The 71,465-nt window shown below is 42.3% G+C and overlaps 5 protein-coding genes across 9 annotated transcripts in view; 3 read left to right on the top strand and 2 right to left on the bottom strand.

Annotated features, from left to right (window-relative positions):
- LOC114460852 (fibrinogen-like protein 1) overlaps nt 1–8,176 on the top strand; it is a 16,127-nt gene extending 7,951 nt beyond the window's left edge. The window contains exons 3-7 of the mRNA XM_028442757.1: nt 683–842; nt 2,515–2,612; nt 5,464–5,552; nt 6,480–6,673; nt 7,933–8,176. Coding sequence (XP_028298558.1) covers nt 683–842; nt 2,515–2,612; nt 5,464–5,552; nt 6,480–6,673; nt 7,933–8,176 — 785 coding nt within the window. The remainder of the gene's footprint in view (nt 1–682; nt 843–2,514; nt 2,613–5,463; nt 5,553–6,479; nt 6,674–7,932) is intronic.
- A 6,344-nt stretch (nt 8,177–14,520) lies between these two features.
- Nucleotides 14,521–48,197, bottom strand: LOC114476597 (microtubule-associated tumor suppressor 1 homolog A-like). 2 transcript variants are annotated; one of them, XM_028469573.1, is made up of 17 exons: nt 47,980–48,197; nt 40,407–40,761; nt 40,254–40,309; nt 38,517–38,601; nt 37,551–37,784; nt 37,354–37,479; nt 33,858–33,931; nt 33,544–33,801; nt 32,133–32,199; nt 31,594–31,687; nt 24,947–25,037; nt 24,810–24,882; nt 24,656–24,729; nt 24,490–24,582; nt 24,204–24,320; nt 20,347–20,444; nt 14,521–15,254 (listed from the first exon to the last, which is right to left on the bottom strand). In XM_028469573.1, exons 2-17 carry the CDS (start codon nt 40,747–40,749, stop codon nt 15,038–15,040), a joined length of 2,100 nt encoding a protein of 699 aa, XP_028325374.1. In that variant the 5' UTR covers nt 40,750–40,761; nt 47,980–48,197; the 3' UTR covers nt 14,521–15,037. The 2 variants fall into 2 exon arrangements, with proteins under 2 accessions (XP_028325374.1, XP_028324564.1); XM_028468763.1 differs by having other exon boundaries at nt 37,354–37,482; nt 47,980–48,196.
- Nucleotides 48,198–49,589: 1,392 nt separating this feature from the next.
- Nucleotides 49,590–64,149, top strand: mtmr7b (myotubularin related protein 7b). 3 transcript variants are annotated; one of them, XM_028471561.1, is made up of 15 exons: nt 49,590–49,849; nt 50,550–50,675; nt 53,696–53,858; nt 53,946–54,103; nt 54,175–54,303; nt 55,064–55,198; nt 55,269–55,401; nt 55,471–55,580; nt 58,916–59,041; nt 59,106–59,155; nt 59,237–59,437; nt 59,552–59,686; nt 59,756–59,940; nt 60,039–60,059; nt 63,245–64,149. In XM_028471561.1, exons 1-15 carry the CDS (start codon nt 49,826–49,828, stop codon nt 63,373–63,375), a joined length of 1,827 nt encoding a protein of 608 aa, XP_028327362.1. In that variant the 5' UTR covers nt 49,590–49,825; the 3' UTR covers nt 63,376–64,149. The 3 variants fall into 3 exon arrangements, with proteins under 3 accessions (XP_028327362.1, XP_028326557.1, XP_028328126.1); XM_028470756.1 differs by lacking the exon at nt 60,039–60,059 and having other exon boundaries at nt 59,756–59,882; XM_028472325.1 differs by lacking the exon at nt 60,039–60,059.
- A 100-nt stretch (nt 64,150–64,249) lies between these two features.
- On the bottom strand, nt 64,250–68,039 carry pmm2 (phosphomannomutase 2). 2 transcript variants are annotated; one of them, XM_028437079.1, is made up of 8 exons: nt 67,862–68,039; nt 66,521–66,632; nt 66,369–66,445; nt 66,090–66,172; nt 64,950–65,049; nt 64,800–64,875; nt 64,609–64,724; nt 64,250–64,546 (listed from the first exon to the last, which is right to left on the bottom strand). In XM_028437079.1, the coding sequence occupies exons 1-8, from the start codon at nt 67,934–67,936 to the stop codon at nt 64,442–64,444; spliced, it is 744 nt and encodes a 247-aa protein (XP_028292880.1). In that variant the 5' UTR covers nt 67,937–68,039; the 3' UTR covers nt 64,250–64,441. The 2 variants fall into 2 exon arrangements, with proteins under 2 accessions (XP_028292880.1, XP_028292093.1); XM_028436292.1 differs by having other exon boundaries at nt 66,090–66,181; nt 67,862–68,034.
- Nucleotides 68,040–68,586: 547 nt separating this feature from the next.
- hmgb2a (high mobility group box 2a) lies at nt 68,587–71,052 on the top strand. Its single transcript, XM_028439972.1, has 5 exons — nt 68,587–68,702; nt 69,600–69,753; nt 70,079–70,227; nt 70,302–70,476; nt 70,553–71,052. Exons 2-5 carry the CDS (start codon nt 69,607–69,609, stop codon nt 70,718–70,720), a joined length of 639 nt encoding a protein of 212 aa, XP_028295773.1. The 5' UTR covers nt 68,587–68,702; nt 69,600–69,606; the 3' UTR covers nt 70,721–71,052.
- Nucleotides 71,053–71,465: the final 413 nt, after the last annotated feature.

Genomic DNA, 71,465 nt, shown 5'->3' with positions numbered 1-71,465 from the left:
TCATTTAGTATATTTTCATTATAAATAAATACCTTGTGTGTGTGTTTCCGTGAAATGTTTGAGACGCTGATAACCAAACGCCATAGCCATTGTAACGCCAATCAGAAAAACTGCACAAAACATAACGTAAAGCTCCAAACGACATGAGTGAGTAAGTAAATTAAAGTATTATCTACAATTCAGCGTCTTTTTTTAAAAACGAAAATCATTGTTTACCTTTGAACCGAGTGGTCAGAGCTTAACTTCCATTCCACCGAGAATCTGCAGTTTTCCACATGGAGTATTGAACGGGTTGAGTTCAATACTGATTCTAGTGAAACGCTGCGTAAATGAACAATTACACAGACAGTTATATGGTTTATACAATGGGACAGTTGTCTGTAAAAGACTCACCAGTGGCTGATGGTTTAAATGATCTATTCAGAGAGCTCTATGTTTAAGACGTGAACAGCATGGCAGACACAGAGATGGAGATGGAGGAGGAAGTTATTTTTTTTAGAGGAAGTGGACTCTGTGACAGATACACACACCAGGTATTTGGAACCCATTGACTAAGTTTCAGGTCAAACTTGTACCGCGTCGGGGAGATATTCACTCCACACACACACACACACACACAAAGCTCACAGACACACAACAGATCACAGCAGTGTGTTTGTGTGTGTGTGTGTGTGTGTGTCAGATTGCTCGGAGGTGTTTGATGACGGTAACGTAGCTAGCGGGCTGTACGTCATACGTCCAGACGGTTCACCCACAGCGCTCAGTGTTTACTGTGACATGAACAATGGAGGAGGATGGACCGTGTTTCAGAGGAGGAAGAACGGCAAGGAGAGCTTTGACAGGTACACACACACACACACACACACACACACACACACACACACACACGCACACACACACACACACACACACACACAAGTTGAAAGTAATGAAATAAAACATGTACAGTAGGTGATGATATGCACCTAATTAATAACAATAATTCTAATCAATCAATAAATCAAGAAAGAAGAAGAAGTATTGAGTAGTTAGCTTAGCATAGATTGTCATAGTATAGAGTGGGCGTGTCTTAACTGCCCACACCCCTGCCACTTATAGAAAAGGATACTCCACTTGTACAGCACTGACACAAATGACTGACGAATGGTACGAGATAATCAAATGATTTGTGGAGCAGTCTTATTAGATTTTCAAGCTGTATTTGACTTAACGGACTACAGTTTACTGTTAGGACAACTACAGCTGTATAGATTTTAACCATCTGCACTGCCTTTGATGAACCTGTCCAAGGTCACAGAGGTTGTATTTTAATGGTAGCTTCTCAGAAAGTGTATCTGTGGACTGTGGTATTGCTCAAGGGCGCTGCCTTGGTCCACTGTTGTACAGTATGCAGACGATACAACAGTCTATGCATCTGCAAAATCAATATCTGAATTTTCATCAATCTTAGACAAAGAATTAAAAATGAGCAATGGGTTTCTAATAATTGATTAAGACTAAAAGCATAGTGCTTGGGTCAAATAAATCTCTCAAACATAATCCAAAGTTAAATGTGTTAATAAATAACATTCCAATAGAGCAAGTAACAGAAGCTAAACTCTTAAGTGTCTATCTGGACAATACATTTTCTTGGTCAACACATTGAATTCATTACAAAAAAGATTCCGTGAGTACCTGCCAGCAGAAATGGTTGTTGCAGAAACTCTAATGATTTAAGCTTGACTACTGTCAGAGCATATGGGCTAATGCTAATGCTAATGCTAAAAGATCTAGAAAGATTCCAGTTAATGCAGAATAAGGCCACTCGTCTCTCCCTAAACTGCTCCTATAGAACCAGTGTAAAAACTATACGCTATTAGCTAAAGGCTGAGGATCAAGCATTAGCTTCTCTATTCTTAAAACTCAAAAATCCACAGTTTTTATTGAGTCAATTAAAAAGCAGCAGAGAATCCCATGGTTATGTCACGAGGTTCACATCAGGACGGTTTTCACCTCCAAAAGGAAATACTCATTTTCTTCAAAAATCTTTTGTATACAAAGCAATGAAAGAATGGAACGTTTTAAGGACAACTGAAGTGATACATTGGAGTCAGTTATTTATATATTACATTTACAATGTTTGTAAACTGCAATTGTCACATTCTGAGCGTGTACTGATATGACTTGTATTTTTTATGTATGAATTGTCATTCATTTTTGTCAATTATTGAAATATTATTGTATTTTATCCGTTTGTTATCTGTCTAATGAATAGTTTTAATCTGTATGACTTTAAAGAAGGACCCCAGGAAGAATAGCTAGCTGTAAAACACAACTAATGGGGATGCTAACACACTAAACCTGGTTACCATGGTTACCTCACCTATGTAACACCAAGCCACTTCATTTCAAATCAAAGTCTGTTTAACCCCGCCCTCTCACACTGCTTTAAGTTTATTCTTACCTTTAATTGTACACACGAGATGTTTGAATGTGTGTGTGTGTGTGTGTGTGTGTGTGTGTGTGTGTGTGCAGGGCCTGGGTGGAATACAAACATGGGTTTGGAGACCTTTTCTCACCTGAAGGAGAGTTCTGGCTCGGCAATGATCCTCTGCACTTCCTGTCCTCACAAGGTGTGTGTGTGTGTGTGTGTGTGCGTGTGTGTGTGTGTGCGTGCGTGCGTGCGTGCGTGTGTGGTTTCTATAAAGACAGAATAACAAAATACAATTACAATAATAAAGAATAACAAACATAAATTGACTTCACTTATGTAAAGAAACATTATCAACTTAATATAAAATATAAATACTCACACAGATAAAGTAATTCAATTGTTAAAAGCACATTTCTCCTCCTCATTCACACTATTATGAACTAACATATAAAACAGAACTCACAGTTACCTAAACATACCAATCTAATATCAAGTTACTGTTAACCATCTTAATGTAACGTTACACACTATATGAACCTCTTCGGGTGACCGTGGCTCAGGTGGTAGTGGGTCGTCTTCTGATCGAGAGGTTGGGGGTTCGATCCCAGTACCTGACTGTGTGTTGAAGTGTCCTTGGGCAAGACACTGAACCCTAAGTTGCTCCCAGTGGTCGACTAGTGCCTTGCATGTCAGTCCTGTCCCACTGGTGTGTGAATGATTGGGTGAATGAGCTGATATGTAAAGACTGTTTCAGTGGAGATAAAGCTCTATATAAATCATGTCCATTTAACTGCGGTAACCCACAGGCTGCTTTTATTGTGAAACACCCAGCATGTTACTACATCCTGTCACTGAATTAACTTAACTGACCAGCAGTTTGATTAAACACACTTAATTCACACTAACAACTTGGAACGACTGCTGAAACATAACCCATACTAACACTACGTTATATGAGTACAAATAATCATGCTGTCAATCAGACATAACACCTGCAGAACTGACGCACAGAGCCAGGTGTGCCACCATGAACGCACCAATCACACGCAGGCTCGTGCTTTCACTCACATTAACCAACCAAACTCACATGAACACAAGTAAACACCAACAACATGAGAACTATACAAGAGGTGGGAACTCACGCTTTCATTTACACACATAACTTCTAGTTAACTCGTCACTTTACCACCAAAGCCCACTGATCAACTTGTCAACCACTTACTACGTAACACCCATTCTACAAGTCACGTACTGATCACGTGAGTAAGTCCACCTCTCGCATTAACAGCAGTGAAAACATCTTCCTCACACAAAAACAGATAAAACAGACCTCCACAAACAACTGTAATATTATTATTCACTTTGGGGCCTTTTCTACAAGCGGCGTCCCTAAGTAGCTAACAGAACATAGCATTAGCCTAGAACTAATCATAAATGTGAATCGCCCTCTACCTTCAGCAGCCCCTCCCTCTTAGGCCACACCCACACTTGCAGCATGCTCATGTTAGAGGCCCATCTGTACCTTCAGGGTGAGGACTAAAGGTTAAAGTGACAGAGGCCTGTGTGTTTGTGCTGTGTCAGCAGTTCAGTGTCTGTAGATGTAAGATATGAGTGTCTTTCTGTGTTAGCTGTTCTTCTTCATGGACTCGTTCACATATTCACTCAGCATCACAGCATGAACGGGTGAACACAATAGAAATGCAGTTCATGTTTATTTACGTACACACTATGACATCATCAACATGCTTCTTGTTGATGATGTCATACTAACATACTACCCAAACTAACGTACAACACATACTAACGTACTACTCATACTAACGTACTACTCATACTAACGTACAACACATACTAACGTACTACTCATACTAACGTACTACACATACTAACGTACTACCCAAACTAACGTACAACACATACTAACGTACTACTCATACTAACGTACTACACATACTAACGTATTACTCATACTAACGTATTACTCATACTAACATACTACTCATACTAACGTACTACTCATACTAACGTATTACTCATACTAACGTACTACTCATACTAACGTACTACTCATACTAACGTATTACTCATACTAACGTACAACACATACTAACGTACTACTCATACTAATGTACTACACATACTAACGTACTACTCATACTAACGTACTACTCATACTAACGTATTACTCATACTAACGTACTACTCATACTAACGTACTACTCATACTAACGTACTACTCATACTAACGTATTACTCATACTAACGTACAACACATACTAACGTACTACTCATACTAACGTACTACACATACTAACGTATTACTCATACTAATGTACTACTCATACTGTGTGACGTCTAAATTAATATATAGTGCGTTCACATTAGATAGTATGAACATTTTGAATATGTGAGAAATACCAGGATGTATACTATATAGGGACATTTTTTAAGTATACATGGTGTACACACTAGTCATACTCAACCGTCCCATGATGCATTGGGAGCTGAATGTAAAGTGGTCTTGGGACCAATAGACATTATATATACGTAGACGCCGCATCGACTGCTGCCGCCCATTAGAACGGTGCGTCAACAGGGCGGCCATCTTGGACCGGTGCCATTCGCTCATACAGTGCATTACATCTATAATGTTTACACTATTAAAGTTGTCAAAAATCACTCAATTCTCAAGCATTTTTCAAGTGGTTTGTTTGTAATAAACATCAGACATGATAGAGAGAGAGAGACAGAGAGAGAGAGACAGAGGGATTCTTATTATATTTTTTTGCTATTATTATTATAACCATTACTATTATTACTCTTACTATTATTACTATCACTATTAATATTATATCCCTATCATCATCTTCATCTTTTTTTTATTATTGTAGCCAAATAACTGAAACCATAAACATGTGAGCAATGTAGCCAGAGATAAAGTCTACAACAAAAAATAATTCATAACACAAAACATGCCTTTAGGCAGACTGCATGTGTGCGTTTGTAAATGTTTGTAACGCTTTCTCTGCGTGTGTGTGTGTGTGTTTCAGGTAACTACGACCTCCGTATAGACATGGAGGACTTTGAGGGGAACCAAAAATTTGCAGAGTACAAAAACTTTAAGGTGGACAATGAGAAGGTGAGGACTGTGTGCTGATTGGCTGTCAGGGGTCACATAGCCGTGTCCTACGTGCTGTAACATCTTCAGGCTAAAGGTGAAGGTCCTCCCCCACACCACATGACCATATATGGAAGTGATGTCAGTCCAGTTAATGGCAAAATAAAAGCTGTTGGTTTTAAACAAACCAAGCGTGAAAAATGTGACAGGCATTAAAAAGATTTTACTGTGAAGGTCTTTCCCTGCTTCCTGCTTGCCCCCCCTCCTGTAACCTTGCTCTCCACTTTCCCACGAGTGTTAGACGACACACGTTCGTCCTTCAGCACAAAAAAGAACCTTGAGGTCGTCTGTGAGGCTTCATGTAGAGTTAAAACAGAGCAAGGCAGTATTTCATCAAATGATCTACAGTTTAAACCTGGTTTAGCCCCGCCCCCTCTGACCACGCTGCTTTTCCCATTTAATCCAAATCTTCTCAGCCAATCAGCTGCCAGCGTTAATGTTTAGTCAGACCAGTGAGGTGGATCACAGAGTTCATGATCTGAGACGTGAGGACGCACGAGGTGCAGTTTTTACAGCCAATAAAATCCAGTGCTGAGAGCTACAGGAAGTGACATCATCAGTTACTGAGCAGAGAAAATAAAGGAAGGACATGTGACTTGACTTGGTAAAGGGTTAACATTGGAGTTATTAATCATGTGTGATCATACACTGATTCATTAATCCATGGAACTTTAGATTTATGAAAGCTACAGTTGGTGACCCTTTCAGGGGTCCATGCGTCTGTTCCAAGCGGGTCCTGATGCTAACATCTGTGTTTTTCTCTGAGGTGTCGCCTGCAGACGAACCCTCTGAGGTCACAGTTTGAACCTTAATGAGGCTTCGTCTACAGACCTATCTGAGGCCACGCCCCCTGGTGCTTCACGTCTCTCCCTTCCTTTCTCTCCACAGGATCTGTACCAGCTGCACTTGGGTGAGTACCGTGGCGACGCCGGTAACGCTTTGGCAGAGTGCGATCGGAGGAAACGAGGCTGTTTGGGATTGGACGGCATCAGGTTCAGCACCTTCGACCAGCCCAACGACGTCCTGGGAGACCCAGACGAGCGCTGCATCCGACACAGCAAGGCTGGATGGTGGTTCAGCAAGTGAGAGGGCGGGGCTCCAGGATCATTAGTATTTTAATAGTAAATAGTATTACACATATTCAGACTTGAGGAGGGACCATGGGGGTATTTGATCAAAACCAGCTCAGGGTTAAGTCCAGGTTTAATCTGAGAGTCTGGCTCCGTTAAGCCAGGTTTTAACTGGAACAGTGGTTTCAATGAGAAAACACCTTGGTTACCGTAGTAACACAGTCCGTGGGTCAAACCTGCTCCTGACCAGGTTTAATCAGCAGGCTTGACTTAATCTGCTGAGTCACTCTCATGAAACCACGTCATCATTATTGAAGAAGTTATTTGTTGATGCTTTAAAATTAAATATAGATCTATAAAAGGAAAAAGGAGTCAAAAAACTTCTATTGTACTTTTTTTTAAAAATATCACTTTAATACGGTATTTTAAAATGAAAATTATTGATTTTAAATCCATACAAATGATATAATCATTATTCCATGTTTAATGTGTAGCGTATTATTAATGATATCACAGTCTCCATGTGTTTAAACCACCAGTAATAATAATATATACGTGTGTATCATCACCTCTGTTTACCACACGGTATAAATGTGTTTATTTATTGATCAGAGATTAATAACGAGAAAGCTGTGGATATACAGAGAGGGAGGGGCTTCAGGGACAGTCATAGTCACATGCTCCGTCACTCTCTAATCATTAAATCTGTGATTGATCTCATGGGTCTGATGAGGACGTTCACTTAATCTAAACACTGTCAGCTGATTGGCTGAGCTGTAGAGATTGAAGCTGAGAAGAGTTTGATGAAATGGTAAAAGGGGGCGTGGTCACGGACGGCTTTGCTGAACCAGGTTGAAACCATAAGCCTGGATCTACTGAGAACACTTTGATCAAACACCCTCCCAGGGGTTTTCCGCTGATTGAGCACTTTTAAGAATCAGTATGAAAGTGACAGACCTCCTCTGCTTCTACAAGCTTCTAACTTATAATTATGTATTTTCTGTATTTACCTTTATTATTGGTAGTTTCTTTTTTGATTTGTGTAGTTGTTTTAACAACTGTAAAATGTCTTTGAGTTTTCTCTTTCGATGAATCAACGAGAAAAATAATCTAGATCTTTGTCAGACTCACTGCCAACACTGTCAGACACAAGTTTATCCCTCTTGACCTTTGACCTCATGCGCGAGAACTGAACAAGAACGAGATTTCCTAGAGTGTGAAAAGGCTTATTGTCTCTTTGTGTCTCATTGTAATTGTGTCCGCCCCCTCAGGTGTGACTCTGGGAACCTAAACGGGCATTACTATAACGGTCCATACAAAGCTATGACGGACGACGGTGTGGTTTGGTACACGTGGCACGGTTGGTGGTACTCCATCAAGTCGGTGGTGATGATGCTGAGAGCGTCCGACCTGGAGGGCGCGGCACCGCCCGACCTCGTCCCGCTGGGCCTTAAACGACCCGCCGGCGGTGGCAGTAAGGCAGCGTGGGACAGAGAGGAGCGAGGACGGGTTTGACATTAGAATAATTTAAGGTTTGTCCTAAAAAATAAAGATTTGAGTTTCTGTCTTTTTAAATCTGTTTGTTGTTCAATTGGTGAGAAAGTGAACACGTCCTTTACGTCACTAACAGTATTTATACTAGTTCATTTATCTACCAATAAAAGCAACAAAGGTCTGCGTGCCTGTGTGTGTGTTTGTGTTTGTGGAGTGAATTTCTCCCCGACGCGGTGTCTGTTCAACCTGAAACTTTTTTAACAGCTTCCACATAGCCCGAGTGTGTGCATACTTTATTTTGGACAAATTTGGTTTCGTAAAACGTTCAAAATGTTCATTTTGATTTTAAGATTATGGCTCCCTTTCTGGTTCTGGGTCACAAACTATCTGTTTCATCAGACAGAGGAATGTAACTTTTTTGTGAGCGGCTGAGTCCACAACACGGCTCCACGAAGATTATCATTTGTTCTGCGCATGGGTGAGTGTTCTTCTATTATTCTATGTGTTAAGATGCGTGAGAGTGCCGACCTGTTCTTTCTACACGGTACCACAACCACAGAGGAAACATTTTAACACTACCTTAACACCCACAATAAACAGCTCTAACCATAAACACACACACGTTATTGTATGTATGTATTTTACAAAATCTACAATCTATATAATGTAACAAAGCAACAAAACAATGAACATGTATATGAACTGTCTCATAAAAATAAAGACTGCATCAGCCGTCAGCTCTCGATCCTCATCTCCACATGGGAAGCGGGGAGGGGAGGGGCCATTTCTACGAGCATGAATCAGTTTTGCTACAAACGTTTCACAAAATGTGTTGCAAAACTCAAGCAGCTCAGATTCACACGAGAAAAGTAGTTTGTGTTTGTGTAGCGGTAGATTAGAGACGTTATAACTGTAGAGTTGTGGTTGTAAACCATCATTTACACAGTAATCACAAAGTAATTAAAAAACATGTGAATAAATGTTAGATTACAAGTTTGCAGCTGTATCTTTATGTGTAAATATCAGTCTATACATTTTTTCCATTATTTGTGACATTATATTTATTTCACGTGTGTGGATTTTTTATACAAGCTGACATCACATTCTACAAACTCTCACATTTTGCTACATATGTACCTTCATATGAACAGTCAGAATCTGCCTGTGTCCCTAAAGCCTCCACGGCTGCACCACAGCCCCTCCATTTTCACAGCACAAGATGAACCAGGCAACATTTACAAAAGATACGATTCAGAACTAAAAAATAAGCTTGAGACTAAAGTTCACGCTGTAAGTCCAGCTCATAAACCTGCGTTTCCAGCCGGCCTTTATGCTACGTTCACACCAAACGCATTTCGGGCATCAAAATCGTGCCTCACGCCCGTAGTTGGACACTTGTGCTCATTGAATCAGACGCTTGTCACCAGCGTCAAAGATGCTCTGGACGCACGTCCAAACAAGTTGGGAAGAGAGCGTTTAGGGGAGGGGCTTCTCTGTTGCCAGTGGTGTTCAAACAATATATGATATTGTTAAGTTCATAATTCACCCAGTGACTGTGAAGTGGTGGAACATTAATTATTGTGATGAGAAGGTGGTGTTTCTGGTCAGATGTATTTAGGTGTGACTCAGTGTGTGCACTGTGATGTCAGAGGGTTATAGAGAAGTGTGGGTGGATGGAGAATAAAGTTTGGAGTTCCTTGATGAACACGCCCCCTCTGACCCCCGTTTATCAGCTCTACATTATTCAGAGTGGCTTTTTTATTTGCGCCGTTTCTGGATTCACTAGAGCTGCACTAGGACGAGAGTCGCTTTCAGCGAGATTATGAGCTGGTCCCAGAAGCTTTTAGGCATAGGTTCTGTAATCTGAGATCATCTTTTAACCAATCATATGTGGACTATGTGAGTGTGAAACAAGTTCTCTTTGACAGGTGGTGCTCTTCTCAGAACGTTACTGAGTTTATTCAGCTTAAACAGTCGATAATGATGGAGGACTTTAACAACAGTCTTCCAGAGAAAGTAACCACATATTTCATCTGAAGTTAATGAGGTGTCTTTTACTATGCAGAGGGTTGGAGTCCCCTTACATAGCATTTTGATTCAGTCTGACATGTGGTCAGGATCCACGGTGATTTGTCTTTAAGAGGGGTTTCTATGATAATGGGGAATGACTTGGCAGGAGGTAAGGTGTTAGTGACGCTGGAAGTGACACCTGTACCTGTCCTGATAACGTACACATGTTTACCCAAGGTTTTTACATCATGTGCCGTCACACAGGCTGCAAAACGTGAACTGGAGCAGAAAGCACCTGATATAGATTTATGTATGTACAGCCTTGACGCTGAATCCAGTAATTGCTCAGCAGCAACTGAAAAAGTCAGAGTAAGCATGGCTGATGTGAGTGGTTTGTCTAGTCAGTGTGTGCGTGCTCGCCTGTCTGGAGTTTGACAGCCGCATTGATTTTTTTTTTTTTTTTTTACAGAAACAATAAAAACAAGTTAAAAAGTGAAATGAATTCAAACTGATTTCATATAATCAGAGTTGGTTTTGATTACAGGGCTCGTTCTAAATGTTTGTTTTTGTTCATTTAATCTCACTCTGGGACATGCACAAGAATTCAAGAATATTGCAGATGGCAATAAACTTTATTCTATTCTATTCTAATTTACATCCTAACCACTACGTCTGACAAATAACATTTAAAATAGAAAAAAAAGAAGAAAAGATGAAATCATAATAAGATTTACTGGTCTTAATACAAAACAATGTTACCAATAATATAACTAATGCCGTCAAATAAGGAGTGGTTGCAGATAATCATAGGTTATGTTGTTCAACCGGTTAGAATCCCCGTTGGGGAAATGGGCTGCCAGTGTGGGTCCTTAGGCCAGACCCTTCACGCTACTGCCTACCTCATACAATGCCGGCTCAGACGTCGCCCGGCCAAACAAGGTCTGCGTCAGGTGCTGGGGAACCATAGCACCTTGATGTAAAATGGGCTACTGGAACAAAGAGGAAATGGGCGGGATGCGAGAACAGGGCTCTGATGGAATGCTACTACGCTACTACTCCAGTAACCCTAGTCAGAGGGGCTACATGCAGAGGATGTGGGAGAAATGGTTACTTCGAAACCCACAGTCCAAACTCACGGCGAAACAACTAGTAGCTCAGTGTTCCAACATCCACAAACGGCAACTGCTATCACAGCTTGAGATTGACGAGGTACAACACCAATGCTCCGGCAACGGGGAGCCAGGACACCAGGTCAGAGGGGAGTTAACACCAGCCCCCCAATGGAGATTGGATACGAAGCCCCAATAAGTTCAATCACGCTGAACAAGGCAGCGACTGACCTGAAAAATAAGATCATGTCAAAAATGTCCAGCAGGCAACCCCGAAGCCAATTACAAAGACTAAGAGAAGTACTGTCAGAAAGTCTCCTAGAAGTCTCTCTGAGAGATGACCACAGCAACCTCCCTGAACAGAATCCAGTTACCATCACGGTGGCAGACGTCCAAGAAAGAGCCTCAGGTATGAAAAAGTAGACAGCACCAGGCCCTGACATGATACACGCCTACTGGCTTAAGAAACTCACGGCACTCCATGAGCGCTTAGCAGCACAAATGAACCAGCTGCTGAGAGATGGGAACCACCCTGAATGGTTAACCGAAGGGCACACAATCCCTCAACAAGGATCCCATCCAACTATCGCCCAATAACCTGCCTCTCCACAACGTGGTTGCTCATGTCCGGCACCATAGCGGCTAAGATAAGCAGGCACATGGATCAATACATGAGCACAGCTCAGAAGGGAATCGGTAAAGATACCAGAGGTGCCAAACTCCAGCTCCTGGTAGACAGAACAGTCGCTTGAGACTGCAGAACCCGACATACTAACCTGAGCACAGCCTGGATTGATTACAAGAAGGCCTACGACTCAATGCCACATGGGCTCAGGTGGTAGTGGGTCGTCTTCTGATCGAGAGGTTGGGGGTTCGATCCCAGTACCTGACTATGTGTCGAAGTGTCCTTGGGCAAGACACTGAACCCTAAGTTGCTCCCAGTGGTCGACTAGCGCCTTGCATGGCAGTCCTGTCCCACTGGTGAGTGATTGGGTGAATGAGCTGATATGTAAAGCGCTTTGAGACTGCTTCAGTGTGGTGATAAAGCGCTATATAAAATCAAGTCCATTTACCATTTACCATTTACCACATACTTGGATCATTGAATGCCTGGAGCTATACAACATCAACAGGACTCTAAGAGCCTTCATTGCAAACTCGATGAGGCTGTGGAAAACCACCCTTGAAGCCAACGGCAAGCCACTTGCACAAGTCTCCATCAAATGTGGCATATTCCAAGGAGACGCCCCCTCAGCCAAATAATCAACAAGACTGGCTATGGATACCGACTCAGGAACGGGGCCACCATCAGTCACCTCCTCTACATGAATGACATCAAGCTGTACGCTAAGAATGAGCGAGACATCGACTCACTGATCCATACCACCCGGATATACAGTGCAGACATTGGGATGTCATTCGGACTAGAGAAATGTGGTCGGATGGTGACTAAGAGAGGGAAGGTAGTCCACACAGAAGGGGTCTCACTCCCAGAAGGAACAATAGCAGACATTGAGGACAATTACAAGTACCTCGGAATCCCACAAGCAAATGGCAACCTCGAAGAGGTGACAAGGAAAGCGGCTATGGCCAAATACCTCCAACGAGTACGGCAGGTCCTAAGAAGCAATAAACAGCTACGCCCTGCCAGTAATCAGATACCCTGTAGGAATAATAAGCTGGCCAAAGGATGAGATACAGACCACAGATGTTAAGACGCGAAAGCTCCTAACCATGCACGGAGGGTTCCACCCCAAATCCAGCACCCTGAGACTGTACGCTAGCCGGAAGGAAGGAGGCCGAGGACTAGTGAGTGTGAGAGCCACTATCCAGGATGAAACATCCAAGATCCATAAGTACATCAAGGACAAGGCTCCAACAGATGACGTGCTCAGTGAATGTCTCAGACAATGGGGAACAGAAGATGAGGTGCTGGAGGTTCCGTCATGGGAGGACAAGCCCCTACACGGGGTGTACCACCGAAACATAACTGAAGTGGCGGATATCAAGAAATCCTACCAATGGCTAGACAGAGCCAGACTAAAGGACAGCACAGAGACACTCATCATGGCTGCACAGGAGCAGGCCTTGAGCACCAGAGCAATAGAGGCCCAGATCTACCACACCAGACAAGACCCCAGGTATAAGTAAGTAAGTAAGTAAGTATTTATTTATAAAGCGCTTTTCGCAGATAAAATCACAAAGTGCTGTACACAGAAACAATAAACATACATTTACATCACATGTGTAGCATCATAAAAGGGCAGTAAAAATTAAAAATAAAATCTTGTTAACTAAAAGCTTTTTTGAAAAGCGAAGTCTTCAAATGTTTTTTAAAAGTGTCCACGCAGTTCATCTCCCGGAGAGACTGGGGCAGACCATTCCAGAGTCTGGGGGCTGCAGCCTGGAACGCCAGGTCTCCTCTGGTTTTAAATTTAGTTTTTGGGAACCTTAGTAGACCCTGACCTGAGGATCGAAGGCTGCGTCCTGAAGTGTAGGGACACAACATGTCTGAAATGTATAGAGGAGCAAAGAGGCCAATGAGACAATCCAGCACATAACTGCAGGGTGTAAGATGCTGGCAGGGAAAGCTTACATGGAGCGCCATAACCAAGTGGCTGGTATAGTGTACAGGAACATCTGCGCAGAGTATGGGCTGGAAACCCCAAGGTCAAAGTGGGAAACACCTCCAAAGGTGGTAGAGAATGACTGAGCCAAGATCCTGTGGGACTTCCAGATACAGACGGACAGAATGGTAATGGCGAACCAACCAGACATTGTGGTGGTGGACAAAGAGAGGAAAGCCGTTGTGGTCGACATAGCAATACCAAGCGACTTCAACATCAGGAAAAAGGATCATGAGAAACTAGAGAAATACCAGGGGCTCAGAGAAGAGTTGGGGAAAACCTGGAGGGTGAAGGCATCAGTGGTGCCCGTGGTCATTGGGGCACTCGGGGCAGTGACCCCCAAACTGGAGGAGTGGCTCCAGCAGATCCCAGGAAATACATCAGACATCTCGGTCCAGAAAAGTGCAGTTCTAGGAACAGCAAAGATACTGAAGAACCCTCAAGCTCCCAGGCCTCTGGTAGAGGACACGAGCTTGGAGGAAAAAAGAGACTGCCGCGGAGGGTGAGTTTTTTATATATATATATATACATATATGAAACGTTAGCTATATTTAATAAAAGGGAGTGTGAATACATAAACGTGTTTGTGTGATTGGAGGAATAAGTGACCAATAAGAGCTCAGATGATAAACGGTATGTTTATTCAGTCATACTCAATAACTAACGTTCACTGAGGCATTGTGGGTAAAAATAACGGACAAAAACAATCAAAAGGTTTGTTTGGTACATTTGGGGCTTAAACGCCACCTGAAGGCAGAGGAGAGAACTGCAGGTTACATTCAGTGGGGGCGGGGCTTAAGAGGGCGTTGCCTGAAAGGGAGGTAAATGGTTTCCTTTCTTTATGAGGATCTTAGCCTCTTTATGTTGCACAGAGTGTGTGTGGGGGGGTTATTGTGTTATTGTGCATGACCAAAGGGGCAGGGCCACATGGAGCGGGGCCAGCGAGCTTGGCTCTTTGGATGAAAACATAGAACATACATCAGGAAAAGTTCATCGATTGGGAATCAAACCCAAACCAACCTGAGCCCAGACCATAGGGCGGTTCTCAGGGGGTGGAGCCTAGTGTCAGTCCTCCTCAGGAAAGAAGAAAATGATTCTGGGAAATAAGGGATTTAAACTCCAGTCCTTCTCTGAGGTCATCTGGGGGATAACGGGGGGGCGGCGCTTGGAAAGGAGGCGGAGTTCCGTGGCGAGCCGAAGGGGGAGGATGGCGAGAGGCGGCGTGGACTGGAGATCAGGTCAGAGTTGGTCAGTTTCCATAGCAACTCCTCGTTCTCCATCGACAGACGTTTGTTGACCTTTGACTCTTTCTGAAGAGTCTGTTGGAGCACGGCCTGCTCTGAACACAGCTGTCTATGTACAGAGAAAAATATAGATATATAGATATATACACACTGAACACAGCTGTCTATGTACAGAGAAAAATATAGATATATAGATATAGATATATGCACACTGAACACAGCTGTCTACATACAGAGAAAAATATAGATATATAGATATAGATATATGCACACTGAACACAGCTGTCAACATACAGAGAAAAATATAGATATGGATATATAACACTAGCTTCCCTCTGCCTCTGCGGGTGCTTTCTTAGTTACTCTGCATACAGCATTGTTTTGTTTGTTACCATTAAACCAGTACTTTCAGACAAATACAGAATAAGCCTTTATAGGTGAAGATAGTGTGTTAATGCTCCCCTCTACCTTTATTGGCATGGTTTAATTTACTTTAATTAAATTAAGTCTTTTTAGGTGAAGGTATTGTGTTTTGCTCCCCTCTCCCAGTATCCTCACGGTTTGATTATAAGCCTTATAGGTACAATTATGATGGCAGGGCTACTGCTTAGTCACTGCTGTTCTGCCTGTTTGACCCCTGTGCTTCTTGAGGATGGTCATGACTTGTGTCTCCCCAGCCTTGGTCTAGAACACCTGCGGGAGGGTCTCTCAGAGGATCCCTGCATGAATTGCAGTTATATGCCTCAAACAGTATGAACCACCAGACTGGAGGAGGTGGAACAGCTCATGGATGCTGTCTCCCAACCAGGCTAACTGGTTCCGACCCAGTTTCCCCCAGGCCAGCAACAAGGTGGTTTTCCTACCAGCAGGCGTAGATGCAGAGTGCCCACCTGCAAAGAGGAAGACTCTGCACTCTGGCCCTACCTTAGCTCAGACAGCATTCGGCGAGAATGACATTATGTCTGTTGCAGCTTCGGCTACGGAGTTTGGAGAGACAGCAGCAGCCTGCAATGACACAGCCTCCCATGTGTCGGGAGGGGCCTAAGGTGTTTCAGCCCACAGCTCAGCAGGTGGCTCGGTGGGGTCCTCGATGGGATCTGTAATGCCTATGGCTTTAGCTCGATGCCTCACAGGCTCAAGGCGCTCCACCAAGCGCTTTTTTCAGGCGCACTCTGACCCCCGTAGCCTTCTCCGTGCCTCCCTCAAAGGATTACCTGAGGGAGCCGCATTCTTTCTGGCAAGACCCTAGTGCACACCACCACCACCCATCAGCTGACGGTCGTACCCTTGCGGCTATGTACAAGGCTGCCAAGTTTGGTCTGGGGTATATGCTGGCGGTGGAGCCCGCTATTGCTAGCCTGATTGTCTCTCCGGATGAGGCTCTCAGACCGGAGGCAAGGTGTCCTCATCCCCAGTGCAGGGTGACTGATGACCTGCTCATCAAGGCGTACATGGCAGCAGCTTGCATGGGTATGATTGGCAATTCAATGTCCCACCTCATGATGACCCTCTCAGCATCTCTGCAGGAAACTTCAGTGGACTCTTCACTGCATAGCTTCAGTGTAGGCGGACACTACGCAGTGTTCCAGTGGAGCCAAGGTCGCTGTTCGGTTCTGCAGCCGTGGAAGTGCTGGAGTAGACTGCTCAAGCGAGACAAACCAGGCAACCCAAGCCACTCGGCTGCAGACGTACCAACCAACGGACTACTCTGCCTCTAGACTAATAGAGCATAGATCCCCAGGTTTAGCCCGGCTGATTCTATTCCACATATTTTCCCGTCCCCTAAAGGGACGGTGGACTTCGTCCCGTGTTGGACCTCAGGGGTCTTAACCATTAACTGAAAGTCATTACATTTCACAGGCTAACCATTACAGAGGTCCTGTATGTGGTGATCAGGGGTGAGTGGTTCAAATCGACCTCAGGGATGCCTACTTCCACATCCCCATCATACCCTGCCACAGGAAATTCTGGCTCTTTGCCTTCCAGGGACAACATTTTCAATTTGGGGTACTTCCTTTCAGCCTGTCTCTTTCACCCGGGGTATTCACCAGGTGTGTGGCACAACTCTCTCACCACAGCAGGCATGGGGCATGAAGGTACTCCCTTACCTGGACGACTGGCTGGTGTGTGCACCTTCCCAGGCGCAGGTAACTCAGGGCACGTCTGTCCTTCTCGGCCATGTTGCTCGGCTGGGCCTCAGAGTGAACTTAGTAAAAAGTGTCATGGCTCCCGCCCAGACCATAACATTCCTTGGAGTGGATCTGGACACCATAGTCATGAAGGCGTGTCCACCAAGATGGTGGGTGGACGACATTTTGAGTCTTCTCCCTCTATTTCGAGAGGGGTCATGGCTACCTTATATATGCTTTCTGTGCCTCTTGGGGAAGCTAATAGCTACGGCAGCTGTCATTCCCTTGGGCTTGCTAACACTGCGCCCACTCCAGCACTGGCTAATTGGCTTGGGCCTGGACGCCAGGCTGCACAGTCACAGACACAGAAATATCAGGGTATCTCTACAGTGCACCCAGGCCCTGTCAGAAGGAACTCATCAGTCCTTAATGCTCCAGGACATACCAATGGGTCCTGTCCCAGCACGCAGAGAAATTATTACAACAAGTGCCTCCCTAGCAGGGTGAGGAGCAGTCTGGGAGAACCGTATAGCCCAGGGACGTTGGTCGGCTCAGGATCTCCCAGCACACATGACCCCAATCTTTCCCTCATCTACTCCTCAGACCAGCAGTGCCAGTAAGATCTTAAGTCATAGATAATCTTAGAATTAAAGGAGCTCTCAGTTCATTTTGAATGAAAACATTTTGCTTAAAATATGTGCAACAAGTTGTTTGTTTTATATATTCTGTTAAAATAAAATTTATTTCAATTTCCATTATTATCTGCATGTGGATAATTCCTCCTGTCCTATGGCAGCTGAGCTGATGTCTCTAATGGACTCTTTTCACTTTGTGCAACATGTGTCAGGTCCAACACACACTAAAGGTCATACTTTAGATTTGGTCTTTTCTTTTGGTTTAATGATTGACCATCTAGGTATTGAAGACTTACAAATAAGCGACCATTGCTGTATCGTATTTAATCTGTCAATCACACTGGTACAGACTATTTCTAATATGAAAAAGCAGAGACGTATTATTAATGAAGCAGCAATCAGCAATCTGCTTATTTCACTAATCTTGTTTTGCAAAATAAGAGAAACCCCAAGATCTTGTTCAATACTGTTGAAAATCTTGTTGCATCCTCATCGTCCCATGTGTCTGTACACACACAGGAGGACTGTAACTATTTTTAAACTTTTTTGTAAATAAAGTACAAGATATCAGGGCTAGCATCACTCCTCCCTTGGTTAGCTTGTGCAGTGCATCAGCTCCTGTGAGTTCATGGTCCTCCTTCACTCCTGTCAGCCTACAGGATGTTCAGGTTTTAGTAGGAAAGATGAAACCCTCATCGAGCTCTGTAGACATTGTTGCTACTTCACTGCTTTTAAATGTTTTTGATGTTGTTGGTCCTTGGGTGGTAACATTGATAAACCTCTCACTTTTATCTGGCTCAGTCTCCAGCTTTTTTAAACATGTGATAATAAACCCCATTCTTAAAAAAACCCAATCTTGATCCGGGGGAGCCTATAAACTACTGACCCATATCTAAGCTTCTCTTCATGTCTAAAATCATGGAGAAAATGGTTGCTAAGCAGCTAACCTCATACATGGAACAGCATGATATTTATGATAAATATTAATCTGGTTTTAGATCAATCCACTGAAACTGATCTTCTGAAAGTTTCTAGTGACGTGATGATGTCACTGACTCTGGTCGTTACACAGTTTTAGTTTGACTTGATCTGATGCTGCCTTTGATACAGTAGATCATAGTATACTGGTTGATCCACTTACATCTGAGATGGTTTTCTGGTGCTGTTCTCCAGTGGTTTACCTCTTATATTAATGGAAGAACCTTTAATGTTACTATTAATGATGTAATGTCTAATATGTCCAACCTGTCATGTGGAGTAGCCCAGGGCTCTGTTCTGGTTCCTGTTTAGTTTTTATTGTATCTGATGCCTCTTGGTCGGTTGATCCATGGTTTTAAAAATGTATCTTATCATTTTTATGCTGACGATATCCAGTTGTACTGCTCCTTTGTCATCAAATTATCTCCAGATAAATTCAAACAAAACAGAAACTCTGATCATCTGATAAAAACATCCTCTGATTAAAAACTCTCTTGGTGATCTGGGCTCATCTGTTAAAACCAGCCTCAGAAACCTTGGGGTTGTCTTTGATCAGTCCATGTCTTTGGAGGGACATTGTCGTCAATTGACTAAAAACTGTTTTTACCACCTGAGAAATATCTCTAAAGTGAGGTATTTATTATTAAAATCAGATCTGGAACTGGTCATACACGCATTTATATCATCTCGTATTGACTACTGTAATTCTGTTTTTACTTGTTTTAATAGGTCGACCCTAAACAGACTCCAGATCGTTCAGACGCTGCTGTCAGACTTTTAACTGGTGCTTCTAGAACATCCCACATCACCCCCATTCTAGCTACTCTGCACTGGCTTCCAGTTAAGTTTCGCATAGAATATAAAATATTAGTTCTCACGTTCCGAGCATTACATGGTCAGGCCCCTAAATATATCTCAGACTTGTTGTGCCCCTACTCATCAGGGCGATGCCTTCGGTCTTCAGGTCAGGGTCTCCTAAAAACCCCAAAAACTAAATTTAAGACCAGAGGAGACCTGGTGTTCCAGGCTGTAGCTCCCAGACTCTGGAATAACCTGCACCAGTCTCTCAGGGAGCTCAACTGTGTGGTCACTTTTAAAAACTGCTGAAGACTTTACTTTACAGTAAAGCTTTTAGTTACTGGATTTTATATTTTATTATCCTTTTATGTTGGTGTTCTTATGAAGTTTATGCACTCTTGTTTTATTATTCTATTGTGTTGCACTTGTACTTTTACCACAACTCTGTACAGCACTTTGTGATTTTATCTGAAAAAAACTTGATACCATGATATGTAGCGGTAATATGTGCCTTTTTTTATTTGAGTACCAGCCCCTTAGGAGGTCTCTGCGTGGGCCTGCTGAACACAGCTATCTATGTACAGAGTAAAATATAGATATATACACACTGAGCACAGCTGTCTACAGAGACATAGACACACAGACAATAAAACACTCTTACTTGGACAGTTGTGTCTGTTTGTCCATCCTGACCCTGTAGAGCTCGTTCTCCTGTTGGACTTTCTTCAGATTCTCCTCCAGCTTCACGTTGGTCTCCATCTGAAGTGCGCGCACACACGCACACATACAATAAGTACAACAGGTATAATTGACATACTATTAGTCTGGATGTGACGGTGCCCATAGACACACAGTGCATCAGGAAAGCCGGATGTTGCCAGTGGCGCAAAGCAGCGGTGCACTCTCCGAGCTCCATGACGCACGGGTTTCAGCTTACAGCTAGAATTCTCTCATGTGGAGGCGACCGAGGCAGATTACAAGTAACTGAGGACATAATCTGAATCAAACAGATTTTCCCGGTTTCGAAAGCGCGGGGCATATCAGGGCTCTACACTAACTTTTCCAGTGGTGGCACTGGTGCAACTAATTTTCTCAGTTAGTCGCACCAGCACAGAATATGGTCGCACCCTTTGTTTGTAAGAGCGGGGGAGCGAGGCGAGTACAGCATAGCCATGCATGCTGATGAATACTTGACTTAACTGGCATACCGTAGTTATGAATGAAGTAAAAATTGACAATGACTTGAAATATATTTGCTAAATGTTTTAGTGACAATATTAAGTTTTCAAGCAGTGGCTGAAATAACAGGTCATTTATTTTATACAATAACAGTAAATCATAACAACAGGTTACATTTATTCTGTTTTTTATTTTACAGAAATGCTGTACATGAATTAATTTAACAGTAACATAACCAACTTATCATCTGCATTGTTTCACCCCATGAATTAAATTCAGAGGGTCCAGCTCTGATAGTGGGGTCTCCTAACCCTCTTCCCCTGGTCAGGGGTCTGTAACCTTTACTCTACAAGGAACCATTTAACCTCATCTCACCTGGATTAAAGTCCTCCTGGAGCCATAAATACCTTCTCTATGAAGACAATACAGTGTATTACATTATATACAGTTAGAATTATATAGAATAATGTTTGATTTCATTTATATTGATCATGTAAATGGAAACTTAAAAACAGTTTAAAATAAAATAAATGCTCTACTCCGCCACTGTCCCGTGTTAGGAATGCGACAGTGTGTGTTTGGGGACATGGCAGCACGTGTGGTGTCGATGTCGGACCCTGATTCACAGGAGGAAGACTCGGAGAATGAGGAAGCTTCATCCTTTTGGATTTTTAAAATAAGGTCACCCTAAGAACTCGCACAGATGCGACCAGATGAAATTTTCACTCGCACACACTGAAAAAATAGTCGCAGTTTTGAGCCCTGCATGCCCTGAAAGCTTTCAACTGTTGCGCCAAGAGGCGTGCCATGAAAGGCACCGAGCACAGAGACAGACCCAGGAAAACAATATATACATATATACTATGTGTATGTGGTGCAATAGCTCTGAAAGGCGGAGGTGATGGTCGTACCCTCCGGGTGGTGGTGTGTTGAAGTGTGATTGTAATTGAAGGGATTGGAAGGGCAACTTGAGGTGGGAATGCCGCCCCCGTGCCACTACTCAGTAGCATAGGCAGCAGACCCTTTTACCCCCAGCTCCCCAAGGGTTGGATAAGAGTGTGTGGTGCACCAAGTCAATCAATCAATCAATCAATCTTTTATTTGTATAGCGCCAAATCATAACCAATGGTATCTCAAGACACTTTACAGTAGAGCAGTCTTAAGGACGGACACTTCATTTTATGGATACACACATATGCATATATACGTATATACACATACAAATGTATCCCACACCCAACATGAATTCATCATGGCGGCAAGGAAAACCTTCTGTTAAGCAGCAGGAACCTTGTGTGGATCCCATTCCTATGATGAACAGCCATCCACGTTATGCTGTGTTGGGTGTGTGCAGAGGAAAGGGTGGAGACAGAGTTGTTGAGACTCTGTAACTCCACACTGAGGATCCCACGGACCTGCAAGACAAAAGCCAGAAGGAGAACAGGAGCAAACACACAAGGGAAGAAGCAGACATAGAGGGAGTGTTAGAGTGAGGAATGGGACCCTCTCCGGTCCCTCTCTAACCTAAATGACCTCTCTCTTAACGCCCTCTCCAACCTCTCTCCAACCCAGCATGCCAGACCCCCCCCCCCGGCAGTCTATGCCTATTGCATCTTAACTATGAGCTATGAGCTGGTTCCTAACTAAAAGCTTTACCAAAGAGGAATGTTTTGAGCCTAACCTTAAAGGTAGAGAGGGTGTCTGCCCCCCAAACTGTGGTTGGTAGATGGTTCCAGAGAAGTGGGGCCTGATAACTGAAAGCTCTTCCTCCTATACTACTTTTAGAGACAAATGGAACAACGAGTAGTCCAGCATTTTGAGAGCGTAGTGTTCTGGGGGGATTGTATGGCACTACAAGCTCCTTGAGATAGACTGGTGCCTGTCCATTTAGGGCTTTATAAGTGAGAAGAAGAATCTTGAATTCTATTCTATATTTTATGGGAAGCCAATGCAGAGAGGCTAATACAGGAGTAATGTGATCTCTTCTCCTAGTTTTAGTCAGTACACGTGCTGCAGCATTTTGAACCAGCTGAAGTGTCTTAAGCGACTTGCTCGGGCAGCCTGCTAAAAGAGAATTACAATAATCCAGTCTAGAGGTAACAAAAGCATGGACTAGTTTTTCGGCGTCGCCCTGAGACAGGATAGATCTGATTTTAGCAATGTTACGGAGATGAAAGAAGGCAGTTCTTGAAGTTTGTTTTATGTGAGAGTTGAAGGATAAATCCTGATCAAATAGAACCCCAAGGTTTCTAACAGTTGTGCTTCGTGCCAGAGTAATGCCATCTAGGGCAGTTAGGCTAGCATAGGTTTCTCTAAGGTGTCGTGGGCCCAGTACAATGACCTCAGTCTTGTCTGAGTTAAGAAGAACATTTTGGTCCATCCAGGCCCTAATGTCCTTTAGACAGGCCTCAAGTTTAGATAGCTGATTTGTCTCACCTGGCTTCATTGATACATACAGTTGGGTATCATCAGCATAGCAGTGAAAGTTAACAGAGTATTTTCTCATAACATTACCAAGGGGGATCATATAGATACAGAAGAGGATTGGACCTAGCACAGAGCCCTGAGGAACCCCGTAGCTTACTTTAGTGTACACAGAAGACTTATTATTCACGTGTACAAACTGGTACCTATCAGATAGGTAGGACTTAAACCAGTTTAGGGCAGTCCCTGTGATTCCAAGTAATTCCTCTAATCTCTCTAGTAGAATATAGTGATCTATAGTGTCAAAAGCTGCACTAAGATCTAATAAAACCAGCACTGAGAGTCGTCCTTCATCTGAAGCCCAGAGTAGATCATTAGTTACTTTAACTAAAGCAGTCTCTGTGCTGTGTTGAGCTCTAAAGCCTGACTGGAAGTCCTCGAACAGGCTGTTGTTTTGAAGAAATTCACAGAGCTGAGCCGCCACAACTTTCTCAAGAATCTTTGAAATAAAAGGAAGATTAGATATAGGCCTGTAGTTTGCTAAAGTGCTGGAATCAAGAGTAGGTTTTTTGAGAAGGGGTTTGATTACAGCTACTTTAAAGTGAGTGAGTGGGCCAGACCAGTGGGAGTGAAGTGTTCATGTAGGAGGCCGCTCGTCTGTATGGCGGGCCACCGGAGGGGGTAGATGGCACATACGGGCACGCGGCACCGCGGGCCCCAGGGATGCACCGAGCAGCACAACTGGAGACCCACCCCACGAACAATGCCGGCCCCACAGAGCACGGCGGCACCCCCCACCCCCCAGACGCAGCCGGGAACCAGCCACATCCTCCAGTGGTCCAGGGGGTCTTAAGACCCTGCTTGCCCCTCCCTCTTGCCTACGATGGCTACAGTGTTGTGTGTGTGTGTTCCTACCACCCGCTCCATCTCCATTAGTCTCTTCTCCTTCTGCTGTAACTGACTGCTCTTCATCTCCAGAACCACCTTCAGGCTCTCCAGCTCCTGCTGCAAGAACACAGTGTGTGTGTCCCTCTGCACACACACACACACACACACACACACACACACACACACACACACACACACACACACACACACACACACACACACACACACACACACACACACACACGCACACAGTCACAGTCACAGTCACAGTCCATCCTGGTCCTCAGGAAGCTCCTCTGTCTCAGATCTTTACCAGGTTCTTGTCCATGAGGAAGTTCTTCTGCTCCTCCACCTTCAGCCTCTCACTGAGCTCCTCCTTCTTTGCACTCAGAGTGTGTAGCTGAGCCTGAGGACGATGCACACACACACACATACACGTTATACACACACACACACACCTTTACTACACACACACTTACTGATAAAGTGGTTTCTGTCTCCTTCAAGTTCTTCTGTAGGTTCTCCAACTCAGTCTGATGGATGTCCTTCATCTCTACACACACACACACACACACACATACACACACTAAAACTCCAGGTCATGTGACAGCAGGTGTGCGTGCGTGTGCTCACTGTGCACTGCAGAGTCGTACTGTTGTGTGAGTGTCTCCACTGTGTGACTGTGGTTTGTCCTTAGCTCTTCCACCTGCAGCACAAAGGACAGGTGTGTGTATGTGTGTGTGTGTGTGTGTGTGTGTGTGTGTCCTCACCTGTGTCTCCACCTTGTGTCTGTATAGTTCTGCCTCTTCCCGATAAGCTCGCTGCACTTCATCCCACTGACTTTGGTAGAAACTCCTCAGTCTGCACACACAGCAAAATATGGCTAAATAGGGCTTTTATTTTGAAGTTGGCAGGAAGTTTAATCAGTAGCACAATGGAGGGTCTAACGCCGGGCTATTCAAATGGCGGCCCCCGGGCCGGGTCCGGCCCCTGAGGAATTTTATACCGGCCCTCAGAGTGTACTGTAATCATTACATACAGTATCTAGTCATATAGTGCATGACAATGGCTAATTATATTAAAAAATAAATCGTGCATAAAAGCAGGCCGAATCTACCTGTTTTAGCCGGACATGTATTTTAGGGGACCGCAAGTGACCAATTAAAAATCGCCACTGGCAGCGCCGCGGTATGACCTTCCGGACTTTTTAGCATGAAGGTTGGCTAACAAGAAAAATGTCTCTCTCTACTTTAAAAAAAAGAAAAGTTGACTCAGAGAACAGGCAGTTCAACAATGAATGGACAGAGAAATATGCATTTATTGCTGTCGATGCGAATCCTGTGTGCCTAATCTGCAATGAGTGCCTCGCCGTGAGTAAAGAGTATAATTTGAGAAGACATTTCAACACAACGCACGCTAAATTTAACACTACTTTTCCACCTGGCTCTGCCGCTCGGAAGCAGAAGATATCGGGTCTTACATTGTGTTATGAGCAAAGACGGCGGATATTGTTCCGGGCTTGTACGGATCAAGAGAGAGCAACAGCTGCATCGTTGCGGGTGGCATGGATATTGGGGAAAAAGAAAAAGCCGTTTACAGACTCGGAGACTGTCAAAGAGTGTATGCTGGCATCCATTGAAGAGGTGGTAACAGATGAGAAAACACGAAAAAGCGTTATTGATTCAATCCGGCAAATTCCAATATCTGACACGTCAAATATAAGGAGAGTCGAGTCCCTTGCATCGGACGTTTTCGAGACGCTTATGGACAAGCTGAGGAAGGCTGAGGTGATGTCTTTGGCCGTGGACGAGTCGACCGACAACAGTGATGTCGCACAGCTGTGCCTTTATGTGCGATTTTATGATGGAGCATGTTTTCATGAGGATCTGCTTGGACTAATTCCTCTGGAGGGGCAGACCACCGGTGAAATTTTATTCGCCAAAATTAGTGCATTCTTTGAGGAGAACAACTTGGATTTGGCGCGCATAAACATGCTGGTGACGGATGGCGCGCCCTCGATGGTCGGCAGGGATCAGGGTCTTGCTGCGAGGATGGCAGCCGTGGCTCCGCAGATGAGATCGCTACATTGCCTCATCCACCAAAGCCTTCTGTGTGCCAAACTCAGTGGTGAGTTGAAAGAGACCATGGACTCTGTCATGGCAATTATAAACTTTATCCGTTGCACCTCCAGTTTACAGCACCGTCTTTTCCGCAAGCTGTTGGCTGACATGTCTGCTGAATACAAAGATTTGCTAATTCACAATGACATTAGATGGCTTAGCAAAGGAAACGCACTGAAACGTTTCTGTGAACTAAAAGAGGAGATTCTGGTTTTTCTCCAGTCTTCAAAACTGAAAAAAGCTGGCAAGTTTCTGTCGCTGATGGGAAATAATGAGTTTAATGCTACTGTTTGCTTTTTGAGTGATGTTTTCTATCATTTGAACCAGCTCAACATGGAGTTGCAGGGCAGAGATAAAACAGTTTTCGAACTTGTGGAGAAACTTCGTGCTTTTCAAAGAAAACTCTCACTCTTCTCTGCTGATCTTTGTCCTGAGAAGATGCTCCACTTCCCCACATTAAGGAAATCTGGCCTGCAAATTACCGAGGTGATGTCAGGCTTTATTGACTCATTGAAAAACAACTTTGCCACCAGGTTTGATGATTTCAGCATCTCCAGTGAAGTGATGAGATTTGTTAAAGACCCATTCTGTGTGAATGATGAGGCAGACTTTGCATTGAAAGGAAAGGAGCTAGTACCATCATTGGATGAGAGTTTTTTACAGCTGGAACTCATTGACATTCAGTCATCAGATGACTTGCAACAGTCATTGCAGCAGGCAGGTTATGAAAAATTCTGGACCCATGTAGTCAGCCAAGAAAAATTTCCACACTCAAGGGGTCTTGCACTTTTTCTTCTGACAATGTTTGGCTCAACATACACTTGTGAGTCGTCATTCTCACACATGAATGCCATTAAAACACACAACCGCATATCCCTCACTGACCAGAATCTGCAACACTGCTTGCGCATTGCCCTGTCAACATATACACCTGACTTCACTGCTCTTGCTAAGTCAAAAAAATGCCATTTCTCTCATTAGTTAGCAAATGCTGGTAAACGACATGCAAGATAACAGGCATATTAGTCAAACAAGTGATGAGTTGTTGTTTTTTTTAACCGTATACTCCTGCAATTTAGAACATGTTATTCACCTCATACTTAATGTTTTTTCTTGATATGGTTTTGTTCAACTGAACTGAAAGTTGAGGTGTCTGATTCAATTTCAATATAGGCAGATAAGAAAAATTAAATGACGTGAAGAAAGGTCAACTAAGTGACTGTTTAATGATTTTGTTGTTTTCATGTTAGCAGGGCTAAAATTGATGAGGTGATTATTGTTGAAGTATTTTGAATAGTTATTTGTCAGTTAAATGAATTAAAATGTTTACAACTGATATGCTCATCTAAACTGCTATTTGAAATACATTGCCTTGCTATGATACCATGCACTGTTATGTTAGAATTATTTTTTGTACCTTACTATGCACTTTGGTTTTATTTTTGTTGGAGTCCAATCTTAAATATCTGTGATATGGCTGACCTGGACTGATTGTCAAGGTAACTTGATTTATGTTCAGGATGGACGGAAGTTAGTACAGTAGTAGTCCATGTGGGGATTTATGTCCATAAATTGTTCTGCATTAACAAAATTAAATATATTGATTCCTTAAGTATGTTATTGTTGTAATTTCTTTATTTGTTGCTGTGATTACCCATATTCTCCGGCCCCTCATTTTGCCTAAGATTCATGAACTGGCCCCAATTCCAAATTAATTGAATAGCCCTGGTCTAACGTATTACTCATACTAACGTACTACTCATACTGTGTGATGTCTAAATTAATATATAGTGCGTTCACATTAGATAGTATGAAAATTTTGAATATGTGAGAAATACCAAGATGTATACTATATGGGGACATTTTTTTAAGTATGCATGGTGTACACACTAGTCATACTCAACTGTCACATGATGCATTGGAAGCTGAATGTAAAATGGTCCTGGAAATAGCTTCAAGCTAAACATCAAACATCGCCTTTTCACAATAAAAGCATCTCTTCTTGCCGTCCATTAGGTTTTTTTTAGTCTTTTGTAAATAGGGCTCTTATTTTGAAGTGAACGGGAAGTGTAGTCAGTAGACCAATGGAGAGTCTCTGAAAATGTATGAAATATATGAGTTTTATGGATCAAATGAGCAAATGTATATATTCTACTTGGTCACTTTCTCACTTCAAAAGTTTTCAGAACTTTCAAAATAAAGGTGGAGAATCAACAGAGATATTTAGCCTCAGTGTGAACAAGGTTTTTAACGCTGGAGGTTCCAGATGCATCTTGGGAAACGTGGAAGTATACTTCAGTGGGAACGTCATCATCCTATCATGCTACAGTATATACTATAGTATACAGTATATACTACAGTAGACAATATATACTATAGTATACAGTAGACAGTATATACTATAGTATACTGTAGACAGTATATACTATAGTATACAGTAGACAGTATATACTACAGTAGACAATATATACTATAGTATACAGTAGACAGTATATACTATAGTATACTGTAGACAGTATATACTATAGTATACAGTATACATTATATACTATAGTATATAGTAGACAGTATATAATATAGTAGACAGTATATACAATAGTATACAGTATATACTATAGTAGACAGTATATACTATAGTATACAGTAGACAGTATATACTATAGTATATAGTAGACAGTATATAATATAGTAGACAATATATACAATAGTATACAGTAGACAGTACATACTATAGTATATAGTAGACAGTATATACTACAGTAGACAATATATACTATAGTATACAGTAGACAATATATACTATAGTATACAGTAGACAGTATATACTATAGTATACAGTATACATTATATACTATAGTATACAGTAGACAGTATATACTATAGTATACAGTAGACAGTACATACTATAGTATACAGTAGACAGTATATACTATAGTATATAGTAGACAGTATATACTATAGTATATAGTAGACAGTATATACTATAGTATATACAGTAGACAGTACATACTATAGTATATAGTAGACAGTATATACTATAGTATATAGTAGACAGTATATACTATAGTATATAGTAGACAGTATATACTATAGTATATAGTAGACAGTATATACTATAGTATATACAGTAGACAGTACATACTATAGTATATAGTAGACAGTATATACTATAGTATATAGTAGACAGTATATACTATAGTATACAGTAGACAGTATATACTATAGTATACTGTAGACAGTATATACTATAGTATATAGTAGACAGTATATACTATAGTATACAGTAGACAGTATATACTATAGTATACAGTAGACAGTATATACTATAGTATACTGTAGACAGTATATACTATAGTATACAGTAGACAGTATATAATATAGTAGACAGTATATACAATAGTATACAGTAGACAGTACATACTATAGTATATAGTAGACAGTACATACTATAGTATATAGTAGACAGTATATACTATAGTATATAGTAGACAGTATATACTATAGTATATACAGTAGACAGTATATACTATAGTATACTGTAGACAGTATATACTATAGTATACAGTAGACAGTATATACTATAGTAAATAGTAGACAGTATATACTATAGTATACTGTAGACAGTATATACTATAGTATATAGTAGACAGTATATACTATAGTAAATAGTAGACAGTATATACTATAGTATACTGTAGACAGTATATACTATAGTATACAGTAGACAGTATATAATATAGTAGACAGTATATACAATAGTATACAGTAGACAGTACATACTATAGTATATAGTAGACAGTACATACTATAGTATATAGTAGACAGTATATACTATAGTATATAGTAGACAGTATATACTATAGTATATACAGTAGACAGTATATACTATAGTATACAGTAGACAGTATATACTATAGTATACTGTAGACAGTATATACTATAGTATACTGTAGACAGTATATACTATAGTAAATAGTAGACAGTATATACTATAGTATACTGTAGACAGTATATACTATAGTATACAGTAGACAGTATATACTATAGTATATACAGTAGACAGTATATACTATAGTATACAGTAGACAGTATATACTATAGTATACAGTAGACAGTATATACTATAGTAAATAGTAGACAGTATATACTATAGTATACTGTAGACAGTATATACTATAGTATACAGTAGACAGTATATACTATAGTATACAGTAGACTAGGGATGTAACGATTCACTCAACTCCCGATACGATTCGATTCACGATACTGGGTTCACGATGCGATTCTCTCACGATTTAATTTACAAAATGGGACTGTAGACAAATTTTTTTTTTTGGGAAAAAAACTAGAAAATACTGTATTGTTTTCCTTTTATTTTTCATTGTCAAAAGAATCCCTTGATAAACTATTCAAAATAATGTAATTTAACTAAAAATAAATCTTGAATGAAATAAATAAAGGAATAATAGAAATGAAAATGAAGCCTATTAATTTAAATTCTGGTTCTATAATAAACAATGCAAAATGGCATAATAGTTCTTTTTCTTTTAAAAGTGCAACTGAAAATGTATTTGGTGCCTTAACAATTGGACTTTAAAAAAAAACAAAAAACGTGATTACACTGATTTACGTCATATTTGTTTGGACCAGCAGAGGGCGCTGGTAATACAGTGGTCGGTTGGCATGCAGATATTCTTGCAGTGAAGAAGAGAAGCTATGCTAGCAGACAGAGCTAATTGAAAAAAGACTTTTACAGATATTCAAGTAATATTACAGATATTCTTTCGGTGCTAAAGGGGCAATGAATCATTTATTAACATATTTAAGAGTAGAAGGCAGCCAGAAAGAAAGTATTAGCAGACTCCGCCCGCCGCCTACACTTGTGGATAGCGCCCTCTGCTGGTTAAAAAAAAGTACTGCGATTAAATTTTCAAAAAATCGATATCAACCGTGATACCTATGAATCGATTTTTAACTGCCTTACGATTAATCGTTACATCCCTACAGTAGACAGTATATACTATAGTATACAGTAGACAGTATATACTATAGTATACAGTAGACAGTATATACTATAGTAAATAGTAGACAGTATATACTATAGTATACAGTAGACAGTATATACTATAGTATACAGTAGACAGTATATACTATAGTATACAGTAGACAGTATATACTATAGTAAATAGTAGACAGTATATACTATAGTATACTGTAGACAGTATATACTATAGTATGTTTATCCAGCTTTATTGTGTAAGTGTAGGTGTGTGTGTGTGTTTCTGTGTGTTAATCACCTTTCCTCCAGCTGGACCAGCTCCTCCTGGTGTTGCTCCTGTAGCGTGTTCAAAGCTTCATCTTTATCCTGCTGCAGAGACTGACTGGATGACACTACACACGCACACGCACACACACACACACACACACACACACACACACACACACACACACACACACACACACACACACACACACACACACACACACACACACACACACACACACACACACACACACACACACACCTGTCACTGACCTCATACAGCTTTATTCAGTAACATCTGTGAGCTGTTACATGTACATGTATGCTAATACAGCACACACCACATGCTAACAACACCCACACACTGTGTGTTCGTTCATATTTATCTGGAGACCATGTGCTGTTGGTAGCAGGTGTGTGTGTGAACAGAAACAGATCACATCAAGTGTGTGTGTGTGTGTGTGTGTGTGTGTGTGTGTGTGTGCGTGTGTGTGTTCTAGCTGAGAACCATTTTTGACATTTTTCAGATGTTTGTGCTAAAAAGAAGAAAGTGTGTGTGTGTGTGTGCCGTACCCAGCTCCTCTCTGAGGTCGCTCACTTGCACCAACAGCTCTTTCTTCTGCTTCAAAGCTTCTTCGTGCTAAAAAATAAAGACCTTTATTACTTTACATTTATTTACTTTTACTTTTGGATCCTTCCTGAGTCACTATTTAACACTGGATGTCAGCATTTAAACACACACACACACACACACCAAAGTTCCCAGACAGAAAGTGACACACTCAGACACTGAACACACACACACACACCTTGTGTCTCTTGTGTTGTCGCCGGACGTTGTCGTTATCCTGCTGTGCATTGTGTTGTTTGCTCGTTGTGGAGCCCATCTCTCAGAGAGACTCACACACACACTCACACACACACACACACACACACACACACACACACCGCAGACATGCACACACTCGTCCTCTGAACTTCTGACACGTTCTCTGAGCTCCTGTTGGAGGTCACGGCTAAGCCCTGCCCACTGTCTACCTGGCCACGCCCCCAGCCAGAGGAATGTGAGGAATGCAGCTCTCCTGTCAGTCAGAGAGCTGCTCACTGATTGGACAGCCCTCACAGGTCTATGATCACCAATAGAACGAGTCACTAAATGTTTCCTTACACTGATATAAACACTATGTATTTACTAACAAAGGTCACATGACCACCAGTCCAACCCTTCATCCACACGCTCCTCCTCCTCTCTGAATACCACTACCTACATGTGAAGCTTTGTGTTTTTTGCATTCACGTCAGACATTAATAACCGATCAGACATGACGAGCAGAGCAGTCACTCAGACCTGAGCCAACGATGCAGAGCATGTGACAGAGCTGAAAACGTTAAAGAGGAGCAGGTTTTTACTAAACACACACTTCTGTGGACCAATAAATACCTAGAGATATTAAAACCAGTCAGAGCAGAGACACACAGACACACAGACACACAGACACACAGACACAGACACAGATACACAGACACACAGATACACAGACACAGATACACAGACACACAGACACACAGACACAGACACAGACACACAGACACAGACACAGATACACAGACACACAGACACACAGACACAGACACACAGACACAGATACATACACAGATACACAGACACAGACACAGATACACAGACACAGATACAGATACAGATACACAGACACACAGACACAGACACACAGACACAGACACACAGACACAAACAAACAGAGCAGCAGGGCTTTCACTGCAGCTGCCGCATTCCTCCTCCTCCATTCGACCAATCAAATCACACACAGACTAATAAATGCTGTGTGTGTGTGTGTGTGTGTGTGTGTGTGTGTGTAGATAACAGGTGTCAGTTCTGATAAGGATCTCCTTTCTTTCAGTTAATGAACAACTCCCAGAGTGCAGCGCTGTGTTCAGGCAACAGGGGGCGCTGTGGGGCTCCTACCTGGGTCAGGTGGTACTGCAGCACTGCAGCCAGAGCTTCTGTTCTCCTGTTGTTCTGCAGCAACAGACGCTTCAGCTGTAGAACCGTCTGGTTCTTCTTCTCCTGCTCTCTGATCTGAGTTAGACGAGCCTGGCCACGCCCACTCTCTGCGGGCCGGGGGACGGTCTGAGGACTGGGTCGAGATCCAGTCCTGGATTTGAGCCCAACACCGCCAGGTTTAGGATGTGATGTCAGCGAAGGACTGGAGGATGTAGACACCTACAGAGATAATCTTCATCATCACCATCATGTTAAGGATGAAGAATGTGATCTACCTGTTGTGGAAGACGAAGGTTGTTGGTCTTCGTTGTTTTATTAGTCGCTGCCTCTCGAGGTTTGTTTTTGTCGACTGAAACAAAACAACAAGCGTTAGACATGCTGCACACACACACTGCACAATGAGAGTGGTGTGTGTGTGTGTGTGTGTTGGGTAGTGGCTGCATATAATGGAGTACATTAGTGGTAAAGCACACACACAGACTGTGATGTCACTTCCTGTCTCTGCAGAAATTGTTTAATGATCATAATGCGATGCCTCAGCACATTTTTACTGCATAGATTGTACAAAAAAACTAGGACTGTGATCCAGTGTATAGAACGACAAATATGGAGGGTTAAAGGTTACTGTTCTGTTATTAACTCCTAACCCTAAATACACAGAAAAGGAAAAGTAAAATTCTAAATTTAACCTTAAGATGAACAAGATATTGTAAAATATTTAGTAGACGTGTTCTTTAGGAGTTCATGTGCCCTTTAAGGACTACAAAGAAGACGCAAAAGAGGAGAGGATGAAAAACTACAAACATGGAGGAACAAGGACTACAGGAACAGTCAGTGATGCTGCCCCCTGCTGTGCACAGAGAGTCAGTGGAGCAAGCTGTTTGTGTTTACAGGGGTGTGCGTTTGTACCTGTGCGTGGCAGAGAGGAAACACACACACACACACACACACACACACACACACACACACACACACACAGGACTAGTGAGAGTGAAAGCGTTGACATGATTGGTTTGGTGAGAACCTATAACTAAACTGTACTGTGCCCCCTCCCCACACACACAGCAGCAGGCACAGAGCCTGTGTGTGTGTGTGTGTGTGTGTGTAGGCTGACCCTTATTTCATGACACACAACATCTGTAAAATCAGAGGATGCCTCAGCAGAGGTTACTCAGTGTGTGTGTGTGTGTGTGTGTAAATCCTACTCTAACCTACATTTCTCTGTGGCTCAGAGAGACGTGTGCCACAGCCGAACACGTGTAGCTGACACACACACACACACACACACACTTATTGTCTCATTGTACTGGGTATATATATATATATATATATATATATATATATATATATATATTGTTTACATCAGCGCATATACCTGCTGCAGAAAACTGAACTCTTTTAATGTATCGAAACCTATTTTATGAGATTTTTATCATTCCTTTATTGAGAGTCTTTTAACCTCTTCATTCATGTGTTGGTTTGATGGATCATCAATGAAAGACAAAAATAAACTGTCCAACATTATAGGATCATGTGTGTACAGATTCCTGATCTTCACTCTCTAAGGAGGAGACAGGTTCTCCAAAAAGCAAAGAACATCACTGGTCATCATCCTCATCATGTTCTTAAGGAGAGCTTCACCCTGATGCCCTCTGGGAGGCGCTATCTCGCTCCCAGCAGGAAGACAAACACATATACAAACTCTTTTATTTCTGCTGCCATCAAGCTTTTAAATAGTTGTGAAAATGAGATGTGTCTATGTAGTGGTTTTTAGGGTTGAATCTATTTTTATTTATTTATTGTCACTATTGCACTTTATCACAATGTTGTAACTACTGTAGCTACTTCATGGTTGTCTGTTTTTCTCCTGCACAGTGACTGACTGACTGTGTGTGTAATGTTCTGTCACTAGCTGCAACCAACCCATTGCTCCTCTGGGATAAATTAAGTCTTCTGATTCTGATGAATGTATGTTTTTTGGAGTCATTTTGTGTGTTTTTGTGCATTTCTGTTGTCGTTTTGTGTACTTTTTGTGTATATTTTATTACAAATACTGTGTGTGTGTGTCTACCTCCATCTCCTCTGTGGGTAATCTCTCACACACGCACGCACATCAGCCGGGCACATGCACATAATCCGTCACAGGTTGTTGAGAGATTAAAAAAACGAACCCGGAAGTACCACAAAAATAAAGGTTTTACACCAAACGGACAGTGATGGTGATCAGCCGCTGTTTGTTTTTGTTTTGTGCCGTCATGTTATGTGGTTAGGGGACATAAATACTGTTGATTGTATGATTGTTTAGAAGACTGAAGTACAGCAAAACCCTTATGTACAGTATATCAGCCTGGGATCAATAAGTCTTCTGATCTATTGCGGTATTCACTAGCACCTCCTATAAACAATGCCCGCCCCCCCGGTAATAAATCAATGTGTGTAGCACTGAGTGTGAAATGTGTGTGTGTGTGTCTATATCTCTGTAGACAGCTGTGTTCAGTGTGTATATATCTATATGTCTATATTTTTCTCTGTACATAGACAGCTGTGTTCAGAGCAGGCCGTGCTCCAACAGACTCTTCAGAAAGAGTCAAAGGTCAACAAACGTCTGTCGATGGAGAACGAGGAGTTGCTATGGAAACTGACCAACTCTGACCCGATCTCCAGTTCTCGCCTAATAAATACTGTGTGTGTGTGTGTGTGTGTGTGTGTGTGTGTTTTATAGCTGTTAGCATCTTAACACAAAGAATAATATAAGAACACTCACCCTTGCACAGAACAAACGATAATGCCCCTCCCCTCTGAACTATCTTCCTCTCTCTCACTCGTCTGTTTACAGTCCGTGTGTGCAGCGATTTGCTCTGGCCGCACACGTGACTCTAGCTAGCCACTGTGAGGAGCTCGCGCTAGCGCCCCCTCACACACTGAGGTCAAAAGCTGAATAGGTTTCACTTCTGGGCAAACTTGACTGAAAATAAATATTTTGAAATGACCAAATTACTCCAAAATAACAAATGCACAAATTTAGGGTAATTGAAAGCTATTGACAAAGTTTCAGGTCAAACAGGTGCCACGTCTGGCACGCACACACACACACACACACACACACACACACACACACACCTTGCTTTTATAAATAAATACTGTATTTGATTTATTATGACAAAGAGAAACCAACCAGGATTTACCACAGAGAGCTGGATGAATGGATGGATATAGAAGGATGGATAGAGGGATGGATGGATGGAGAGATAGAAGGAGGGATGAATGGATAGAGGGATGGATGGAATGGATGGATTGAGGGATGGATGAATAGAGGGATGATGGTTGATAGAGGAATGGATGGATGAATGGATTGGTGTATAGAAGAATGGAGGGAGTGATGGATGGATAGAGGGATGAATGGAGGGATGGAGAGATGGTTAGTTGGATGGATGAATAGAGGGATGGATTGGTGGAGGAAGGATGAATGAATGGATGGATGAATAGAAGGATAGATGGAGGGAGGGATGGATGGATAGATGAAAGGAGGGATGATGAATGGATGGATAGAGGGATGGTTGGATAGATGTAGGGGTGATGGACTGGTGGGGGATGGATGGATGAAGGAATGAATGAATGGATAGATGGAGGAATGGATGGCTGGATGATCGAGGGATGGATGGATGAAGGGATGCATGGATGGATGAATGGATGGAAGTTGGATGTCTTGCTTATTGGTTGTTGGATTAGCTTTGGTTGGATGATCATTAGATGTTGGTTGGAAGCACACACCTGTTGACCTGCTCCTCTGTTTAGGGCACAACGTGGGCGTCGTCTTCACGCCCAAAGGGGCAGTGCTAACAGGGATGTGGGCGGTCCTAACCACACTGTGGGCGGGGACAGCTGAAGCCTTCTGACCTGCTGATTGGACAAGGAAAATGTAAACATCTTTTTGACTAATAGATGGATGGAGAGGTGGGGCTTCAGACCTGTGGGGGTGGCTCTGGTCTGAAGAGGCAGAGCTCTGCTCTTAATGGGAGGAGCTTTGGCAGAAGGCTCCCTTTTAATTGCGTCTCCATTGTTGTTGTTGTTGTTGTTGTTTCTAGTCGCCGATGAGCCGCTGAGGATTGTGGGTAAACCTTTCACAGGAAGTTTGGAGGAGGTGGGGCCAGACTTTCGCCACAGTGACACTGATGCTGGCTGCTGATTGGCTGCAGGAAGCTCTTTGGAATAAAAAAAGAGGAGAACAAAGACCTCCTGTCAGCTGATGCTACAGTTTAACTGGTGATCATGTTATCTTGTGACAAATGATGTAAAGAGTGCAAATGAACGCAGAGCTTCAGATTCATGTAAACACCAGCTATAGTGATGACCAGTTAAAGTTGAAGTGTTTATTTTCACCTGAGAACAGTCATACACATAAATGTGACATACTGGGTGGGGCATAACCTCCCAAATAAGGAGTGGTCACCATGGGGGAGGGGCATCAGAGATGAGTGGCAGCTTTCACAATATAATATTAACTGTAGAGAACATTTGAAGAGGATCAGGAAACAAGCAGCACTTTAACTGGTCATAATGATAACTGGTGACTCTCAGTGTTTCCATTAATCTCACACACTTCAGATGAAGCTCTGCATTCATTCATACATCAGTCACAACATAACAACATCACCAGTAGAGCCGTAACACTGACTGGTAAAAAGTCCAGTATCTTCCTCCTACACACTCAGGACATAGACCAGGTATGTGCGCGCACACACACACACACACACACACACACACACGAGGAAGAATAAACAGCAGTCACAGAAACAAAGTAAACACCAGTGGAAAAATAACAACAAACATTTGTTTCAACAGTTGTTTCTCACTTTTTAACGTGTGTGTGTGTGTGTGTGTTGACAGCACAAAGCGGTGCCTTTAAATGCCTTCCACATTCCACACACACTCACCCCCCATGCTCCCGCCTCCAGGCGTTGGACTCTCAGCTTCAACTTTCCTTGTCCTCCCACCTCTGGGTCCAGGTTTGGAAACTTTCTGTAGAAAGACGTGGTTTTTAGAAACAGCGTTCCAGCTCAGAGGAACAGAGAGCAGAGTGTTCGCCATTCCACAGTGAGGAGAAGGAGGAGTGAGGAGAGGAGGAGAGAGAAGGAGGAGGGGTGAAGAAGAGGAGTGAGGAGGAACAAAAAGTCCAACATTCTCACCTGATTGACCAATCAGAGCAGCTCTAAGAGTATAAACACCCAAACACATGGATCTGGTTTGTGTGTGTGTGTGTGTACAGTATGTGTGCTTGAGTGTGTGTCATTTAAAATGTATTTCAGTGTGTTTTGGCTGTTGGTGTTAGGGGTGGTTTAGTAATCATGCTATCTGGTGACTGGTGTCTGATTACAAACACAGACGTAGTTAAAACTGAGAATGAATGCATCTTTGCATCTGACTGAGAGTGTCTAGAATCATATAAACCAGACATATAGGTAACTGGCAGCCCTCTGTCTAATTTTGTGCGGCCCCAAAAACAAAGTAGTAATTCATAAAGTTAGAAGTTATATGAAGCCCAACATAACACATACAACTCCAGAAACAGAAAACAAGAGCAAAATGACTACAAAATTGCATAAAATGACAGAAAAAAATACAAAAAGACAACAATAACACAAAAATATAACATAAAAAACACATAATGACTCAAAAAACACACAAAAAGGTAACAAACATTTGCCTTATGAACAAGAAAATACACAAAATGAACTCAAAAACACTAAGACAACAACTAGGACTACAAAGACAAAACTCTTTGTTCTATCCTGTATTAATGATCTGATTGGTCATTATTCTAAATGGTAACATAAATAATGATAATGTGGCCCTCAGATCAGACAACAACATTTTTGTGGGCCCCACTCTAATAGAAGTTACAGATATCAGATGTAAACATAGTGACAGTAGTAAAGAGTCACCAAATATAATGATGACCAATTAAATCAATACACCAATAAAAAAGAAATCCCAAAGTCAGTTGGTATCAGGAAAAAGCAAAAAATAAGAGTTTGACTTCTAGGGCTGAAGAAAGCTGAGAACGCTTCATCGAGTGCCCATGTTATCATATGACTGATGCTAAGTGCAGATGATGTAATAACAAAAAATGACATCATTGGTCACTAGTTAGCAAGATCACCCCCTAAACCAGAGATGTTGAAGCTGTTATCACAAGGGGGGCGGGGCCACAAACATGTGATTGCATTTGATATGAGGGTCATATGACCAACATTCATGTAAACATTTAGAATACCGACCAATCAGAACATTAACACAGGAAACAACAAAGGGCTTGTGTGTTTTTGTTGTTGTGTGTTTTTCTGTCATTTTTTGTTTCTTTTTCCCTGAATGTGAACCTGGAAAACCTGTAAGTTCTCCTCAGTGTGAGTCAACAGAAACGCTGAAGGAAGCCTGAGTGAATCTGCTGAGACACGTTTAAAACTCACAAACATGCTGCTTTCAAACTGTGTGTGTGTGTGTAGGCGTGAGAATACAAGCGGAGTTGTTTTGGGTGTATCACTTTGACTGGTGATTATTAGAGTTGGTGACGTCACTCAGCGTTTAAATCTCTCTCGTGTCCTGACTCTCAGTCGTCACCTGAACGCCTCATCAACTCAATGGAAGCTCGTCCAAATCAGAGAGCTGCTTACCTGGGTCTGGGCTCTGATTGGAGCTGCTGTGCTCCTGGGGGCCGTCTGTGCAGCGTCTGGAACACCAGTGTTTGAAAAAGTTGCAAGATTAAAGAAATATTTAGTAAACATGTTAAAAAAGAAACTAACAAATGTTGGAAGTCATAAACTGACTTTTCTTGGGTGTGGCTTCCTTTGATGATGATGTATGGCTGCTTTCGCTGAGGTCCTCATTGGGTGGAGCATCAGGCTCCGCCCACTTCATGTTGAGGTCAGAGCAGACAGACAGGAACAGAGAGTCATCTTTGTCATCCTCCAGGATCTCTCTAGTGTCAGAGTCGGCCGTGAAGTCGGGCCACACCTTGCTGCTGTGGTCGCTGTTGCCATGGTAACCATCGTGGTTCCAGGCGTTCACGTACACAGAAGAGGAGTCCACCATGGGGGAAGAGGAGACGGAGTACGCGTTCCCGTTCACGTCCTCAGAACCACGCCCAGGAAGCTTCAGGGCGCTCATCATCGCACAACTCCACTGTGACGCACAAATACAAACATGATAAACCCTGCTATTATCTTCATCTGTGTAAAACTTATCTGTCTGTGAGGGACCTTACTTCCCCACACCTGCAGGTGCAGATTTGATACATGACATGGAACAGCTCTTTCACAGTAAAGGTGACGCAGAGGAGGATATGTCTGACATAGAGGACTTTATAGTGAATAATCCCTAATATGTTACATAAAATGAGTAAATAAATATGTTTATTATTGGGGGGGTGTCACCAACATCAATCACTATGGTTCATTGTGTGAGAGTCATGAATGTTCACCACATATTAGAAAAGACTTGGATCGTGACTTCCAGTTTTGGCGGCAATCTGGTCGGTGGTGTAGTTTGAGAGCTCCCTGAAAGGTCCGATATTTCCCCCGCTTTAGAGTAATTATTGCAATTATATCTGTAGTGTTTTTATGGGCAAATATCAAGATCAGCTTGGAATAGAGGTTGGTGGGGACTATCCTGTTGAAGGTTGAACTAAAATCAATGAACAGCAGTCTCACATAGTCCCCCTTCCTTCTGTCCAGATGGGTGAGGGTGTTGTGTAGTACCTGGGAGACAGCATCATCTGTAGATCTATTCTGTCTGTATGCAAACTGTAGTGGATCCAGAGACTCAGGAAGCGAGGAGCAGATTTCCATTGTGATGAGTCTCTCAAACCACTTCATCACCTCTGAGGTGAGTGCTACTGGGCGACAGTCATTAATGCAAGCTGGAGAGCCATTCTTCGGTACTGGGACAATATTGGCTTTTTTCAGGTATGTGGGGATCACAGACTGACTCAGGAAGAGGTTAAAGATGGTGGTAAACACTGGAGCTAACAGGTCGGCACAGGACCATCTAGCCTGGCAACTTCCCTGGTGTTTACCTTTTTCAGTGTCCTCCTCACGTCGTGTTCTGACACAGTGAGCGGGTGAAAATGTGCCGCTCCAGCCCCAGGGAGCCTGGTAGCTGCATCAGTTGGCATGCAAATGCTAGTGGTGCTAGCATTAACCTCAAATCTTGCATAGAAGTCATTATGTTCATCACCCAGAGCAGCATCTTCTGCACTCACTGAGACATGGGCTGTTTGACTGTAGTCAGTAATTGTCTGCAGTCCATGCCATATGCTCCTTGAATCACGCTGTTAGAACTGTGTCCACTTTGTCTCTGTATCTCCTCTTAGCGTCCTTAACTGCTCGTCTCAGTCTGTAGCCGCTTTGTATTCCTCTGTCCTGCCGGTGAGAAGTGACGTGTTGTAAGAAGCGGTTCGTTTGTTCACAGTGGTGTGAATATATTTATCTGGTTCTGGAAAAACCGAACAGACACCATGGGAATGGAGTCGTCTACTAGCGTTGCTATGAAGTCCGTCACAACTTCTGCAAACACGTCTACATCACTCAAGCTGGATTGGAACACACCTCAGTCGACGTCACCCAGAGCGTCTCGCAGCATAGCCTCTGATTGGTCATTCTAGCGCCTAACCTGCCTCTTCACCACCTCTTCACGCACAATTGTCTGTTTATATTTTGGCAGAAGGTAAATAGCGTAATGGTCTGATTTACCCAGTGAGGGCAGAGAAATGAAAATGGCGTGTAGCAGTGATCCAGTGTATTGTTGCCTCTGGTCGAGCAAGTTACGTGTTGGAAAAGGTTCGGATAACTTTTTTAAGGTTTGCTTTATTAAAATCCCCAGCCAAAATGAAGGCAGCATTTGGATATTTGTTTTGGTGCCAGCACAGCACGTCGTACAAGTCCGATAAAGCTGTGTCCGTGCGTCCTCTGTGCTTTTTTGCTCCTCCGGCCATTGTTCCCGGCCTGATTACGCAGGAGTTGAGCAGGCAACCACTGATCACCGTTGTAGCAGCTGAAAACTGTGTTTGTGATCAGTGTCTTTATGTCCAAAAGCATATCTTGGTCATAAGTTATCTTAACTAAAAGAGCACATGCAAAGAAATGCACAAAAGCAACATAAATAAAGAAAAAAAAACAGCCTCAGCAGAGCAACCCGGACAACGTCTATACACAGCCGCGCCATCTTCCAACATCTATCTATAGCTTACCTTAACTTTATTTTGGTAAAATCTCCCCCTCAATTAATGTTACAAATAAATATTTGATTAAAATACTGTAACATTAGTAGCCAGTAAAAAGCCATTACAAGAAGATGGCTATCAAAAGAGGAGCAGCAATGCTGCATAGAAAAAAAAGAGGGACGATGAAGCTCTCCGTTTGCATCTTCCACGGAAGCCCCCGGTCCAGTTTCCGTCCTCAAGGAAGAGACCGTTTCAAACTGACCCCCAAGGTACGCAGTTTAAGTCACCGCGTTTGGCTGCTCGCAATCCGCTCCGCCTCAGCGAGGACCACCGGGCTGAGCAGCGTGGTAATGGTGCCTGCAGTGTCCACTCGGCGGGAGGCCTCAGCCTTCTTTGGGTTGGATAATGTGGAGCTCCCGTTACAATGCAATCCCAGGAAACCAGCGGTACTGCACACTCGTTCCTGGGGGTATGGCTCTGCTTCACCGGCAGAGGGCATCGGCCTGTAACGGGGTCGACTCCTCTGCTGTTGGGCAGGCCGCCGCCGACAGAGGGCTTCACCATCTTCCGGTTGGGCCTTTTGGCAGTGTGTAATCCATTGCCTCATGAGGGCGCCGTTATGCCACAAATGGTTTCTCCGGCCACTGGCAGCCTGCCTCCAGGAGAGGGCGCCACCGAACCACGGCCGGTGCCTCCCAGGTTGAACGAGCCAAAGCGCTTATCCACCCTCTCCAATAGAGAGAGAAATGGGAAGCGATCGCAGCTCCACCATGGGTGCTGCGGACAATATCGAAGGGATACAGGCTGCAGTTTGCGGCTGTCCCTTCCCGTTTTGCCAGTGTAATACACACTCAGGCCCAGGGGGACCCGGCCAGTGTATTACAGGAGGAGATCAGCTCTCTGCTAAGCAGAGGAGCAATCTCTATCGTTCAACCCGCACTGTCCCAGAGCAGTTTTTCCTCCAGAAATGTTCTGGCCCCCGAATGAGGGAAGGCGGCATTCGCCCTATCCTGGATTTATGGGCTTTGAACAGATTTATCAGGAAATATAAGTTTAGGATGCTTATGCACACCTCCCTTTTACGCCTGGTGCGTCAGGGACGTTGGTTCACGTCTGTCGACCTGAAGGATGCGTATTTCCACATTCCGTTACATCCCCCTCACAGAAAGTACTTGAGATTTGCTTTCCGGTGGATATGTTATGAATACCGTGTGCTCCCCTTCGGCCTCTCGCTGAGCCCGAGGGTGTTCGCGCGAGCCACGAAGGCAGCTATAGCCCCGCTGAGGGGGTGGGGCATCCGCTTGGCTACCTATTTGGATGATTGGCTGTTTTTTAGCACAATGATTTGCCATAGCGCACGTGAATTCTGTTACATCACCTATCCGATCTAGGGTTTGTGACCAACGCAGAAAAGAGAATGTTGTCCCCTACACAGGAAACTGTCTTCTGGGACTGTCTCTGCGCTCGTTGCCTCTCACCGCGCACCTGTCGGCGCAGCGGGAGAAGACGTTCATGGCACACCTGTTTCGACCGGGCAAATCTGTTCAGTTCAGATTATGTCTTCGGTTACTCGGGTTGATGACTTTATGACGTCATCCACCTCGGCCGCCTTCACGTGAGGGAATTTCAGCTGTGGGTGGCTTCTCATGGGCTCAGCACGGAGGGTTCTGGTTACGCCGGAGTGCACCGCTGGTGGGCATCGGATTTCCTGACGCATGGTGTCTCTGTGGAGACCGTTAGGTCCAGGAAGGTGATCTCCACGGACACCAGCCTGACGGGCTGGGGTGGAGTGTTCGAGGGCAGGTCGGTGAGAGGCTGCTGGGATGCAGGCCTACGACGCTGTCTAGGGATGTAACGATTCACTCAACTCCCGATACGATTCGATTCACGATACTGGGTTCACGATACGATTCTCTCACGATTTTTTTCATTTACAAAATGGGACTGTAGACAAATTTTTTTTGGGAAAAAAACAAGAAAATACTGTATTATTTTCCTTTTATTTTTCATTGTCAAAAGAATTCCTTGATAAACTATTCAAAACAATGCAATTTAAATAAAAATAAATCTTGAATTAAATAAATAAAGGAATAACACAAATGAAAATTAAGCCTATTAATTTAAATTCTGGTTCTATAATAAACAATGCAAAACTGCATAATAGTTCTTTTTCTTTTGAAAGTGCAACTGAAAATGTATTTTGTGCCTTAACAATTGGACTTTAAAAAAAAAAAAACCGTCATTGCACTGATTTACGTCATATTTGTTTGAACCAGCAGAGGGCGCTGGTAACCCAGTGGTCGGTTGGCATGCAGATATCTTGCAGTGAAGAAGAGAAGCTATGCTAGCAGACAGAGCTAATAGAAAAACGTGACTTTTACAGATATTCAAGTAATATTACAGATATTCTTTCGGTGCTAAAGGGGTAAAATAATCATTTATGAACATATTTAAGAGTAGAAGGCGGCCAGAAAGAAAATAGTGGCAGATTCCGCCCGCCGCCTACACTGCTGGACAAGAGAAGGGATAAATATATAGCGCCCTCTGCTGTTTAAAAAAAGTACTGCGCTTCAGTTTTCAAAGTATCGAAGTCAACCGTGATACCTATGAATCGATTTTTAACTGCCTTACGATTAATCGTTACATCCCTAACACTGTTGCATAAATTATTTGGAAATGTCAGCGGTGTTCCTCTCGCTGATAATAATAATAATGGCTTGGATTTATAGGCGCTTTTTTTGAGGAGACTGAAAGCACGTTACAGAAACCATTATTAATTCACACCAGTCACTCACGCTGTCATACTGGTGGTGCTAAGCTACAATGTAGCCACAGCTGCCCTGGGGCAGACTGACAGAAGCGTGGCAGCCATTACGCGCCTACGGCCCCTCTGACCACCACCAACATTCATGCACAAATCATACCCATTCATACAAGGCAATGTGGGTAAAGTGCCCCAGGTGCTGCAAAAATGGCTGCCCACTGCTCCTCAGGGATGGGTTAAATGCAGAGCAAATTTAATATCTGTAATAAAATTAGTGACGTCTGTGCGCTCTCTGTTCACCCATCATGTGCTCAGCTCTTCCTGGGCGATGTGAGGATTATTTTAGCCCAACTCGGCCTTTGTGCCGACGGTGGTGGACTCTTCATCTCCCTTTGACCTGTTGACCTTCTTCCCTTGCAGGATGGGCAGCGATCTAATTTGTCATGTTCAGTCCGTGCACGTAATTAAACATGTAGGGGGCCTCAGGAGGAGCGATCAGCTGTTCATCTCCTGTGCTAATTCCCACAGGGGGAAGCCTATTGCTAAGCAACACCTGTCACAGGTGATGGGGCCGTTGCTTTGGCAATGGCTCCCCATCACCAAGAACAATGGGGGTCATTGTTTTGGCCTACGAGGGTTGGGGTCTGGGGCTGCCTGAGGGCCTGCACGCACACTCGACCTGATGTCCCGCCACGTCCTGGGCCTTGTTCAGGGGAGTGTCTGTTCAGGACATTTGTGCAGCGGCGAGTTGGTCCTCATCCTCACGTTTGTCCGGGTTTACATGCTGGACTGTTTGCTGTCCTGATATATAACGGACTATGCCTTGCGGGCTGGTTTTTTTGCTCGATAAGCATGTCTGCACCACGGGAGCTGCCATATCCCATAGTGAGACATCTCATGAAACATTATGAAATAGAACTTTAGGTTCTGTATCTAACTCCGGTTCGATGAGTAATATGAGTGGGATGTCTCACCAGACAACTCTTCGTGCTCAAACGAGTGAGAAGAGGTGCTTATTTTGAATGAGGAACTCTAGATCCGCCCTCCCTTTTATCGAGGGTGGGAGTGTCCCTGGTGGATGGAAAGTTCTTTTCAGCCAAATTATGGGTTGGCGGATTGAGAAAAGTGCTTCTGAGGGCTACAGGGAGTGTGTATCCCATAGTGAGACTCATAGAATCGGGGTTATACTGTATACATAACCTAAAGTTAACGGTAGTGTGTGTTTGATGCTCTGTGGTGTTTTGAAGCAGCTGGTGATCGTGTTAACTGCTGACTGATTAGTTTTAGTTGGTCATCAGTTAACACAGACACCAGTTTGACCGGAAAAAGTAAAACATTTATTCTGGTTTATTCTGGTTATACTATGAGTTATATGACATAATTACAGTATAGAGTATATAATAATGTACAGACTTGCTGTGTGTTTTTAGTCGTATTAATAAGTGGTTGTTACTAATCTGTCTGTGAGCTGAGTCACTCTGAGTAGAAAATAAAACAAGCATCTGGTGAAGTTCAAACCTCCATCTCTAACATGTGAGGCTCAGTCTACATCAAACACTTCTATGAGCTCCATTCATTCATCTATATTTAATCCTTTAACAGTGGAAAACAATGAGCCCTGTGTGTGTGTGAACGTGTGTCCTGACTCGTCACAATTATCATGTTTTGAACTGAGGTGTCAATCAATTATTCCTTAGTTTCAATTATATACAATTATTTACTATATCCATCTATTTTCAGGGAAACAAACGCAATTATTATTATTATTGTATATTTTTATGTTCAGATATTAACATGGTTTCAGTGACTGATCTGAGTGTGATCTATATTAATAATTTGATCTAATTAAACGGTCCCTGAATTCACCACACATAAGCTCTACAAACACGTGAATTAATAATGACTATATACAGTAACTGTTTACACTATTTAAAACTGTGTGACCTGAAGGTAACGAGAGTCCTGATCTTTAGATCTACCTATCTATATGGATAGATCTATATTTGCATCATTAACAAGCAACCTCAGAGCAGGACACCCTGTGACGTAACAGACAGTGCTGCAGCGCGCGCGCGCGCACACACACACACACACACACACACACACGACGTTGTTTACACTTTTGTAGGAAGTATTCTATGAGTGTGTTTATGTGCGTGCGTGTGTATCACGCACTGTGCTCCTGCTGCACTGCAGACCAGACTCCGTTGAAAAACGTGTGTATTTAAGAGTGTGACAGTAATCCTGTCAGCTTTAACTCCTAACACCAATGTAAAATACACCACATGCAGCAGCGAGGCTCTACATGCAAAATCTATCTATATATATATATATACTGTATATGAGTCGAATCTACCAACAGAACCCCTCAGCCCTGATACATGCACTAGTAATACGTTACAAAGAAGTTACGTACCGAGAAATGTTTAAGTCCTAACTTTGTGAACGGAGTTCGGCTGTTCTCCAGAGCTGGTGGGATTCACCGAGGTAGAGTCAGATCTCTGCCCGGGTGAGAGCAGAGAGAAGGCGGACTGAATCTCAGCTGCAGCCCGGTGTGGTGCTGCTCCTGGATCCACAGAACCACTGCACGGGTGGACCGTGAGAGAGGCTGAGTCACACACACACACACACACACACACACACACACACACACACACACACACACACACACACGCACGCACGCACACACACACACACACTGTGGTGGTCAAACCTCAAATAGTAAAAGTGTTCCAAATATAACCTTTTAAAATAAATAATAATGAATATTATTTTCTTTATGAACAACTTTTATCACAGGGGGCGGGGCTAAACACACAGCATTAGAATAATGAACAATCTGAGCATTAATAGGAAACAACAAATAGTTCATGCGTTTTTGGAGTTATTTTGTGCATTTTGTGTGCTTTGCTCTTGTTTTGTGTGTTTTTGTTGTCCCTTTGAGAACTATTCTGTAGTTTTGTATGTTTTTAAAATGATTTTGTTTATTTTTGTTGTTGTTTTGTATATTTTTCTCTCATTTTGATAATATTGTATGTGTTTTTGTGGTCCTTTTGTGTACTATTCTGTAGTTTTGTACGTTTTAAAAGAAATTGTGTGTATTTTTGTTGGTCTTTGTATATTTTTCTGTAATTCTGTGTCTTTGCTTTGGGGCCCTGGGCCACAGGTTACTCATGCCCTGTTTAAACATTCTCACAATAAGAGTTTCATGTGCAACTTTAGCAGTTCTAAAACATTTTCACTGTCAAACTCACCATTTAATCTGTATTTTAAAGTGAATTTACTTAGATTAGTGCATTAGAAATACTTTTTCACAGTGTTATAATGTGTGTGTAATGTGAGCGATCAGTATCCCTCACTGTTTGGACACACTCATTGTCTTTGTGTCTTCTTCTCCTTCTGTTATCACTTTCAGTTCCTTAACTAGGTCAGTGTCCGTAGGAAATATGTTTAGCTATAATAAAGTGGAAGGTTCAGTAGCTTTTTCATGGATAGTCAAAAGTGGTTGTGTTTGATGGTGGGACGTCAGGGACGTTTAGGTTTGTTATGAAATGTGTAGAGTGATAATTATTGTGTTTTCATATATTTTGGCTTTTAGCAAGGACACTGTAAGGATTTGAACCCATCTATTCCCATTCCAGTTTGTGAACTTTAATCTAGAAAAGTTTATTTATGTATTCAGTTACTGGAACGAAAGCGTTCGCGCATGCGCAATTACGGGCACTCTCCTTGGTCCTCACGAGCACATGCCTTGCGAGCACGCGTGGAGGGGAAATAAAGGTTAACAAATCAAAGTTTGGGGTAAAATCTTACCTTTCAAAATAATAAACCTGTGGGAGCAGGTTTTTATTCCGTTTATAAATAATAAACTAAGATCTAGAAGCATTATCACTAAAATTATGACACCTAAAATCTACGTTTTGATGATTTCTAAAACTGAAAAAGTAGTTTTTTAATAAATAATTGAAATTGTTTCACTACTGTAGTTGTCACAAGGTAGTATGAGCAACAGCTTTTATTGTGAAGGGGTTAGCCGGAAGCAGAGCAGTAAGCATTGCTAAGTGACGTCACGGTGTAACGGCCCGGTTCTTCTGACAGTGACGGCGGACCTTTGGTTTGTCACTACACGGGAAGGGACGGATTTCAGAGTCACCGTGACCCCTGGACATGGCCGGAGCCCCGGGGCGGTGAGGCCCAGAGAAGAGCCGCCGAACAAGCTCTGAACAGCCGCCCTGTGAGCACCACCATCTTCATCCTCAGTGATGGAGCACATACGGACTCCCAAGGTACGCCATCCCGCCTGCCTCACCTCTGAGGCCGGGTCAGAACCGTTCGTCCTACCCGGCCCAGAAGCTCCACTCTAAGGAAACCGTGCTCCGGTGGCCGTGGAAGAGGCTCGGAAACCCGGGCAGGTGTAGAATCAGGCCCGCTAAGGACCGCGGGTCACATTCAATCAGCACAAAACAGCAGTTTGATGGAAGGAAATCACATTATGGACCGAAAAATAATTATAAACGTATAAAACCCAACAATTTTTATTATAAAACAAAAATAAAAACCTTGATGAAGAAAAATTATTTGCGAAAATAATTGTTTATAATTGTTCTGAGTAGTTAATATAATACAACTAGATTATACTTTGTTAAAGTACAGTGTTTATTATATTTACATTAATTAACATTAAATGATTTAATCAAATTTAAATAACTTAATTTATCATTTAATGAAACAAAATAAATAATGTTTTTAAATATAAATGTAAAGTTTAACATTAAAACTTTGGGAGGAACTTGAAAATGTATTTGAAATTTGAAAATATAGATTGAATAAAAAAAAGTTTTAAAATATTCTATAATAATATAATCAATAATTTTGATGCAAAGCCATTTTAGTTTATAGTGTAAAATGTTGAAACTACAAGATAAAAATGGCTGCAATAGTCGGACACGTTGTGAAGAAAATAAATATTTACAATGTGTGTTTCAGCTGGAAAAAGTGCGTTTCCTGGATCGTTCCTCTGGTCACAGGAAGTCCAGCGTGGGGACGCTTTACCTGTCGGCCACACACACCATCTTTGTGGAAAACAACCCTGAAACACGCAAAGAAACGTGGGTGAGTAACACATTTAATCCACCAGCTCACATCACGTCAGATATCACCGTACACACTCATCAGTGTATCTGAGTCAGCCGTAAGAACCTATACAACATCACACACACAAATAATTCAATATCAATCTCTCACTGTTTTTACAAATGTGGCCTAAAACTTTTGAAATGTCCTTATTAGAAGATTTATGTCTAACAAAACACATTATTTTGCACCGTATTTGTTGAATTAATTTTTAAAACTGGGACTAGTTTACCCTGTGTTCCTCCATGTTGAAATGATGTCATTGATGACACCAATTGTCCCTTTTAGTCCATATAGTTTTATATGAGGTGAAACATTCAGGATATTTAGCAGCTTTTTCAGTCAAAATAACAACTTGTGCTGCTTTGGGTTGATCTTAAAGTCAGTAAAAGTTAAAAAAGTCGACGTAAACCTCTTTTGTTTATCAAAATTTGATAAACATAATTTGTGAGCTGAAAAAATCTGTGACCACAGGGGGCGACAGTTCAATTTCTGCTGTTTCATAGACGCCATGAAGAAGAGAAGAAGAGCTTTGTTCATGTTAATACAGACAACCAGGATCCACTGCTGCTCATTAATGCTGACCCAAGTAAAATCTGTCTGCTGCAAAGAACCAACGTTCTAGTCAAAAATGGTGAAAGTTTGGTTTAATGGTTTAATTATCCAGATGTTTTGATTTTCTTCTCTCCTTAATGTTGTCTATGAAACAGCAGAGTTCACATTCTGCCCATAATCCTGTTCAACATCTCTCTCTGTTGTCCTGTGATTGAAAATGAGCACTAGAGTTTGATGTGAAGTGTGTTTTTCATTTTAGTTTTTGTAATGAAGAAGTTCTACTGTTCATACTCTAAGGCATGGGTTCTCAACCTTGGGGTCAGGATCCCATTTGGGGTCTTAAGACACTGGGAGGGGGTTGCCAGATGCCTTCAAGAAACTAAGATTGTTAAGAAACTAATATTTTCTTAACAATTTTTTCTTATTTTTACCCTTTTCTGCAACTACACCAAACTTTACATATTTTAACCTATTTTCATCACTTTTTCTTGCCATATTTTTGCTCCTTTTAATGTATTTTTGCTACATTACTCTTTCCATTACTTTCATTACTTTCCACTTTCCAGATGTGTTCATCACTTATAAACGCTTTCTACCACTTTTACACCTAATGTCACATATATTGACCCATTATTGTCACTTTTAACCTCTTTTCACCAGATTTCATGATTATTTTGGCCAATTTAACCACATTCATAATTTGTCGTGCCCATTATTTACCACTGTAAACTAATTGTTCTAATATTGACACTTTGAAACACTATGTATATACAATATGTGCTTATGTAGTTCCATAAATAGTTTTTTTCCTAACGTAAATTTGTTTTAAAGATTAGTGTAAACAGTTAGCTTAGCTGCTTGTTTTACGTAGTTACGGCAGCATTAAATCCACTGCAAAAACATTCAATTAAATGTTTTTGTTTGCAACCCTGCACTTCATAACACTATATATACATGAATATACAATATTTACAATGAAAACTAACACTCTTAATGTTTAACACGGAACAAAATTGAATAATAAAAATGTTATAAATGTATTTATTAATAATAATAATAATAATAATAATACATTATATTAGTATAATATAAAATTACGTAATATAATGTTAAAAATACATTGTATAGCACAAAACAATATTCAACAGAATAAAGTTTATTGGTACTTCTAATCATATTCAATGTTTTGTTTTATATTTGTATTCAAGACTGTTTGATAAGAATCACTGCATATCGTTATTTACAGTTTTATTTGAAAAAATGAACATTGTACATGTGTCACTGTACACATGTACAATGAGATTAAAAAAGCCAACTCCAGTAATGGTGCAAGAAATATATATAATATAAACATATACATACAATATATACAATATAAACATAGGACATAAATAGTATAGGAAAGGAGGTAAAGTGAACAGTCATGGGAAGTATGTACATTTTGCATAAAAAATAAATACCAGTATATCCATCTTCTGCCAGCAAAATAAATATAAAATATCATAATAGATTTTTTTGCTGTTGCTGTTGTTCATTTGATTCCTATTAAAAACACTTTGATTGTTAATTGCACTTTTTTTGATTAGAAAGTAGAAATATGAACAACATAGAAATGTATTTCTTTATGTTTATTTGATTCCTATTCAAGACACTTTTATCAGAATAACTGCATTGTTAATATTGGCTACAAAGTTGTTGCTTTTTCTTTTTTACAGTTTTGGTAGTTGATGTGCCTTGGGATTGTTTTCAAAATATGAACCTTGGCTCAAAAAAGGTTGAAAAACACTGCTTTAATGTAATCTAGTAGTTTAGTGGGGGATAACCCACCTACTGATAATAATAATATGATTATTTCAATGTCTTACCGTTCAAAAGTGCATCACAAACTGTCTACTATGCTCTAGCTTCATTAGCTACAATAGTCAACTCATCACTTCTGGAACTATTGAGGCTCCATGAGCCGCCATTACTGTAAAAAACTGAACCATTGGAGTGAACGTAGTTGTTACTACTGTCTCTCTCTCTCTGTCTGTCTCTGTCTCTCTCTGTCTCTCTCTCTCTCTCTCTCTCTCTGTCTCTCTCTCTCTCTCTCTCTCTCTGTCTCTCTCTGTCTCTCTCTGTCTCTGTCTCTCTCTGTCTCTCTCTCTCTCTGTCTCTCTCTCTGTCTCTCTCTCTCTCTCTCTCTCTCTCTGTCTCTCTCTCTCTAAATGAAGTGTGTCAGCTAAAGGCTGCTTTAGCTGATGGTGATCAGTTACAGAAACCAAAACAGAATGGTGTAAACAAACACAACTTGATAAGATGATGATGACGTGATTGGTGGTAACCATAGATACTCCTGGAGGCGGAGCTACAGTGGAGTGAACATAACCCGTGGCATCAAGTAACAGCACAGTAGCAGCACACACACTCATCGTGTTACTGTTGTGTGTGTGTGTGTGTACCAGGTGCTCCACAGCATGCTGAGCAGCGTGGAGCGCCTGCCCCCCTCCCCCACAGGAAGTCAGCTGATTCTTCGCTGTAAGGACTTCCGGGTTTTCCAGATCCTGGTTCAGCAGGAGAGAGACTGTCAGGACGTCCACGCCTCATTGGTCCGTCTGTCTCGGCCAGGTGTGTGTGAGTGTGTGTGTGTGTGTGTGTGTGTGAGTGAGTGTGTGTGTGTGCGTGATGAGCTGTGGTTTGGCTCCGCCCCCTCAGAGCGCTACGAGGAGCTCCACTGTCTGTCCTTCAACCCAAACGTGAACAAGGAGCAGCGTGAGGAGTCGTGGAGCTTCGTGGACATCCAGGACGACTACAGGAGGATGGGCGTGCCCAACAACCTGTGGGTGGCCACGCCTGCCAACAGCGAGTACCGCGTCAGTGCCGCCCTCGACCAGCCTGAGCCCTATACAGTCAGCACTCATTAGTGTGTGTGTGTGTGTTACAGGTGTGTGACACCTACCCCTCTGAGCTGTTTGTCCCACGGTCGGCCACGCCCTCCGTCATCGTGGGCAGTGCTCGCTTCAGGAGTCGAGGACGCTTTCCTGTTCTTTCATATTTTCACCAAGACACACTGGTTAGTTAGTGAAGCCCCGCCTCCTGGTAATGGTGATGATTGTGGTGACTAGCGCTGTGCGATATGGAGAAAAGTTTTTGCCCCAAGCCATCGTGACGTACTTCCATGGGCTCCGTAGAAACCTGGGGGCGAGTCGCGTGGGAAGGCTTGGCCCCCCTTCATTTAGTAATTATTATCTCCTGCCACTAAGTGGAAAGAGGGATATACAGTAGGGTTGAGTTCCGTCCGTTGGTTTAGTAATGTTATATCCTAATGTGATAATATTTTCATATGTATACATCTAAGTTCTTAGATTTAGGACATTTAGGAAAAAGTTGTGAATTATAATGACAACCAATCTGGCGTGACTGTTTTTTTGTTAATACTATTTGAATTATATAGAGTATTATTCCTCAACAGGGGGTAACATTCAGAGACAACTTTCGCTGTAGGGTTACATTAGTGGTTCACAACTTTTTTAGGGCGTGACCCCATTTTAATATCACACATTTTTTCCTTTCTAATGATAATGTTTGTTGTTGCCAGGATTAGTGATAAAGTGAGAAGATATTTAAGTTAAAGTATAGAATACAGTTAAAGATTGTTTTGTGTGTGGTGTTATAATTTAAAATAGAATAATCATGAAAACATTTAAAAAAGACTTTCATTTTATTTTTTTAATTATTCCTATACATTATTAGACAACCACTGCACTACCATATATATATATATATATATATATATTGCACGGCATTAGTTGTGATGGTGTGTGTGTGTGTAGGCGTGTGTGTGTCGCTGCAGTCAGCCTCTATCAGGGTTCAGTGGTCGTTCTGTGGAGGATGAGGCGATGCTTCAGGCTGTGATGAAGTCCAACCCCAGCAGTGAGTTCATCTACGTGGTGGACACGCGGCCAAAGGTCAGAGATCGCACACACACATTCATTCATTCAGACACACACACACAGCTCTCTGTGTGTGTGTGTGTAGCTGAATGCTATAGCTAACAGAGCAGCAGGTAAAGGTTATGAGAACGAGGATCATTACACCAACATTAAGCTGCAGTTCATCGGCATCGAGAACATCCACGTGATGAGGAGCAGCCAGCAGAAGATCATAGATGGTACACACACAGTGTCACACACACAGTGTGACACACACAGTTTCACAGTGACGCTCTTCTTCCTCTCAGTGGGTGAGATACACTCACCATCCATGACTGACTTCCTGTGGGGTTTGGAGAGCTCTGGTTGGCTGAAACACATCAAAGCTGTTCTTGACGCAGGAATCTTCATCAGTAAGGTAGGTGATGATGATGAGTATATAACCACGGATGTTTTTACCACTGAGACAATAGTTAGTAGTTTGATTTAAATAAAGAGGATTCTTCTCTTTATTTGAGCGATTAAAACAAACCATTATTCAAATGATTAAATAAAGTGAAAACTCCCATGGGTTACAACCATGTGGTCTTTATGGGCTCTATTCTCCCAAGGGTGTGATGCTGTTTCTGTCTGTGCACTATTGTACTGTACTTCAGTCACTCACTGCTCTCCTTGGTCCCAGTTCCACTGTGGGCGGAGCCTTCCATTTAAATCTGGCCTTACGAGTATTCTCCTGGTGACTTAAGTTATTTTGCTTTTACGTTATTCTTAATAAATACAGCACCCCATGTAGGACAGACATAATACACCAGAAGTTTGGACTCAAATTTTAATGATTTAACTCATAATGTTGTAAAAGAGACTCAGAAAGAATCTATTAAAGTGACTCTGTCACATATGAGGGAATTATGAGAGATTTTAACTGTGGCCTGGACAGAAAAATGTGTCCGATCTTCACACTGATAAATAATCTGATCAAGTCTACCTGTTACATTGTTTTTCAGCAAAGGTCTTTCAAATTAAAAGTGCGCTTTATTGGGGGCTTTTGTTCCGGGCTTGAGGGGATGGCAGCTTAGAAAGAGAGCTTTCAACGAAATTTAATTAAAACTGCCCCAAAGTTAAATAATTACTCAGCAAAGTGTACGTAAATAAGAGAAAAGGGGTACTGATGATGTACAAAAAGAATAGGAAAAGTAAAGATGACATGCAGCTAACAGACAACGCTGATGTCAGCTGCCCCGGGGCTAGCCATGGAGCCTCCTCGCTCCCAGCTATGACGGCGCTGGGACCGAGTGTGAGGACAAACCGATAAACTTGGTAATGATATTAAAAGAACTAAGAAGAGGTGTTGATAAAGAGGTGAAAGAATTTTGAAAAGACACAAAATCTCAACTACAAGACATCATAGGAGAGCTGGACAAAACCAACACGAGGCTCGAGGACGTGGAAACCAGGGTCTCTGGGCATGAAGATAAGCTCCAAAACATACAGTAGATGAGATACTAGCGGTCCAGCGGAGATGATAACAACGCAGGAAAAGCTTCAATTCAAACTGACTTCAATGGAGGCCTACTCGAGGAGGGAGACGATCAGACTACACGGGGTCCCGGAGGGAGCGGAGTCGGGATCACAATCTATGATCCACTTTGTGGAGGAGTTACTCCAGGAGAATGTAAGCACCCCTTCATCAACTGCACTGCAGATCCAGAAGAACCATAGAGCGCTGTCGTCTTCCCCTCCAGAGGGCGCCCGGCCCAGGTCGATCCTCTCCTGGTGAAGTTCTTGTTCTTTACCATTAAACATATACCCAGAAAACACTAGGATGAAGAGAGGAAACAGGTTTATTAATAACAAAATAAGATGTAATAATAATATTAATAATAATAAAATAGAAATTCTAAATCAACTCAGCCGACAGCCCCAGTGCCCTGAAAAGCTGAGTGGCCCAACCCAGCAGACACAAGGGGGCCATGGTACCCACCACCCCCTCCTTTTTTTTGTATACCTTGAATTTATTCTTGTTATTACAATAACTATTTACAAAAGAACCAGGAGAGTGTGCTGAAGGGTGGGGTGTGTGCGGGACAAGGTTAAACAAAATGTGATCTTGGGGTTAATAAATGTGATCCATTTGCTCCAAATAACATGAAACCTGTCCTTTTGGATCCTCATTATATAAGTCAACCTTTCCATTTTAAAGCTTTCCAAGACCTCTTTGATCCAATCATCTACTGTGGGGGGTTGTGGGTTGAGCCATTGTGATCGACTTTTTGCTAGCTACTAGGAGCGCCTATAGCAGCTTTTTATCCTTTCTTCCTGTAATTGCCCTGATTTGACTCAGGTAAAGACCCTCAAAATTCAAAGGTATCTGACTTTTCCAAAGACCTATGAATGTCTTTCCAATTCTGACTTAGTTTAGGGCAGCTCCGTGTCCCTGGGAAGGTGCACATACCAGCCAGTCATCCAGGTAAAGGAGTACTTTCATGCCCCATGCCTGCAGTGGCGAGAGAATTGCTACCACGCAGCTGGTGAATACCTGCGGTGAAAGAGACAGGCCGAAAGGAAGTACCGTAAATTTAAAATGTTGTACGTGGAAGGCAAAGTGCAGGAATTTTCAGTGGCAGGGTATGATGTGGAAGAGGCATCCCTGAGGTTGATTGATGTGAACCACTCGCCCCTGGCCACCACATGCAGGACCTCTGTAATGGTTAGCATGTGAAATGTAATGACTTTCAGGTAATGGTTAAGACCCCCGAGGTCCAACACGAGACGAAGTCCACCGTCCCTTTTTGGGACGAGGAAATATGTGGAAAAGAATCCGCCGGGCTGAGACTGGGGATCTATCCGTTCGATGGCACCTTCTTGTTCAGGGAAAGGGCTTTTATGATGGTCTGTCTGACCCGGCCATGGACTGGGGTCTGGTGTCTTTAACCCTGGGTCAAGGTTGCAATCCAGTAACTGAGCTGCTGCTGACATACACATGATGACTGTCCATCCCTAAAGAAGAATTAGTACCATTTATCATTTCCTTTAAATGTGTGACCTTGACCTTCACTCAAGGTCAGATTTAAGGTCAAGGTCAGTCTTCTGTTTTCTATTTTCAGTTTAATTAGTAAAAAGAACAACATTAAGGGACATTACTCAACAACAAAATACACACAATAAGATGTCTTTCACATGAACAATTCTTACAATTCAGAAAAATTTACTTTTAACCGGTTTTATGATATTTAACTTTTTTCCACAAATTTTGCAAATTCACTTTTTAATTGCTAAATATGTATTTGCCTTGCGAATACAGGTATTGCCTAGTTATTATTATAGTTATAAGAGCCACAGCTTTTTCTGATCAGCTGAGGGTAATCCCTGTGACGATCTCATTTCAATTAAATTTACATATATAACTGTGGGCATGGATAGGGAGGGAACATGTGTGTGCTTATGTCTGCGCTGATTCAGATGTTCATAGGATAGGTGCGTAGATCCAGTCCTACACACAGATTTAAACATCTGAGTTTTTACGAGCGAGTCTGTCGATTGAGACGTATGCTTTTTTCACACCATTTTTCACGCAAGTCTTTCCACATGAGGCCCCTGACCTGAGAATAGGGCCCATAGTGAGCTCAGAACCTATTCATTAAAGTCCAACACGAGACCCTGAAACAAACATACGTGCGTGTGTGTGTGCGTGTGTGCGTGTGTGCGTGTGTGCGTGCGTGCGTGTGTGCGTGCGTGCGTGTGTGCGTGCTCCAGGCTGTTGCAGATGAAGGTGTCAGTGTTCTGGTCCATTGTTCTGATGGGTGGGACCGTACTGCTCAGGCCTGTTCAGTAGCCAGTGTTCTACTGGACCCGTTCTACAGAACTATCAGAGGACTCATGGTAAGCTCCTCCCACACCCTCATAGCTCCTCCCACACCCTCAGAACTCCTCCCCTGTCCTCCAGGTTCTGATAGAGAGAGACTGGATCTCCTTTGGACACAAGTTCACCCACAGGTCAGTGAGCAGGTGACCAAAGGAACATCTGTTCCTCAGGTGTTCCTTTGGTCTCCATGGTAAAGGTTGCTCCTCCCACAGGTACTCTCACCTGGATGGAGACCCTAAGGAGGTGTCCCCTGTCATGGATCAGTTCCTGGAGTGTGTGTGGCAGCTCAGTGAACAGTTCCCCTGTGCCTTTGAGTTCAACGAGCGCTTCCTCATCGCCGTGCACACGCACGTGTACTCCTGTCAGTACGGGAACTTCCTGGGAAACTCCCAGAAGGAGCGCCGTGACCTGCGGTGAGAACACACACAACAAGAAGAGAAATACATACATCCATCTTCAGGTTTAGCAGGAATATGAAACAGACTGAAGGTCTGATGTTTTCTGTGCGTGTGTGTGTGTGTGTGTAGCCTGTGTGAACGCACACACAGCGTTTGGCCTCATCTTTGGTCGAATCGAGCCGAGTTCACAAACCCACTTTATCAGAATGAGCTGAGCCAGAACCACCGAGTGTTGAGACCCAACAGCTCCCCCTACTGCTTCAAGTCTGTTACTGCAACACACACACACATATACACGTTTACACACTCACTAACCTGCTCCCTCTCTCTCAGGTTGTGGAGGTCTCTCTATCATCGGGCTCAGAAGCCAACGCCCCCTCCTCAGTGTCCTGCTGACTTCCTATTGGCTGTGAAGGATGAGACAAAGCAGCTGGAGGAGGAACTGACCAATCATCAGGAGGTATCACCAGGAAGGACCGCCCATCACCACCAGCCGCCATCCCCAAGCTGCATCCAAGGCACACACACACACACACACACACACACACAGTAGAGGGCGCAGTTAGCAGTTGTTTTAATTCATGATTTGTGTTGTTGTGTGTCTGTGTGTAAATAGGATCCAGACCAGCAGGGGGCAGTAGGTGTTTCACGACCACTGGGGCCTCATGTTAACTAGTGACTCTTTAATTAGTGACTCATTAACTGAACTTAAACTGACGCTCCAAACATGTGAAAAGATACAACAATGGGTAAAAGTGGCGACATCTGCTGGTCACTTCATGGAATAGCACCGACATGGGCAAGAGGCAGGAAGTGAACACACAAAAATATTCATATAAACATAAAATTATACATATAAACACACTAAAAGACAGAAAAACACACAAATGGTTCTTAAAACACACAATAATAGAGGATCACTAAAAATGATTGTAAAACACTAAATGATTATAAAAACAGAGTTGATTTGTAGTTTCCTGTATTAAAGGTCCTATATCATGCTATTTTTCACACATCTCCATTTGTTCTAAGAACCCCAACAACATAGTATTTCAGGTTTATTTTCTTAAACTCGCCTGTTTTCCAGAGTCTCAACATCTGAAAAGTCACTTTCTGAGCAATTGTAAAAAACGGCTGATTCACAGCTGATCACTAGCGATTATCTCTTGTTATTGTTTTCAGCCAAAAAACTGCACATTACAGTAAAACACATGGATATTCAAGCGGCTATTGTGATTGTGAGTTAGACAAACAATGGTTCATGATGTGAAGGTGGACCTTCATCCTCTTCCTCACACATCAATATCCTGACTACAAAACTGCTCCTTGATAGTGATGTTTCCCGGATTACACCATCTATCATTTACAAAGACAGCCCGACCCCCTCCTTTCGCTTACCGCTCTCCGTCCTGTCACCGCATAAAAGTCGGAAGCCGTTGTAGGGAAACAAGCCCCTTTTAATTTGAACTTTGACCTAAAGACCCCTTTTCTTACAGGATTTACTAAGGAGCCTGTTTCTTTATCACAAACTGTTTACATGACCCTGCATCACAACAACTGAAACTCTAATCAAAACTTTGATCCTTTGACCTCCTGTGGTGACCACTGTCACCTCAGACACATCCCACGCCTCCTCCAAGAGGCTCGTTTTTCCCTCCAAAATGAGAACAAAGAAACAGTTACTGTTTGATAAGTCACAAAAGAAAACATTATTAGAAATTAAAATTGCAAATATTGTTTGTTCCATGCCACTCTTTTCAGGTAATTCTATACCAACAGAATGCTATTATAAATGTTTCGTCATTTAAAAAGTCCTTAAAATACCAGAAAACATCACGAAAGTTAGTTTAAGGTATCTACTATTAACCATATAGTAAAGAAAAAGCATAACATGATTTCTGACACTCATGTTTACCAGTAAAATTAATTAACCGGTTTCTGAAGTAATACTATGCTTTTTCTAGCTGTTTGGTATCAGACTGTCCCATAACACATGATATTTCAAGATATGATGTTGAAAAGAGGATTTGAATTACGCTGAAATAATTATCATTGTTTAGGTCTTATGTTTAGAACCCTCTGTTTGTCTGTCATCACATACACACGCACCCAAAGACACGCCTACTACAGCCGACACACTGGGTTTGACAGTCAACCACCAACATGATTTCTGGACAATCAATGAAGCTCCTCCCAGAAAGAGGCGTCTCTAAATCATTTGAAAAAGATGCGCTCTGTCAGAAAACTCTAGTTTTGAACTTGGGCGTTCATGTTCACGTGTTCTCTCATCGTCTATTCCATTTTCTGTTCATTGTTAGCTTTCCCAGTTAGATTTTACAAAACAACCACCAGAGGTTTGAATGAACCTCTGGTGGTTGAGGCAACAACAGCGTGCCTCAAAGCCGACCTACCAACATCTGAACCGCAGACCAAACCGTGGTCCCCTTTGCTCCTAGTCTGAAACCGGCTGCGATCAACCCGGAGGGTTGTGGATCGGTCGAGAGGAGCCCTGATGTTTAACGAAACAGAACTCAACTGCTGCACGCCAGCACTGCTCCTGCTACGTAAACTTTGTTCCAGGTCCAACCCTGACCTCATCTCCAGGTACGGACCAGCAAACACTGGACAAGCAGAGCTGTCACTTACATCATTTCAATACATCCTCATACCTACACTGCACTTACCCTGTACGTCTTCCCTCTGTGTTGTTATGAGCTCACTTTATGATTTTAATTTTTTATCCTTTCATTTGAAAATGTATTTTATCTTTTTATTCAATATTTAGTCTAAATTAGTTTAAAATAGTGACTCACTTTATTACGTATAATCCTCACTTTTATTAGCTTAGAAATGCATTTAATCATGATTTAATCACAATATTGTTCTTGTTATTATTGAATTATGAAAAATAAAAGGTTAAACTGTAATCTTTGATTCCTCTGATTTATTAAAGCTGTGTATTAAGGTGTAGATGTTGCTGTACAAATCTATTTTTCTGGTTTCAAATTAATGGGTTTAGTCTAAAAACATATACAGTATCTCTTGTTCAAAAGGAGTGGCACCCTGGCAATTTCTTAAGGTAATATTAATAATCAGAATTAATATTCTCATTCATATAACCCATTATTAATAATTCCTACACCATCCACAACCGAGTCCGGTGTTAGCGCTGCGAGCCACAAATCCATAAACATCCCCGTTGTTTCCTCCATAATAGAGTATAATATATATTTTATATTAAACTGCAGTGTTTGTTTTAGCTGTTAGATAGTTGGAGAGGGAGGAGCTAACATTCTAGGAGGCGTGTATTATGTCCATGGTAAGAGGAGAGAGAATTGTCAGGAGGAGGAGTTTTAGGTCGGTGACATCACACACCGGGTAAAATCCAACTGTCCTGTTTAAAGCTGACTTTTTATAAAATATGTAATAATAAGGGAGGAAAAATAACTTTTTACACTTTGTCTGAATGAGGCTAAAGGATGTTTGTCACTGTAGATACACCATTAGAAAGTCATTTATTCATCAGACCTCCCCTTTAATGCTCTGATTGGTCATTATTCTAATACTGACATGAATGTTGATCATGTGACCCTCAGATCACAGGTTTGTGGCCCCGCCCCCTATGATCAAACATCTGTTTTAATAATAATGACTAAATAATGTCCTGATCGATCTCATGAATCTGTTCCTAAAGTCAGAGGAACATTAAAGGGACTTGTTTTTGTATTTTACTTTTAATCTGTTGTATTTCTGATGTGATGAAAGTGATGTTCAGTGGTCATGTGACAGGATGAAAGTAATCAGATTACTTTGTGTCCTCAGAGGATCTCTGCGCTGACGGGGAGGCCTGTTCTGATGGAAAAGGTGGAGGTTCGACGGCGGATGAGGACGGACTTACTGCGTCACAGTGGGCCGGACCCGCCCACCTCACAGCCGGCCAATCACAAGACTGACCTCCATGGCCCCACCCTCAGCCTGCCACTGATTGGCTTGGACCACGACGACCTGGAGTCGGGCGTGGCCGACCTGAGCAGCCGCTCATCCAGCGGAGGAGACGATGGAAAGGACCCGGAGCTGGAGTAAGAAAGGGGGTGGGGCTTCCTACTGCCTCCCTCTCCCATTGGACGAAAAATGTCGCCATTGTAATTGGTTTCCATGGTTACATTTCTTTCTTCAGGTGTCACATGTTTTTACTACTGATGCGACGCTACGGCCACACCCCCAAAACACATTGCTAGCCATACCCTTCAGCCACAGGTTTTTAGCTCCACCTCTAATCACAATTTTATCCACGCCCCTAAATCACAGTTATAGTCACTTCCCTAAATAAGTTCTAACCACGCCCCTAAATCAGTTCTAACCACGCCTTGAAATCGCAGATTTTTCATTTCAATTGTCTATTTTCTAAATGTATTTTCCTGGATTGACTTTCTGAGGTTTCCGTGGCAACAGCAGGTCAGAGCGTTAGTGAGATGCTGACCTGTGATTGGCTGTGGCTTTAAAAACGCCCCTTGTTTCCATGGTTTTTAATTCCTTTTGGTGCAATATTTTTTTTATAAATGTTTTGTTCTTTGAGTTTGACCTTTGACCTCGTGTCCTCAGCAGGGATCATGTTGAACACTGGGGTTGCCAGGTTGGGGACAAATTAAAGATGTATGTACACTGTAGCCTGTGTGTGCGCGTGTTAGTAATCGATCAATAAATTCACTGTTGAGTCGATTCAGTAACAGTTTGTTAGCTGGTCATCATTTAACACAGACACCAGTTTGAGCAGAACAGTGTCATACTGGTTTATATTAGTTAATGATTTATACTGGTTTATATTTGTTCATAGTGGTTTATACTTGTTTATTATGGTGTTCCTCAGTAAATCAGGCTTCAGTGATGCATGGTGAAATTGATAAACAGCACCAAGGTGATAAAATGGTCGTCAGATCTTTCACTAAAGTGAAAAAATGTTTTACTTCATTTACAACTAATTTTCCTTGGAGGAGCAGCAGTGTGGGGGCGACGCCCCCTTCAGGAGAAGAAAAGTTCTTTGCAGATTTGTTGCGTTTCCTCTGGACTAGAAACTTCATGTCCGATGGTGCGAGGGTCGCAGTAGATCTCATAATCGTTTCCTCCCTTTAAAGAAAGAACAACGTTGGTTTGAAGCCGAGACCATCAGTGACCTTGTGTCGACTTACAGGTTTGGTTTTGTCTCCAAAGAAGTGAATCGTGGAATAATTCTCCTCCTGGACGATGTTCAGACAGAACCTTTTGTCCCAACCGTCAGGAAACACATCGAAGCTGATCTGACCTCCTAGAAACAACACACAACCACACACTTTAACACACACTGATCTACACACACACACCGCTACACTAACACACACACCTATGGAGAACGTCAGTCCTTTTCCTTTAAATTCTTCTTTCAACACCTCCACAAACTTCTCCCGGATTTTCTCTTTCTGGAAACAGAAACAACAAACGTTCGCTCTGACCTTTGACCTCGGTCTGATCTGACCTTTGACCTCAGTCTGACCTGATCCAGCAGGAAGAACTCCTTCCTCTCCTCCATGGAGCAGCTCCGTCCAATCGGAGACACATTCAGCATCCCGTTACGGAACTCAATGAAGGTTCCTCTGAGAACAACAAGTTAGGATTGAATAAACCTGGGTTTGATCAGGATTAAGATCAGGGGCCACAGTGGGGCAGTCGCTCCAGTGGTATCTGTCATTGTGTCCTTGGGCAAGGCACTTCACCCACACTGCCTAGTATGATTTATGGGTTGAACAGTCTAGTCGACTTTAGTGTTGTCTCACGAGTCTGTCCATGTGACGTCGACGAGTCGCAGTACCTGACTTTTGCCCAAGATGGCGGCGCAACACAGCAAACGAGGGTCCTAGTACCCCTGCACGGCAAGGCAGCACAACATCAAGTGTTTTTCGCTCCTTCCTGGTTTCTCCTCAAACTGCAACTGGTAGGCAGATACCACGGCTAATATACATGCTAACGTTAGTTTTAGTGGTAACATGTCTGTGTATTAAGCAGATCTGGAAAATATCAGCAGCGCAGGACAGAGGCTACGTTAGCAAGGGAGGACAACTGTTGTGCCAAAATATGTGACCCCAAAAAATCTGACTGCAGGTGGCAACAGTTCCAACCCCTGCGGCTTCTCAGCGGACATTTACTCTCCCTTAAACACGTTTGTAATTCTTCTCCAGTCTGCTTTACTTCACCCACTGGAGCGTCATGTTTAAGGGGGAGTAAATAGCTCCTTAATAGCTACGAAGAGGTTTAGCACTCTTCTTCTCTACCGCCGAGAAGCCACAGCGGTCAAATATTTTTTCAGGTCACAAACTTTGGCACAACACCGGCACTCGGCTCAGCTTCGGCTGTTGGTGATGTCATCGACTAGTCGATCATTTAGTATGCACAAGTCGTTCAACCCCTAGTATGAATGTAGTGTGTGAGTGAAAGAATAATGCCTTAATTCTGTAAAGTGCTTTGAGTGTCTATGATAAAGCGTCATAAAGTCCAATACATTATTATTATTATTATTATTATTATTATTAATAGTAATCATAATAATAATAAGAAGAATTAATAAACTTCAGCTTCTTCAGAATTGAATAAACCTTGGTTCGTTTCAGGATTAGGATCAGGATTAAAAAAGCCAAACCTTTTCTTTGGGAGTTTGATCTTTGACAGGTAGTTCAGGCAGAAGTTGATGAAGTCCTGCAGAAGCTCCTCCCCCATGTGAGCCTGAATGGACTGAACCAACATCATAATCAGTCACCAGTTAACATGAAGACTTGTAGATTTAAAACACAAAACATCCTATAATGAAGACAGATGCTCACTTCCATCTTTTTTCACCACATAATCATCATGTGATGATCAGAAAGAGGCTGTGATTGGTCTGTGAGGAGGAGGAGGGGCAGGGCTGAATCTTTCTCACCTGTACCGAGTGTAAGCGTCCGTTCTTAAAGGCCATCAGTCCGTTCTCAGCGAACACATAATCCACCTGCTCCGTCACTGACACACACAATGACACAGTCACAGCGTGCACGAGCACAGACGAGCGTGCACATGGCGTCCCCGCCTCCTCACCGTTGCTGCCGAGCTGCTCTTTGATCTTCACCAGGTCTGAACCTCCAACCACGCCCACCCGGACACGAGTCCTCAGCTCCTGCAGGAAGTGGGACATCTCAGGGGTGACGGCCTGAAAACATCAGGGTTTGGGTTGATGAATAAAATAAAATATAAAATAACCACAACAAACAATGAGAATGAAGGAAATAATGGAACAGATGCAACAATAAAAGTAAAGGAATAAACTACAAAGGACAAAGTTGGATCCTTTTGGGGCTTTGGATGAGTTTTCATGAGTTATGCCAAAATGTGTGAATCCACAATAAAATAAAATAAAAACATTAGGCCAGACATGTTTGTAACAAGTGACTCAGTGGTAAATATAAGAAACTAGTGAAGGAACAATGTACAGTCTTTTAATACAGTGGTTCTAAACCTTTTAAGGCTGTGACCCTCCAAAATAAAGGTCCCATAGAGCAGGGACCCCCACTGTAGCTGAAGGTGGTTGAACACAGACATGAACATTGAAGAACAGTCATGTGGAGACAGGACCATCTATAAGGGGGAATAAAGGAGAGATTTTTGGGGTCCATCCATAAAGTCAGTAAAATGATGGTCCATTGTTCTATGAATCTGTGATAACCACATTTATTTATTTATTCATCTGAATAATATCCACTGTTATCCAGGAACGTTTATTATTATTATTATAGTCATCTTAAAGATGGAAATCATGGTTTTAATCACTAATAAAATGGTTCAAAGTGACCAGAAAAGGTGGTAAAATGATATTTTCAGAATGGTTCATATATATATATATATATATATATATATATATATATATATATATATATATATATATATTAAATTGCCAAATAACGGGGATGACAAATGGTGAATGTGGTTGAACTGGCAAAAAATAATCGTGAAAAGAGGTTAAAAGTGACAATAATGGTCAACATATGTGACATTAGGTGTAAAAGTGGTGAAAAAACTGTCTAATCCGCTTTATTTTCATTAGCTACAATCGTAAACTGATCACTTCCGGAACGATTGAGGCTCCATGAGCCGCCATTGCTGAAAAAACTGGACCATTGGACAGAGTTGTTGTCGCTACGCGGCTCTGATACAACACTGGACTGTAGAGACAATCCACACTACCAGAGGGAGGAGCCACACTGCCGGAAGTCACTCACCATCTAAAAGGGTCGCCACTTGAACGATGACACGAACATAAATATTTAATTTTAATTATAACTCTATGTTATTTATCAGTGGTACATGAGTCTAATCTAATTTAAATAAAGGTATAATAGGCTATAAACCCGTGTTTACAGGGTTTTTTTAAGCGGTTCTGACCTGCCTGGCGGCGGTTAGCGTCCCGTCCACATCAAACAGACAAAGTGTGTCCGTGTCCACAGGAAATCCACTCATCTTCACATGAACTGAACCCACACAGGACTGGAACTGTCACTACGGTCAGTACACGTACTGTATAACCGGTCCCACTGGGACTACAAATCCCATCATACATCACTCAGTCAAAACAGGAAACCACACCAGTAGCGCCCCTGGTGGCGGGATCCATTTACTAAAATAATGGTTGTGCTTTATCTGGTAAACTTATCAAAAAGTTTCTTTAGTTGAATTAGTAAAAGTATCGCCACTCAATTGGCGTTTTCATATGTGAGATCCGTGTCTGACTGTGTTTTTATGATTTGTGATTGACTGCTAAAGGTTTTAGTCTTAAACTTGTTAAAATATCGTTGATCTAAGAATTTTGTTTTATGTTTTTTTTTAACACATTAAAGTTTGTCTCTTCGTTGCGAACATTTAGCTGTGAAATTTATTGAACTATGGCTCTGTTTACGCCCTGTTTTCCGCTCTTGTTTCTAATGGTGGAGGTTAAAGAAAGAATGGAACCCCGGACATTTTCTGACCGACACAAACAAAGAGGCCATTTCGCGCCGTGAGTCCAAACCCATCTGGAACCAATCATTGCTCAGATGACGACGCTGACAGACAGCGATCTGCTGCAAATCCAACCAATCACGGTGTAGCACTTGGTACATTTAAAAATAAATCAACCCCTCTTGTCCAATCCGGTGGCAGTGGGGGCGGGGCTTGAGTTGAGCTGGTGGAGAAAACAGTTGGTGTTTCTTCCTCGTTTCACTCATACACAGGCTGAGCTGCAGATCAGGTGAGCGTTCACAGTTTTTCTCTTTAAAACATCATTTTTCTTCGAAGAAGTATAACTTTTAGCTCACCGATGAGTATAAATGTGTCGTCGGTTGTCAGCTTACTTAACTCCGTAGTTACATAAGTAGTTTAGTAAACTAAGTCTCACTTTTTGACTGTTTCCCACTCACGTAAATCACGGTATTTCAGTGTAAAAACCCGGTTTAATGTCCCCGGGTCGGTAATGGCGGAGACGGGCTTGTTGAAGTGTTTTTTAAACGGTGCGGCCAAGCCGCCATTTTACCCGGAGGCAGTTTTTTATTGTTTTAAAGGGTCACTGTTGAAAGTAATTATAAAGTTATGAACATATTATGTGAGTGTATATGTTCGGTCGGTGACTTGAAAACCCGCTTTTCTCTGTTTGCCGCCGTTTGGCGCTGCTCCGGTTTAGGCGGGAACTTCCAAAATGGAGTCCGTCTTCTTGTGTTCGAGTCTGAAATCCGATTAAGACCCGATTAAAAGCCGAGAGCTGCCCGGCCCAAACCGGCCTGTTCCCTCCACACACACAACTTTTACACCTAAATCACGGTTTAGACCTTTTGGGTAACTTAATAAAAAAACAAGATAAATTTGGTCACATGACCTAAACAGATCTTTTGGTAAATAAAGCTGACTGGGCTCTTAAAAAAAAAAAAAAATACAACAAAGATCTTTCTGTGGCGTTTCATCAAACTGAGACTAATGTTAAATAGTTTATTTTTAACTGTCCCTAATTGTGTTTATTATGCCTTTTGTAAAATCTTTTATGCATGTCGTCAGCAGTTGTGGTTCCTCTTATTTCACAAACATCTACATCTCTATTCTAGTGTTTTAGATGTTCTGTTTAATGTTTTAATTAATATGGTCTACTTCATTGCAGACTAACCATGGTGAAGGATCCCAGTAAACCAAGAGGAAAGACCTCCTCCTATGCCTTCTTCATCGCCACCTGTCGAGAAGAACACAAGAAAAAACACCCAGGAACCAGCGTGGGCTTCGCAGAGTTCTCCAAGAAGTGTTCTGAGAGATGGAAGGTGAGTTAAAGTAGCAATTCTTATCTGGTGGGTCACAGACAGCTGGTCGTAAAATAAAAGATTAAATGTCCCATGTTGGACTTGTGTTTTACTTAGTGTTTACTTGTTTTGGCAGGTGTCGTGCAAAGAAATAATATAAAAGTCTTTTGGTTTAATGACTAAGGAGATGTGGGTCCCAGGTTGAGATGGTTGCGCTAAATTTCCTGACACGTCGTTTAGCAGCTACAGTATAAAATAAAATATTAATGTTTAAATTTAAAATAAAGAAGTTTTTCTATCTGTAAACAATGACGACTGGTTAAGCTAACCCTGTTTTTGTTCTCAGACCATGTCGGCCAAGGAGAAGTCAAAGTTCGAGGAGATGGCAAAGAACGACAAGGTCCGCTATGACCGGGAAATGAAAACCTACATCCCGCCCAAAGGTGCTAAAAGCGCCAAGAAGAAGAAGGACCCCAATGCCCCCAAGAGACCACCGTGAGTGTTGCAGCTAACCCAGGAGTCTCTTTGATCTGAACGTGACGCTCACCGTGGTTTCTTTTTGTTTTCAGCTCTGCTTTTTTTGTCTTCTGCTCTGAGTTCCGTCCGAAGGTGAAAGAGGAGAACCCGGGAATCTCCATCGGAGACATCGCCAAGAAGCTGGGAGAGCTATGGTCCACGCAGACGCCCAAGGACAAGGTTCCCTACGAGGCCAAGGCCGGGAAGCTGAAGGAGAAATATGAGAAGGTTTGTTTACTGATGCAGCGTGGGCTCTGATTGGCTGCAGACCATGTGATTAAACAAGTGGTAATCATGTGTTCAGGACATGGCTGCCTACAAGGCCAAAGGAGGCTCCGCTAAGAACGACAGTGTGAAGAAGAGCGGCCCCGGGAGGCCCCCCAAGAAGCAGCTCGCCGCAGACGATGATGATGACGAGGACGACGAAGATGATGACGAGGAAGACGAAGATGACGAGGAAGACGACGACTGAGCCGAGCGTTGCGTGTAACTCCAGTTTGTTTGTGGGTGTGAGGTCCGTTTAGCCTGCTGTCGCTGCGTCTGCAGACCTTCAGGGATGTAGTTTTAGTCCTCGCGTGCTTCCTGTTTGTTTGCGATCGGAGACGCTCGTCGTGTTCAAACCTGCGACAAAACCACGGCCGAGCTGATGTGACGGCGATGTGGTTGTTTTAAAGAGGATATGGTTGTTTTTGTCTGGGCCTCACGTTGGAGTGCGCTGCTGTTTGTTCATTAACTAGTCTCTGTTTTAATGTGGAACTCTGTAGGATTTCTCTTTTTGTAATAAAATTTTGTATATTGTTTAAATCTGCCTCACTTTATACACCACTTCATTTTAGTGTTTATCCAAGGTGCTTAAAATAAAAATAATTTAATATATCTAAACACAACTGGTTTATAAAATCCTTATCTGTTAAGCATCCTATCGACATGTAGGAGAATGTAAAAACTATATCAAACGATTGTAGTTGTTTGTAATGTTAAATCAATCCTTCACTTTCCCTCATTGCTTTTCTTTAATTAAATAGAATAAAGTGTAGATCCTGATACTTACTGCTTGGATATTGTCGGTTTCTCAAGTAGTATTTTATATACGTAGAAGTGTAAACTGATAAAAATTAGTTTTCCGCACAATTTCTGAATGAGATCAGCTGTTTGGTATTTGGCACCTGATCTAAAATGAATGACCTGTATGTGTCCCGACCCACAGAGTGAGAACC

Source organism: Gouania willdenowi, chromosome 1, assembly GCF_900634775.1.
Source record: "Gouania willdenowi chromosome 1, fGouWil2.1, whole genome shotgun sequence".
Lineage (NCBI taxonomy): Eukaryota > Metazoa > Chordata > Actinopteri > Blenniiformes > Gobiesocidae > Gouania > Gouania willdenowi.
This window is presented reverse-complemented; position numbering and strand designations above follow the sequence as displayed.

Coding starts and splice junctions, on each gene's coding strand:
- LOC114476597 (XM_028468763.1), bottom strand. CDS start 40,749: ATGATGAGCGCCCTGAAGCTTCCTGGGCGTGGTTCTGAGGACGTGAAC. Junction 37,785..38,516: donor TGGAGGCGGGAGCATGGGGG/GTGAGTGTGTGT, acceptor TTTATTCCAAAG/AGCTTCCTGCAGCCAATCAG. Junction 25,038..31,593: donor CTGGTCCAGCTGGAGGAAAG/GTGATTAACACA, acceptor CTGTGTGTGCAG/ACTGAGGAGTTTCTACCAAA.
- pmm2 (XM_028436292.1), bottom strand. CDS start 67,936: ATGAGTGGATTTCCTGTGGACACGGACACACTTTGTCTGTTTGATGTG. Junction 66,446..66,520: donor AGAGCAGCTCGGCAGCAACG/GTGAGGAGGCGG, acceptor TGTGTGTGTCAG/TGACGGAGCAGGTGGATTAT. Junction 66,182..66,368: donor GACGCTTACACTCGGTACAG/GTGAGAAAGATT, acceptor ATGTTGGTTCAG/TCCATTCAGGCTCACATGGG.
- hmgb2a (XM_028439972.1), top strand. CDS start 69,607: ATGGTGAAGGATCCCAGTAAACCAAGAGGAAAGACCTCCTCCTATGCC. Junction 69,754..70,078: donor AGTGTTCTGAGAGATGGAAG/GTGAGTTAAAGT, acceptor TTTTGTTCTCAG/ACCATGTCGGCCAAGGAGAA. Junction 70,228..70,301: donor AATGCCCCCAAGAGACCACC/GTGAGTGTTGCA, acceptor TTTTGTTTTCAG/CTCTGCTTTTTTTGTCTTCT.
- mtmr7b (XM_028470756.1), top strand. CDS start 49,826: ATGGAGCACATACGGACTCCCAAG. Junction 59,042..59,105: donor GAACTATCAGAGGACTCATG/GTAAGCTCCTCC, acceptor CCTGTCCTCCAG/GTTCTGATAGAGAGAGACTG. Junction 59,687..59,755: donor AGCTCCCCCTACTGCTTCAA/GTCTGTTACTGC, acceptor CCTCTCTCTCAG/GTTGTGGAGGTCTCTCTATC.